The sequence below is a fragment of the Rhipicephalus microplus genome, chromosome 1, assembly GCF_043290135.1.
Source record: "Rhipicephalus microplus isolate Deutch F79 chromosome 1, USDA_Rmic, whole genome shotgun sequence".
In the NCBI taxonomy this organism is placed as follows: domain Eukaryota; kingdom Metazoa; phylum Arthropoda; class Arachnida; order Ixodida; family Ixodidae; genus Rhipicephalus; species Rhipicephalus microplus.
This window is the reverse complement of record NC_134700.1, coordinates 269,196,575-269,268,252: the sequence shown is the minus strand read 5'-3', so window position 1 is coordinate 269,268,252 and position 71,678 is coordinate 269,196,575. Positions and strand designations below refer to the sequence as shown.

Genomic DNA, 71,678 nt, shown 5'->3' with positions numbered 1-71,678 from the left:
AGATTGCTTTCTATTCTCTCGACAAATAACGTTATATGCCCAAAAATCGCGCGTCAACGACCCATCTATCAGCCATTGGCCGATTTGAACATGGCATGCTCGCTCATTACAGAGATTGCCGCGGGAGGCTGCTACTTGTCCAGGCGTTCGCACGATCGCACTGAAAAAGTCACATACGAGGAAAAAAAAGAAAAAAGTGCTCAAGGTCGCAATGCGCACTTAGTTTTTCTGTGGCCCTGCCATCCTTCCCTGCTTAGTTTCCAGCGCTTTCGACGGGACTAGAGAAGAGAGAATGCAATTGCAGCATGCGACAAACCTTCGTAACTGCACTCGCACTGGATGCATTCTTAAAATTTTTGTGGCATTGAATTTGTGAGGCAATAAGCTCTTCCTCTGAATTCATTCCATTGTTGCTTAAAAAAGTGTTTCAGAGTCCCGTTAATGAAAAGTCACACGTTCTCCTTGTGTGTGATCCCTATGGGATCTTTAAAGGGACACTAAAGTCAAATGACAATTTCCATCAGAGGGAAAGCTCAGTGTATGACAACATCTAAAACGATATTATCAACAACAGTGCCCTACTTACCGAGAAATTGAGGTAAATGCACAAGAACACATGTGCCGCATTAGGACATTTTCAACATGATCCCAATGACATCAGACAGACCACATACAATTAATCACTAGTAATCAATCTAGCTGCACTAAATAAAGAACCTTTTGTGCTTCAAGAGACGACATAAAATGGTGCCTGTTCATTTCTGTATGATTCATTGAAAAAAAAAAAACGCTGGATGTTACTATGGGAAATGGCGCGAGTGGTTCGAAAATTCAATTTTCGCGTAGTTACACAGGACAGGTGGTGCCCTCTAGCGTCCAAAAAACGCCTGCAATCTTGAAGCCAATGGTGGGAAATCGATCAATGGCGGTTGTTGCTGCTGTGGCTCCCGCTGCTTTTGGTGTGCTGCTACTAGCGCAGTAAAGCCGGGCAATGTTGTGCACGGCAAGTAACAGGAGTCTTTCCGGTTGGTTCGCTTCTTGAGGCGGGTAATTTGAAGTGCGCTAACGTGATGCGGACCACTAAAATGTGATTTTATATCAAAATAGGCCCTTCCTTAGCACAAAAGTATCGCTACGTGGTTCCCAGACCGCTATTTCAACAATCAATGTCTGCTTAATAGTTGTCTTTAGTGTCCCTTTAACATCTCATAATCACTGATTAAGGATCGGCAACCTTTTCAGGCAGAGGGCTAAGTTGCATGAAGCCAACAGCTGGGGGATGCACGCCAAATGAGTTAGAAGCAGGGGTGCTACGCAAGCAACGAGAATTGTTTCTACGTATTGGGAATAGTGTACCCAATTCGAATAGCAATCGTAATTATTTTCAGAGACTATATCGTAAAGTTGCAGTGTACGAATATAGGTTACAAGCAAAAGAAAAAAAACTAAAATTTCTTTAATTTGATTAGCTAATTTGCAAACATTAGTCATTAGTTAGTCGGGAACAAAAGTTTATCTGGTGCACTTCATTCCCGAAAATCTGTTTGCAGGCTTTTGTGCTGCCGAACACTGCAGTCATGGCTGCTGCTTGTTTCTAAATAGAGTCTCGCATTCTCATATATGTTTCTTGCATTTGCTGGAGAAGTGGATGCAGAAACGTTCAATTTACCACAACTAAATAAAACAAATTATATCAGTGAGTGTTAAGTCTTTCCTGCATCTTTCCTCTTATCCTCCTCCATTGGGGGAATGTAAAGCCATCACACGTGGTAGTTACACCAATTCAGTGTCCATGCTAAGAGATTGAAAGAGTTTTTAAATACTGTCAGAATACTGGCAGTCATGCAGCATTCCTTTCACTGACATAGAAGATTGTCTACATATAGCTCTTAGAGCATATGGGCACTGTGGAAAAGCTTGTAGCAAGGGCTTGAGGAGTAGACCAGACACTAAAGGTTAGCGGTTCTTTAATTCACAGTGCAATAAAAAAATAATTTAGTTGTCTGTCACTTTGTCCTTCAAAAGGGTGTCCTATAGTGCCACAATTTTCGACCTGACAGGCCCTATCTTCTCATTGTTGTGCCTAAGCATTTGCAGCGCTGTGTCCTCATTGAACTTAACTGCGCACCCACAGCTGGACACCTTGGCGTATCTCGTAGGTACGAGCACGTACGGTGCTGTTTCTTCTGACCAGGTCTTGCTCGCTCAGTACTCCGATACGTCGCCATGTGCGAGTTGTGTCAACGTCTTAAAACACCATCGCTACTACCCGCTGGCCATCTTCAACAAATCAACATACCCGCAGAACCATTTTACCATGCTAGGTTAGACCTGCATGATTGTTTTCCCGCATTAACATTGGGAAACAAATGGATAGCCGCCACTACAAATTACGCGAGCTTTACTGACAAGCTGTGCAACTGACGTCGCTGACTTGTCACGGGACACTATATTGGTTCTTGGTGCCCTGAGACAACTCCTCACAGACCGTGGCTGTACATTTTTAACCCTAAGTCATCGCCTACATTCTGCGTTCTTGTTCCACGCTACACACACTGACCACAGCTTACCGCCCTCAAACCAATGCACTCACGGAACGTTTTAACTGTACTCTCACGAATATGCTCGCTATATATGTGTCGCCCGACCACCGAGACTGGGATCCTGCCTTACCCCACACAACTTTCGCATATAGTTTATTCTGTCTCGACACGCCCCGCCGCGGTGGTCTAGTGGCTAAGATACTCGGCTACTGACCCGCAGGTCGCGGGTTCAAATCCCGGCTGCGGCGGCTGCATTTCCGATGGCGGCGGAAACGTCGAGGCCCGTGTGCTCAGATTTGGGTGCACGTTAAAGAACCCCAGGTGGTCAAAATTTCCAGAGCCCTCCACTACGGCGTCTCTCATAATCATATGGTGGTTTTGGGACGTTAAACCCCACAAATCAATCAATCAATTATGTCTCGACACAGCAGGCTTTTCGCTATTCTACCTATTATACGGAAAAGAGTCGAATTTACCTCTGGACACAGTCTCTCGGCTCATACCTCGTCCACCAGTTAGTATGCCTGCGACATGTTCACGTGAGCCGATCATGCCCGTCAGCTCACCCGTGCGCGGCTGACGCCGTCGCAGACCAACCAACGGCATCGGTACGATTTGGAACATCGAGGCATACATTTAGCACCCGCTGCCCTTGTGTTACTCTGGTCTTCTCATCATCCAGTTGGCCGATAAGAAAAACTTACACGGTCTCGTTACACGTGACTGTGTATTGCATCAAGTAACATGTGTCGCCTATGAGATCAGTCTCATCTGACCATCTTCATCTGTTGTGCGCTCCAGTGATGTTGTTCACATCTTGCGGCTCAAGACAATACAAAAGTTCATCTGATAACCTTTAAATCTCCGGGGTGGTGTTTCTGCTGCCAGGGTTCATGCTAAGTACCAGTAGCATCGAGATAAAGAGCATAAAGAATTCAGACTGGCGCGAGATAATCTGTGTTGCTGGCGCTGCTTGCTTGTCCAGCTGTACAGATATATCTGTCTACTCTTCCGAGTCTGTTTCCTTCTCGTAACAATATGAAAAGTCGGGAAAAGTAGAAAAGAGTGGCATAATAGAGAATGTTATCCGAGCCATCGTTTTCATGTTCGCTCTAGTGATGTTATGCTTTTTCAATTAATTCTAGTTATTTCAAGCCTTCATCCTCTCCTGAAGATGTGTCAATTGGATTTCTAACATACGTGGTCCTTAAAAATTCACCCAGCCTTGAAAGTTCTAGAAAATTCTCGAATTTTTGTCATGTAAACGATCATGAATCCTGTTATTTAATGGCCTCTGTTTTGCTTGTTGCATGTGGGCCTTATTCCTAAAGCATTTTACCCGGCAGTTATTTGAAATAGCAGTTTGTATAGTTTACTTCTAATTATGAGTACTGTAATGACCACGAAGTGTACTTTTCTATTGTGTATTCCTCATTGGAGAAATGGTAAGGGCCTTTTGAAACTATTTGTGGATGACATGTTGCACAGTGTTTCCTCCTTGTATCGACAGCGAAGGGTTATCCTATAATCCCCTGTGGCTTTGCTATGCAGAAGACGTCATGAACGACCTGAGCCTTCCATCGTTGCCTTGGACACAATGGAAGTTGAGGATCTTAGTATCAAGTGAGTGTGTGTAGCATGCTGTTCTACCACTTCTACTTGTGAATTTTGTGCAAACATTGCATGATTGTCTTTGTCGGAACATAGAGTAGTGGATGGGTATGTGGTGGAGGGAGGCTTACTGCCTGAATTGTGTTGTCATTGCCTTGTGACGAAAACATTGTTTACTGGATATTATCTCTGTGTGAATTATTATGCACTGTCGACAAATGCGTTGATTTGGCATGGCATGATTCCTAGGCACCCAGAATTACATTCTTGGAGAGAAATTGAAGCAATGCATTTTTTTTGCAAGTTTTAGTAAATAATGTTTATTAGTACACAATTAAATATTCAATTATATCTAAGTCAGTGAGCTTTAATTATTGCATAAAAAGCACCGAATATTAGGCCCAAGACGCAGGCATAGGTTGCTTCTTGGTTGGACTTCTATTGAGCAAAGAATAAATATGACACATTGAACAATCATCGAGCATAACAGTGACTCCAGCAAAATGATCATCTACAGCATGCATGATGAAGTTATAAAATAACAATAATATCCGGGGTTTAATTTTCCAAAACCACAATATGATTATGAGAGAGACCGTAAATGGAGGGCTCCAGAAATCTTGGTCACCGGGGGTTCTTTAACGTGCACCTAAATCTAAGTGCACGGGCCTCAAACATTTTCTCCTCCATCAAAAATGCAGCCGCCGCAGCCGAGAGTGATCCCGCGACCTTTTGGTTTACAGTTGAGTGCCATAACCACTAGACCGCCATGGCAGGGCCGATAAAGTTATACGACTGTTAGTTGTCTGCTCAGTTGTGCACATTGCATTTCAAGCCATTTGAAGGAACACATATGGTGCGTGATGCGCCTCTGAAGTTTTTGTGTACGCAGTGCTTGAAGGGGCTGTAGCTCTTTTTTCCCCGGTGTGTCAATGAATGATAATGTGAGCCACTGTGTTATCCACTCAGGAAAGAGCCTGTGCCAGCAGTGGCTCCTGTGGCAGCAGCACCATTGCCAGAAGTGGTACGCAGTTCGGGAGGGAGGCGCAAGGCAGGCTTGGGCCCCCAGCGGCTCGGTCCCGACGACGTCATTGTGCTCTCGGACGAGGAGAATGGCCGCCTCAACGGCCATCGGCTTGTCAACGGGGCTACTGGTAGCAGTGGATGGCAGATGCAGCCTCCGCCACAACCGCCCCCGACACCACTTTCTCAGCAGGAGCTGGCTGCACGCAGGGCACTGGTGCGAAGCCTGCGCCAGGAGTTGCGCAATGAAGAGATGAAGTTGGTGCTGCTCAAAAAGGTTTGTGTGCTTCAAAGTAATCCCCTTTAAATGCAGTTTTTGTCTGCTTGGTTGCTATCAATAGCAGCAGAAATGTGCTGAAACTGATTGCTGCAGAAATCTGCAGAAAACCGACTTTTAAGTAGCATTTCATTAGAAACATGGATGTGCATTCCTAATTCTTGGCTGCTGTTCCGTCACCATTTTGAATTTTGGTTCATTACTGATGAAAGCCCTCTCCCTCCAAATCTTGTCGAATTGCCCTTCGCTGCAGGGCGGGGGAAGGGGGCGCTTGCTCAGTATTTCATGTTGTTTCAATTCTTACGTAGCAGAAAAAAGAAATGCTTCGAAAGCATAGTTGCAGCACACTAGTTTCCGCCATACTCATTAGTCTGGCTGCATTGTTTGTGCCTTAGGTGCGTCAGAGTCAACTCCTGCAAAGGCAGGAGCCAGCACGGCCTGCACAACCAGCAGCGCCACCCAACGTGCCATCAGCCCGAGCGTCAACAGTGGTCCCAACTGCAGCACCTCCCCTGGCGCCCCCACCTCGAAGTGCCCCGACTGTGGTGGCCAATCCAGGCCAGAGCCTCGGTGCATCAGGCAAGCTGGCACTGAGCAACCACCATCACCATCATCACCACCACCACCATCACCACCACCATCATCAGCAACAGCAGCAACACCACCATCAGCAGCCGCCACAGACACATCAGGGGTCCAATAGTCGAGCCACACCAGACCTGGTGGGCGTCAATGCCAGGGTGAGTCTGCACAGCACCACGGGTCATCAACACCCAAAGCTAGCTTAGTCTGTCAGCCGTGAGCCAGCACTGATGTGTTCAGTCTTGTTTGTAGCCATGGCAGTTCTCAAAAGATGATTTGCAATACTAAATTTTTTTGCACTGAGCCATACCAAGACATGAAAAGGGCATCTGTTTCGAGACACGGTTATGCAACGAGAACCTGTTGTGCCTAGTCGACCTAGAATTGAAAGCAAGTTTCACTAATAAAGTCTTTCTTAAAATGATCTTCACGTATTCCCGCAAGGCGTTTTTCTTCTTTTTTTGTGAGATTTTTGGGAGGTCGACCTATATTCAAATCTCGTTATAATGGTGTAAATACAGCAATTGTAAAGGTGGGCGTTCAACCAGAATGGCGGGGGGCAGTACCAGTGCTTCCCACTGTGGGGAAAACCCTCTTTACTGCGTAACTGAACATGTATCAAGGGGTAGGATACTTTGTTGAAGGCAAGACTAGGAAAAGTGGTTGTGTGAGATGAGTCTGGTTGATGTAATACTATGGTTGCTCTGGATTCCTGGGAGAGACTATTGCTTCTGTATTGGACTTTAACGGGCTGCTATTTGCAGTGACGAAGGGAAATATTGTGACCAATCTTTTTGTTGCAGCTTCGCAACCAGGGCCCATCCCCAAGCAGTGCACTTCAAGGAAGCCTTAGCTCAGGAACTGCGTTGCGAGCAGGTAGTAACAGCGCAGGTAGTCTTGGACAGCTGCAGCAGAACGTGCTCAGATTGCCTGCCAATGCGGCCAGCGCAGCGGGCATCAACAACATGGCCGGTTCCCTGTCCCGAACATTGTCCCATGGCTCGCAGCACTTCAGTGGCAACCATGCCGCTCCAGGAGCTCACCAGGTTGGCAGCACAGCCAATCAGCCACCGCAGCCTCAGGTACATCAGGCATTATCTTGTGAACATTTCGAAGAAATGCTCGCGACTTGTAGATAACGTCACCTTGAACGTATAATCCAAATATTCTGCTTGATGCAATAGGAAATTGTACGGGGCTGTTCGCTCTTAGGTAACACTGCTCAGCGTGGGCATACTTTGCAGAAGTTTAGCATTTATATGGCTGCTTCGCTTTGATGCACGTCTATATGTTCATGAGTGAGTTGAGGTAAAGCTGGGATAACTCGCATATGTTGAGCATGTCATCAGCTTTGCTCAAAAGGGTCTAAAATATTAATTCTTGTTTCATTACATACATTCTCAGTTATTATCATATGCTCATTTACTTTGTAACTCTCTGTGTAGGAAAATTCTTGCTCAAATGAAGGTTTTGGAGAAAAAAAGCATTGCAAGGCCCATCTAATGGGGTCGGCTACTGCAGGTGGAAAAGCAATTCATTCACATGCAAAAGTATTGCGGTGGGCTTGGCAGCAGCAGCAATTGGGATTCTTATGTGCAGGGAACGCCACCAGGCCTGTCTGCAGCTGACAACCAGAGCCCTGCTCAGCGCCAGGCCGCAGCCAAGTTGGCTTTACGCAAGCAGCTAGAAAAGACGTTGCTCCAGATTCCACCACCTAAGCCACCTCCGCCAGAGATGCACTTCGTGCCCAATGCCAGTAGTCCTGAGTTCGTGTACTTGCTTGGACTGGAGACTGTGGTGAGCTTCCTGACAGACGGGGAGGCAAGCTCGCGCGCTGCACCTCCTGAGCCATTTGCGTGCAGTCAGTGCGGTCTGGACTTCACGCCCGTGTGGAAGTGGCAGGACACTCGGCGCGCTGGTCGGCCATCAGTCATCTGCGAGGCCTGTGTCACCTCAAACCTGAAAAAGGCGCTCAAGGCGGAGCACACGCATCGTCTCAAGACCGCCTTTGTCAAGGCCCTACAACAGGAGCAGGAGATTGAGCAGCGACTTGCCAGTGGTGCAGCACCGTCACCTCCACCGTCGTCGACGCCTCCACCTGCCGCGCACTCGCCGCGACTAGGAACGGCGGCGGGCAGTGGCGGCTTCCTGCCCAAGCTGAGTGCCCAGCAGCTGCTTCAGGCCCAGCAGCTGCAGCAGCTAGCATCACTGCCTGGGGCATCTCAGCACCAGGCCGCGAGTGGTACACCTCAGCCGGCCCACGTGCTGCCCTTTGGACCCCTCCTCGCTGCGTATTCTTACCAGATGCTGAGTGCTGCCGGTGCGGCAGGTGCGGCGGGAAAGCTACCACCCACGGCAGACCTGCATCGGCAGTACCTGCTAGACATGATCCCACCTCGTTCGATGGCTCAGGGCTCGCTCAACTGGAAGACGTGATGACACAGCCTGTCCAGCTAATGAGTGATGTCCATTTTCTTCTGGAGGCACCTCTGGAGCACGTCAGCGACAGTCTCTCTTTCTCTCCCTAAGGTACTGGCTATATTATTGGGTGGGTGGAGGTGGTGTGGCTGCGGTGATCAAGAGGTGCACCGGTTAGTGCTGCGGTTGTGCCCAGTGTGTAGTCCTGTCTGCCCTGATGGTGGCCCACAGTGCTGACTTGTTTTGAATAAAATAACTCGGGCGTGACAGCCCCCTCTCGTGTGTGGTGGAGATGATGCTTTTCACACACGTTCTTCGTAAAGACTGTGGCAAGAACGACTTTTGCATATTTCTCAGTGCAAATGTGCACGTGTTGAGGACATTATTGCCTGGTTTCTTATTGTCTGTAAAGGCAGTATTTAAGCTCTCTAAGTTCTTTACTTCCCCTTCTCTGCCAACCTTTTCTCTCTCCACATTTCTTTCCCATATGTGTGCGAGTATATATATGTGTGTGTGTGTGTGGCACGCGTGTGCATTGCAGTCTTCGTGTCCGCACTAGCAGTGATGGGAATCTACAGTGCTGCGGGTGCCGCTTTGTTTTTGTTGTCACCACGCAAAATACCCGGAGTTGGGGCTGTGGAAACCAGTTAGCCTGGGACTAAGGATTTTGTAAACGGAGATTCTGGATAACAGCTTCAATAAAGGGTGATCCAGTGGAGGGAAGCCCTCCGAAACCTCTTGTGTTGTATTCCTTCCAACTTTGCCAGCATCTAGTAAACAATTCAGGACTGAGTGAAATTAAAGGTGCTGTGCATCTTGACCAATAATGTTGGCTGTTACATAAAGTTGTGCCATAGCATTTGCATGGCATCTTGGAGAAGACCAAGGCACTTGTATCCACATTTTGAAATATTACCATAGTGTTTGATATTGTATGCTCCTGCTACAGCACGCAAAAATTTAGAAAGGGATCATTGCTTTCTCTCGTGATAAATGATCTTTTTACTGAATTAATGCAGAAAGGATTTTGGAGCACTCTGAAGCCTCCTTTAGTATTTTTTATTTACTAGCTTTCGTTTATCTGAGCTGTATTGTTGCTTTTGCATGCCACTGTGACCTTACAATATGGAGGCTTTTATTTGTTGGCTAACGCATAGGCATCTTCATTCTTTTGTGAGCAGTGATAGGGTTTGCATGCATTAGTCAGTGCTCAATAAATGCTCTGACGCTAGGCATATACTTGATTTGCTAAACTCGCTCTGAAGTTGTAGCCTCCTGTCAAGTGTAGCTTTGTTGCGATGATTGCTTGTCCGCAATAATAATAAATTTCTTGTAATGTTCACTATTAACAATTTTCATATTGCCCACTCATAAAAGTGCACCATAAAATTACCTTTTATTGCTTCTAAGCTTCAATGCAAACTTTTGAAACCTTTTTGTAGTCTCATAATTACCAAAAACCACTGACCAACGCATACGGTGTTTCACCATGACTGCGATAAAGGTGGAATTCATTCGGCACTCAGCTTGTGAGAAGAGCCATTACAAAACATAAGCACCGTCAAAAACATCTGAGCTGGCTGGCATACTGGAGAGTAGTGATATGAGACTGCCACCTTTGCTTTTCGTTATGTGGATGGTATATTTAACACAATTGTAGCTGGTGCTTTAATTGTCTGTTTTGGCTTAGTGACATAAAACATCCTATGTTTATTTTTGGTGCTCCTTTGAAATTCAAGCCATTTTAAATCTTAATACTGTGATTAGTGTTGGCAGCTATTTAAAGAAGCTGCACAATATTTATGTCAGTATCCATTCAAATTTGTTGGCTATAGAGGTGCATGCTTGTTAACACTTGAGTACAAAATGTTATTTGTGCTCCTGTTGCTGTTAACAACAAAGGCAGTGGTTTCTCACTCACTTAGGTCTTGTTTGTTTAGAACCGGTGCACTGCCAGTGTAGCTGGTACTAACAAAATTAATAACACTTTGTTTTACTGTTGACAAGTATACTCAACAGAGTCAGCAGCAGTATATCTAACGAGCAATTTAGAATAATAGTACACGAAATCAATTTTTTTTTACTTCAGATGCTTGAGTGCTTTTATAAGGAACGAGGCTTTTTTGTGTTTGGTATTTATGAAAAACTTAATTCAATTTTGATAGTATCCAAAAACGTGCTCCCAACTCTGGGACCAGTCATGATGACTGAAAATAGTGCTAAGAAACGGGGACACAAGAAAAGGACACAGGCGCCGTGTCCTGTGCACTATTTTCAGCCATCACAATGCACCAACAGGCCCAAATTTCGACAGTGCAGCCAAAATAGTTTGCATATTTTTTAATCGAGACTGGCTAGCATAACATATTTTGATCTGGTTCTTGCGTTTAAGGGTACGTTGTAGGCCCTAAACCTCCCATGTATCTTAAGGCTTCTTGAGAACCCATTTTCTCTGAAACTACTATTTGTAAAGCATTTGGGTTCGTTTCATTTTATTCATTGGCGTCTCTTCTTGCTATGGAACTGGAATTACCAATGAACTTAAACATTCTACTTTTTTTTTTTTAGCCAGCCTCGTCGCGGTGGTCTAGTAGCTAAGGTACTCAGCTGCTGACCCGCAGGTCACGGGTTCGTATCCTGGCTGCGGCGGCTACATTTCTGATGGAGGCGGAAATGTTGTAGTCCTGTGTGCTCAGATTTGGGTGCACGTTAAAGAACCCCAGGTGGTCCAAATTTCCGGAGCCCTCCACTACGGCGTCTCTTATATTCATGTGGTGGTTTTGGGACATTAAACCCCACATATCCATCAATCAATCTAATCAATTTTTTATGCCAAGCAAGCAAGTTTTGCCGCTATTTTTTATGAAAAACTGCCCACAAAATGAAAACTATTCTGCACATAGTCACAATTCTAGTTCCTTAGATGCGTATTGATGTTTGGTTTATTCTAGTAAAAAAAATCGGTATTCCGTTTTTCAAGTTGTTTTGATAATGGGACAAATGTAACAAAGAAACAATTGATTACAATATATTAAACAAGTGAAACAAGCTTACTTCATTGTTTTCTTCAAAAAGGAGCTGTACTGAGTAATTTAATTAATAGCAATGTATCCTGTAGTCACCATATGGATCAGCTTTCCACTTTTCTTGGTTCCCTGGCTTCATACCGTCACGGTGGTTGGGTGGCGAAGGTGCTGGGCTGTTGATCCCGGCTGCATTTTCAATGGAGAAGAGAATGCTGTAGGCCCATGTGCTCAGATTTAAGTGCATGTTGAAGAACCCCAGGTGGTCGACATTACCGGAGGCCTGGTGGTTTTGGAACGTTAAACCCAACATATCAATTAACTGGCTCCCTGGCTTCGATGGCGGTAGTTCTTTCCCAACCGTATAACACTTTGTACCTCACTGATATGCCAAACAGCATTGAGAATTCTTACTAAAGCCATGCAGGCCTTTTTTGTAAGTTGGAACTGTTTCAAGTGGCAGTTTTAAGAGTCTCTATTCCAAGAGGTGCAATCTATTGTGTTCTCATGAGTGCCACGGTTCTACCGCATTCTGTGCACAGTTACTTGTAGCCATGACAGGTATAATATTTTGCCCTTGTGGTAATGCCCAATGAGAACAAAGCTTGCTTGCTGAAGCGTGTCTTATAGGTGGCTTGCACGTGATGTCATGGACGCAGCTGCTGAAAGGAACTGGTACTCCACAAGAGAAACAAGTTGTGTTCATGTGAAAACGGCTCTGTGGGAAGGTCTCTGTGCGTGGATAATTGAATAACCTTCATGTGATGTTTTGACAACAATAATGTGACACAAGAAACCTTAGTTGCTTCCCCATATGGTGGTGCTCCAACATCGCAGTGTCAGTGACATCAGTGCTAGCTGTCTATACTGCGCTCTTTAAACAGCTTCTTTGATTGAGGAATATGAGAATATCTTTTGACATCGAAACAAAGCCAACCAAGGTGCTACTTAACTGAAAATAAGTGCACATAACTGTGTCATGTGTCACCCACACAAAGCAAGTGGACTCGGTAAATGTCACGCCTGTTAAAAAAAGAAAATGTAGCATTTGCTTTCCAGTAGCCGGAACACTTTTATAACGACCTACTAAGCTCAGGAAAACTAGCAGTCTCTATGTTTTTAAAAATTCAGCTGAGGCGGAAAGCTCTGGCTGTCCACCTCCGAGTACAAGGAGCTTGGATGCTTGTCAGTCGGTATCATAAACCTAATCTTTTTGGCTGAATCAAAGATACGAGAATGTGTGGGGCACTCTATATTATTAAGCATGGTTTTATCATTCTAAACAAGCAATTTAACCATGTTTAGATTTTTGTTTTTTAAAAATTTTACTCTGTGCCCTTAGGCATTGTTAAAGAAAGCATAATGGTAAAACTCGCGCCTCTTGGGAAGCAAGGTTGTGCAAAATAACTGGAAGGAAGCTTTGCTGTCTGAATCTGATAATTGTCGTGTGCCTCATGTAAGCAAGGCAAATTGGTCAAAGCTACGTAGAAATCATAATTTTACCAACTGTAGTTGTGGGGGTTTGCAGGTGATTCAATGGTTTATTACAGTTCGAACTGAGCTGTTGTATATATATTTGTTTACTGCACTTGACTATATTGTAATGGAAAATTGGAATGTATCGATGGCTTGCAAGTTACTCTGAAGGCGGGACTTCTCACTACAAACACACCTGACAGTGGCAACATTTCTCGTAATTACTTAATGCGGTAAAGGAAGATAAGAAGGGTGCAAAAATTTAGTTGATTATCATGTGCTGGAAAGTAAATATTTGTTATGAAGTGCCAAATGTAGCATAAGCTCGCATTTCACTCGGGCCTTGGAATGCACAGATACCAAAGGGCCATTGCAAGAGATATACAGCTGTTGTGGTGAAGCTATAGCGACAAATGCAGCAACTTTAGTTTCCCCTCATAGTATAGCAGCTCAGGCAAGAAAGTCGCATGCAAGCACAGTGTATTTTCTGCACACCTTCATAATGTATACTGAAAGATCAGCCTTCAAAATGCGTACACGGAAGCGAGACATGACAAGCTACCACTGAATTTCGCTGCAGAACACCTGTTTCAAACTGCTTGTTTTGTCAGGATGGGCTATGCAGTAGCAGTATAGTAGTGGTAAACTTTATTGATAGTGATGAAACTCGTATATTGTCCTGGCGGAAGGTACCCAAGAGTCTAGGGATTCCATGACCTCAACCGTAAGGGTGCGCAGGGTTGCTGGAGGAACTAGGGAAGGGGAGAGCCATAGTTCCCTGCCACCTCCAGTTGATTGAGGCCAAAAGAAAAGATGCTTGACAGTGGGGGGCGGGGGGGGGACCAAACAAATACGATTACATGTTTTTGAGCATGGAGCCAAACTGGGAAGTGAAGAGTTCTTGGGATGCTACATCATGGGCCTTCGGCCGCCACAATCGCCGAAAAACCTCCGTGGCCATGCATAACCTTATACTCTTTCAACAATGACGGGACAGGTCCGACTGAGATAGGGAGACGACCTTGCACGCCTACGTTTATTCGTAGAATGAGATATATGTTAGTGTGTGCCAGCGCGTGCTTTATTGAAAATTTTTCGAGGGAGTAAGCGTTGACCCCCCCCCCCCCCCCTCCCCTCGCGCTTTTATGTCTGCCCACGCCTGTGGTTGTGCCAATCAAACGCCATTTCACCAATTTGACTATTGTGACGTGAGGGTATGTGTTTCGCGGACAGCAGCTAGAATTCTAGCCACTGTACTATGGTGTAAGCACGGAGGAAGGAAAGGTGGGTGTAAGCATTAAACCGTGGGTGTGCCGTAAGTGCCCTTCTCAAAACGTTGACAAAAACCGAAGATAAAATAAAACCTACTAAAAATAAAGTGCTAGCAATTCATTGATAAAATTATTCTTACACAGAAAATGTTAGAATAAAAAGTTCATTTGAAGCCTATAACATGAAACCTATATATGTATAATTGCTAGCGCCGCTCTTTTACCGCTTTTTTCTTTTTGCACAAACATCAACGCTGGCTTAACAAACGGCATTTATTTTTTATTATTTGTTTTTGTGCGAATCTCTGAGCCCATAGAAAATTGCTGTGCAGAGGTGTGTGGTGCAGCGTTTCATCCAGCGTGCTGCCCGTGTTTTCAATCGCACTCCTGTGAAAATGGCGGACGTACTAGATCTCGATGGCGGCGCAGAAGAATTCGAAGTTGATGAGGAAGGAGACCGTGAGTAATGAATTATTTTCAACACGAGAGTCGCTTGGAGACTTGGGTTCAGTTTACTGTTTGCGAGACCTTGGTTTATTGTTCTTTCAGCGACTGAGGCAGGGAAACTTTCGTGCTCGCGCATTGCTGGGCTCGAAGCTTTAACTGCATGGCTTCATTATTCGTAGCATTCTTTGCGTTGGTTTGTTTATTGCTGCGAGGTGACGGTACTGTGGCCGGCATGGTTACAAGCCGGTTAGCCACGGTGTTACTAATAGAACAGTGGTGTCGCCAGTTTGGCACTGGCTTGGAACCTCCGCAACTTCTGATTGCGCACGCACGGCCCGACTGGTCCCTTCCGATTAAAAAAAAAAAGTGATGAATTGAGTTTATTTGGTTGTACTGCATTGTTTTCGCGCTATTAACGAAGCGCTGTTGGGGACTTGGTGAAGAATTGTAGTGAACGACGACATAATTTCACACGCTGAAACTTTTGGAAAAGTATCCTGTCGCCGTATGGTGGCTGCGTACGGTTTCACAGGCTGCATCTGCTATTTCCTCTCGTTTCAATACGAGCCTAGCATGCGGCGCGACCACATACGGTATCGTTGCGGCGTTGGTCTTTGCATACTTTTGGGAAATACGGCGGGCTCATTTATCGATTGTGTCGGTTCAGAGAGCGTCAGGTTCGTCGCAGTTCTGGTTTGCCGACATGTTGATTGCCTCTTTCAATGCGATTGCCTTTAACGGACTTAGCGTGAATTTCGGCGATGGTGTCGTCGTTGACCAAACATAGGCTTTGTTTGTGAGTGAAAATTCAAGACGGAGGCAAATAAACAACAATAAAATATCTTCGGTTGGAGTAAGGATCCAACTCACGACTTCCGCGCGGTAAGCCGCTATTCTACCACAAAGGAACGCCACCACTTGAAACTTCTTATAATAAACGCTACAAGAGTGTCACGTTGTGAGAGGAGTCTCATTAATGCACGTAATGTTTCGTGGATGCTTCGCCAATATGAAAAAGAAAAAAAAAATCAAGTGTAATAGGCACTTCGCTACTGTACTTGCAGTAGGCATTATAGGATAGTTTGAACTGGCACATGTAGAAACGTTCCTTTCCTTGTGGCACAGTTCAAGTTTTCAAGTTCAAGTTTATTCAACAACGATGTCAGTTTACAGAAAAGTGCGTACAGGTTTGGTAATACACACAAGGAGCCCCAAAGTTAGAAACTGTGAGGGGGGCTCCCATACATGATGTTAACAGGAGAAGAAACAAAATATACAACATTCAGTTGTTACGGTATCTTCAGTAAGAGAAAAAAAAAGCACATTGTGAAAAAACGAAAATAGAATATACATATATGTTTAGCAAGGCAAAAAAAAAAAAAACTTTGATGAACAAACAAGCGCAAGTTATACTACAAAACGTAAGGCCAATATAACATGTTGCATTTGTTATCGATACATTAAAATCAGTTGCTAAGATGAAGACAACTGTTGCAAAAAATATTTCACTTGGTTTTTGAATGCATGTTCTGTGGTCGATGATTTTATTACATAAGGAAGGGAATCCCACGGCTTGATTCCCGTAAATGTGGTAGTGAACTTGCCGTAGTTTGTGCGAACTTTAGGCAGAAGGCAGTTATCAAGCTCAGAAAACCCAGTAATATTATTCTTTACAAGGCTTTTCACTACAATGCCATCTATATGGACATTACCGCAAAAAAGCTTATACATGACAATTGATAACTTCAGCTGAAAGAGGTGATAAAGAGGATGTATATTTAAATTCTGATAAAGTGGCGCTGCATTGGTTAAAAAATGGCTGAAAGTCATGAGTCGGAAGTGCTTAATTCTGTAGGCGTGTTAGTTGGTTGAGGTGGGTCAAATGTGTGTTGCCCCAGTTCAAGGTGATGTGCACAGGGCCCGATCACGCTATTGCGTTCTACTCCTGAAGTTTAATGTGAACCGTCCTCCAACCTTTTTGTTATCTTTGGGATGACATATCATAACACTGAGGCAAGCTGATACATCATATTCAATCATTTCTTTTATAGTGAAGCATACGCACTAACGCGTATGCGCCTTCCAAAAAGAACGAAAAACCTCGTGCTCTGATTGCACAAGAACTTGGGTCGCCTTTGCCAGACTTGTCGTACGGCCATTTTTCGTTGCGACATCGTTGCGACTTCTCTGGTTCAATAAACGTTATCACATTTGGTGGAGGCTGCTGAGATCCCCAAGCAGACCTGGAGCTCCGCTCTCGCAAGTTGCTCGAGAGACCACTGCGAAACATGACTGACGCAGTCGCCAACCAGCCCAGCCCAGCCAGCACCACCGGCTGTCCCGTCTACCTGCCCCAGCGCTACTCGCCAACGGGACCCACCAATCTTCAGCGGCAGTGGTGAGCAAGACGTCGAAGACTGGCTCTCCTTGTACGAACGCGTAAGCGCCAGCAACTAGTGGGATGACTCTAAGCTCGCCTACGTTATCTTTTACTTGGCAGACGTTGCTAAGCTTTGGTTTACCAACCGCGAAACAGCCATCGCCAACTGGTCCTCCTTTAAGACACTCGTGACTGAAGTGTTCGGCCGACCAGAGGTCCGCAAGCTCCACCCTGACGAGCGTCTGCGCCACAGAGCCCAGCAGCCTAGCGAGACGTTTACTAGTTAAATAGTAGACGTGTTCGACCTCTGCAGGCATGTGAATCCATCTGTGCCTGAAGAAGAGAAAATTCGGCAGATTCTCAAGGGCATCGAGGATGGCGCATTCCAGATGTTGCTAGCGAAAAGCCCGACCACGGTGGCAATCCTCGTAAGCCTCTGCCAGAGCTTTGATAAATTGCGCTGTCAGCGTTCCATCGCCCGACAGAGTGTCCCACCGCCGGATTCGATCTCGGCCGTCGCACTCGCAAATGCCAACGTTCGCCAAGAAAGTCCGTCCAACCAGATCAAAGACTTTATCCGGGAGGAAGTCGCCCGACAGCTCTCCCTGCTGCCGCATAGCGGCGTGCCCACCGCAAGCCTGCCTTCGACACTGCAGCAGGCCATACGCACTGAAATTTGCGATGTCCTCCCTACAGTGCAGGCCCCTTACCCATGCACTTCAGTAGCACCTAATCTCTCAGCTGTCCGCTACGCACCACCTGCACCACCATCACCTCTCAGCTACGCAGCTGTGGTCGCGCGGCCCCCACCGCATCCAGTCGCCTTATCGACTCCACCTCCTCCGGCCTCGCCTCCAGTTTACAGGCCTCCACCTCGCTTTTTCCGTCGATCTAATGAGTGCCGCACCTAAGACAATCATCCTATCTGCTTCCCCTGTGGCATCGCTGGCCACATTGCACGCTTCTGCCGCCGTCGCCCCACACCTGCAAACGCATACTTCGGAACTCCTACCTACGCGCCGCAGCAGGCCACCGCGTCTGCATATGAACAGAGGCACTCAGACTCGGATCGCCGCCCATCAACTGCTCGTTTCCCATCCCCTCATCGCCGATCGCCATCGCCTATGCGTCGTCCACCACCTCCTGAGGGGGGAAACTAATCAGTGCAGATCCGGAGGCAAAAACTGCAACTTGTGCGCAATTCCCAAGGCCTTCGTTTTCGCCGCAAAATGTTGATGTCGATGTTGAGGGAGTCGCCACATTAGCGTTAATTGATACCGGGGCCGCCGTTTCTGTGATGAACGCCAAATTTTGTCTGAAACTGAAGAAAGTGACCGCATCTCTCTGTTGCATGGTGCTGTCCACGGCTAGCGCGCAACGCGTTCATCCCTCGGTTGTGTGTACGGCCCGCGTCATCATCCAAGACGTTTTGTACGTCGTACAGTTTTTTCTTCTGCCATCTTGCTCTCATGAACTTATCCTTGGTTGGGATTTCTTACCACGTCATGAAGCTATCATCGATTGTTCCCGTGCCGAAGTGTCCCTTGTGCCAACATGTGAATTTCCACCACCCGACCGGTCTCCTTGGCTCTGCAAACTCATCGCTGACGACGACATCACCTTGCCTCCGGAAGCTTCGGTCCCTATAAGCCTTTCATGTGTGGTGCAACCTGACGCCACGGTGGTGTTTACATCATCTTCGTTTTTTACTGAACGCAAGGGCATCGCTCTCCCATTTGCCGTTCTTACAATTGCGCCTGGTTTAACCGTAATGCTGGTTACCAACCACTGCGACTACCCCATTGGCTTACTTCCTGGTGAAGCGTTGGGATATGTGCTACCTGTCGACCATATCGATGATATTCTTCCCGACGAAACGCCATGTCACATTGCCGCAATCACTCATGCGTCTGAGCCATCAAGTTTGTCAGCCTTCGAGAATGCTATTGACGCAGACCTTCCCCTCTCGCATCGCCGCCAACTTGTTGCTCTCCTTAACAAGTTTTGTTCTTTTTTCGACTTTCAAGAACCTGCTTTGGGCCGCACCACGACTATCGCTCATACTATTGACACCGGCTCACATTCGCCTCTGCGACAGCGTCCTTACCGCGTTTCCGCCGAAGAGCGCCGCGTCATTACGGAGCAAGTAGATGACATGCTTAAACGTGGAGTCATACAGCCTTCTCAAAGCGCTTGGTCATCACCTGTGGTTCTGGTCAAGAAAAAAGATGGCACCGTACGATTTTGCGTGGACTATCGCCGCTTAAACAATATTACGAAAAAAGATGTCTACCCGCTACCACGAATAGACAATGCTCTTGACTGTTTACAAGGCGCCGAGTACTTTACATCCTTGGATCTGCGTTCTGGGTATTGGCAAGTGCCAATGGCTGATTGTGATCGCCCTAAAACAGCCTTTGTAATGCAAGATGGCCTATATGAGTTCAAAGTCATGCCATTTGGGCTCTGCAACGCACCTGCCACATTTGAGCGCATGATAAATACCATCTTGCGTGCCCATAAGTGGAAAACTTGCTTGTGTTGCCTGGACGACATCGTAGTCTTTTCATCTGATTTCCCGACACATCTTGTTCGCCTCCACGAGATTCTGACGTGTCTAACTTCTGCAGGCCTACAACTTAACTCCAAGAAGTGCCACTTCGCAGCACGAAAACTAACCATCTTGGGACATGTCAACACAAGAGACGGTGTTCTTCCGGATCCCGATAAGCTTCGGGCTGTCGCTGACTTCCCGTTGCCCACATCACTGAAAGCCCTACGAAGTTATATGCATTTCTACATTTAACTCTTTTTAATGTGCAGCAGCTGTGGCCCAGAATAGACGTCTCGACCTCACACATGGGAATTTTATAGTCACTAAAATACTGCACGGTGATTACATGCCAATCTATATATTTACGACTTGTAAATTTGAGCAGATGGTCACAGACTTACTTTCAATTCATTTTAATGTTCTCAAAGACATCAATAATGATACCTCGAAGAGGTATCGTCAACCCAAGAGTATCATAACCCTTAAGGGGTATTATTACTGGTGGATTTTACTTAGTTGAATTCAAATGGCTGAGTTAGAGCACTCGGCTCTGGCATAGAGCAACATTTCCTGATCGGTGACTGGAACATAGCTTGAGCCGCTGAAGTAATGCGAAAGTGGAAGGTCTATCTTTCAAGTTTCGAGTTGTCGTGAGTACAGTGCATACATTATAGCTATTCTTTCCCATTTCTAAATTCTATTGAATCCTTGCTTGTGCATGGCAGTCTCAGCATCGCTGCCACTATCTGATCAATCACTCATGCAGGAACATCCTCATGTCGCTCTCGAGTAGCAGAAATAATGCCACACAATTTGCCGACTGGCCCATGTCGTTCGCCATTACCACCAAAACATGGGTGGGTGGATAAGGCTGTACCCTTTTTATTGGGCAGTGGTTGACACCAATGAGTCGTCATATATAGTGAGGTTAAGTACTAGTACTATGTAGTGAACCAACTACTGGCGCTGCCCCCAAGCAGACAAATGTGTTAAAGGGAGTACGTCACCGCGAGTTCCTGTCCACTTTGCCGATCTCTGTGCAGCAGCTCCTGCTACACAGAGTGACTTCCTCTCTGAATCCACTCCGACTATCTGTCAGCTTTCCATCATTAATCAGGAAGGAAATTATATTTAAAATTATGTATTTTTAAAGCATTGTTGAACTTGAGCATCTGCTGTTTTAGGTAAAGCTGGTAACTGTTTAATGTTCTTTTTACTGGCTCCAAAGTACTATTTTTATTGAGGTATTGAATGGCTGGTGTAAATTATAGTAATTGTGCCATGTCATGTTTGGAATTTATGCATATTAGTATATGCTAAATTTCCTTGTTCAATGCTTTTAATTTTTTATGTAGAGTCGTTTAAAGGTGCTGATTCATTTATCCATTTTAGAGAGTGTGCAGAAGCTCAAAGAGCGGGCCCGTAAGAGGAAAGGCCGAGGATTTGGTTCAGGTATGCAGCATCAAAGTTCTGTGCACCTTTTCATTTATTGCCTGTAGCTTTGCGTTAGCTGAACGACCTTTATTAATGACCTCTTGCAGAAGGAACTGCCAGAGAGGAGATACATGAATATGATGCCATGGACACAGATGATAATGACGAACCGGGCCCTCAGAGGTGTAAGTACTCGTTGTGAAGTGATTTATTGACAAAGATTTTATCTGCCGAGGTTCAGCTTTGTTGCATCCGGATAAACTAAAGCAGCAATTTCGAACATATTGAAGAGAGTTGAGAACAGATCCTCCAAAGCCCTTTACTGAACCGGTGTTCCTTTGTGTGTCTGACCTTTTCTCTGGTGGGAGATCAGGTGCGATGCCAGTGGGGCGGGGGGGGGGGGGGGTAAGGGGGTAACAACATCACAATGTTGTTGTCTGCAACCCCCTTCTCCACCACTCCTTTCCCCTTTGAAGGAACTTATTGGTTGCCAGGACCCCCCCATAGGCAAAAATATCCTGGCACCGCAACTGTTCTGGATGTTGTACCTTTATGAATTGAGCTCAACTTGCCAGGAGTAGGTTCTGCAATGCTTGGCATGCTTACCTTTTTGTATGCTGCTCGAAGTGACTGGTTGGCGTTTTTTTTTTTTTTTCCATACATTGCAGCGGTTGAAGGCTGGATTTTGTTTGTAACTGGCGTGCACGAAGAAGCACAGGAAGATGACATCTACGAGAAGTTTGCCGAGTATGGGGAGCTTAAGAACCTGCACCTTAACCTTGATCGCAGGACAGGTTTCCTCAAGGCAAGTTGTTTCTGATTTGGTTGTTGATAATATGGAAGAAAAAAAAATTGCCAGTTTCTTTAGAGCTCTGGTGCTGGCTCGGAGTTTTTGAAATTCCATGAACTGCCCCAAAATTCAGTTTTTCATCTATAAAATAGAGTAATCTTGAATGTCCTCTTGAGGCACAGGTACTGAGACTAAAACTTGGTATTATTTTTGCATTGCCCATGCAGACTGCCTGTTCATTGTAGTGCAGATACTGTTGAACCCCTATATAGGAGACACTGATATAAGAAATGGGTGTAAGAGATACCAGTGTGCCTACACCTACTGGTTGATAAGAAAATGCATATGAGGTGCCCTGCTTATAAGAGACATCTCATATAAAAGAAGAGAATTGCCATATGGAGCATGCCTTTTATAAAGGGGTTTAACTGTATTCTTCAGTTCACAGGGAAATAATTTGCTGAGTTTGATTAATCATCTTGTAACTTAACTTATGACAGCGTACATAAAAAAGGGTTAAATGGACACAAAGATGGACGTTGATGTAAGCGCTGAGGTCTATGTCAATTTTTATGGGCCTGGTTCCTCCTTGTTTTTGATGTATGCTGCACATGCTGCCGTAAGCTATCACGAGCCAATCATCTGATCAGTGTGTCTTAAGTTATATGTTAAGTATATATTTCTTTTATTTCACCGGTATTCATTTCCAGTTAAAGGTCATTATTTCAAACCCATAGGGGATAATGACATTGTTCAAATTAAGCAGAGTTCGAATTAGGGTGCAGGTGCTGAACAGACGTCACGCCCCACTGTGCGGAGAGAACCCACAGAGGCCACCTTTGGACTAGTTCCCGCAAGCTAGGCGATACTGCACATTTGTAGCAGGTAATTTCGTAAATAAAGTTCATCCTCTAACAGCAAACATAACCGGAAACAAGCAGCGACTTGCATTCACATGAGCTGCGAGCCTGAAAGCCCAAAATATACGAAGCTATTTGTGCTCAACACACGTTCATTTACATGGCAGAGTTAACAAATCGAAATTTAGTCTTTTTTTCCTTAGTTTATTGAAACCAACATTGTCACGTATAAAGGCAAACAAACATTGCCTGACTGGGCCATGCCACCCATACAGCTGTAGCAGCTTAAGACAAATGGCATCTATAACCATAAAAGCATTCATGGAAATCAATCGCTACACTTGTTTTACACAGATGGAAGTAATGAGTAATTTTGGTGGACATTATGGCTCGAATTATGATCATTCAGGGCAGATTTCTGCGAGAATGGTCAGAAGCCAGATGGCTCCCAGTTTGAATTAACTGTTGTATATACTGAAGCGTTCGAGTTATTCAGAGTTTTTCTCCATAGAAATACATAGGGCCGCCCCGCCACGGTGGTCTAGTGGCTAAGATACTCGGCTCCTGACCCGCAGGTCGCGGGATCGAACCCCGGCTGCGGCAGCTGAATTTCCGATGGAGGCGGAAATGTTGTAGGCCCGTGTGCTCAGATTTGGGTGCACGTTAAAGAACCCCAGGTGGTCGAAATTTCCCGAGCCCTTCATTATGGTGTTTTTCATAATCATATCGTAGTTTTGGGACGTTGAACCACACATATTAATCAAACCCCACATATCACTCAAACACATAGGGCTGTGCTGGGACCAGGGTGTCAGTTCCAATCAACTGTAAGTTCAAATGAACCAAGTTCAAATTAACAAGCTTTTACTGTACTCATGTTAACCTTGGATCGACAACTACTCATTGCCACATAATGACGACAGTGCTGTGGTACTTAACAGGCCCTTCAACTGGCCATGATATATTCAAAGGGCCGTGACATTGATGAAGGCAGCAGTCAGTGTGTCCCAGTTGAAACTCTTTGTTTGCCTGAACTTGTGGCCGGGAAACTGAAAGTCAAACTGCAGCTAGCAACGTACACTGTGCACTGATACACTGATGGCAGCAAACAAAGTGTCGGCATTTATACATGTGGCGTCAAATATTTGAACGCTGGTGGCCGAACTTGTTTCAGAATAAACTCGGCTATTCGCGTTTGAGCGCTCAAGCCGTACAATTGACCAGAAAACTATCTAGAATGCTCTCGGACATTCTGGCGCTGATTGTGCAAGGCAGTAAAAGCAAGTGCAATACACTGGCAACATGAAACATAGAAAGGAGTGTGTGTGGCAATGTATTTTTTAACATTTCGAGCAAACATGAGTATTGAGTTCATAATGCCACCATGATTAGCAGTGCCAAAACTTGGGTGCGGCACAAAATAGAGAAAACAATTCGATGCTTCCCTCTGGGCCTTTCAGTATCCCCGAAGTTGGTTGTGCCATGATCAGGCAAATGTGGTCACGTCAGCTACAGCAAAAGCCTGTTTGTAAGCCTGTAGCTGCTTTTCGTCCTCGCCTGGCAAGGAGGAATACAGTAAAGTGTTCTCATAATAAGATAATGGATGTAGCGATGAACAATTTCATGGCACCGTGCACTTTTACTGCCTGCCCTCTATAGTAAAATATGTATGCCTTCTGTCTGCCTTCTATAGTAAAATAAACTGCTTGTTAGATTCCCCAGTGCAGCGATTTTGTATATAGCGATTGAATCTGGCTACAGCACGGGCATTAAATGTTGTTTCGGCGCTGACCATGCTGACATTATGCGCTGTGATTCGCCTTGCACTTTGTCTGCATTCTCAGAAAGCGAGTTGGCTGCACTGCTTATGAGGTAGCGAGAGGAGGAAGTGCTTTCCTTCCAAACACCCGATGTGATGCCAGGAGAAACCTGCCAAGTGCCTGAGGATAATAGGGTGCCTGAGTTGTGGCTGGTGCCTATATAGAAGATGTGTCGGGTCTGGCCAAGTTTCTTCGTGCAGACGATGTTGTGGAAACATCCAAGTGGTTCAATGATGAGGGGATCATCACATGTATGCGTACTGCTATCTTAAGTTATATGCTAAGTATATATTTCTTTTACTTCACTGAGAGCGACGACTCCAATGATGCGGGTTAGCAGCCAATCTAGGTATTGTTACTGCAGGAGACCCAGCAGGTGGTACAGTCGCTGTGGGACTTTGTTTTCGTGAAGGACGTCCCGTTCAGCTATGTGGAGCACCTAGACGCTATTGAAAAAGATGTGCGCCAGCTTCACATTAAGCAATCAAAGCCGACAGACTATGTCTCTTCTACAAACAAGTACATGGTTGCACTACCTGACATTCATGCAAATAAGATGTTTTGATCTCCCTTCTGGCTCTTTTTTCTCGACCCGCTTATAACAATCACCGGTTATAACTATGGGAGTTCCTTGGCACTTGGATATCGTTGGAAGGGTACTGCAGTGTACTCGGCCTGGGGAGAAATGGGCCAATGAACAGAACATTGCAAAGTAAGAAAGTAAAAATAAGTGGGCGCAATACTTTGCCCGTCAAACGTGTAACTCCCTCTTTACAGCAGCACTTGGCAAAATCCTCACAGTTACATGTTTGTTGTACTCGTGTACAGCTGCAACACCTTAACTAGGTTTTCACCTGTGGGCGGTTTAGAGCTCGACCTCTATTCAGTGGCACTTGGCAACAGCATGTTTTTATGTCGAGCGACTGATCGCTGGAAATTACAATTTTTCTATTCTAAAGAAAAATAGAAAATTTGTAAGATGAACTTGCATGAGGTTTCCAGAGTGGAAAAACTAGCTTTTAAAAAGGCCCTGCAACACTTTTCAAGCATGGTCCAAAAACACTGCGGATCGGTTGTAGAGGCTCCCGAGAACACGGGAGCCAAATATAATAGTGCCGCACGGGTCCTGAAATTCACCATAAACTATCCGAGTCAGCTAAAAATTGCCTTCTCTTCTCTCAACAAATGATGGAGGAAGCTCAAAAATCACTCGTAGAAGGCCATATATCAGCCATTGGTTGATTTGAACATAGCGCGCTCGGTTGCTACAGGTATCGCCATGAGAGGCCGCGACTTGTCCACGCATGTGCGTGCGATCACACTGAAAAAGTCACGTATTCGAAAAAAAGAGCAAGTGCTCAAGCTCACGAGACGCGCGTGACGCTTTCTTTTTTTTTTTCCCCATGCGATCTCTTCCTGCTTAGCTTCCAGAAGAGAGAATGCGATTGCGGCGTGCGACAAATCTTTGTAACCCTGCTCGTACTTGACAGATTTTTAAAATTTTCATTTAGTTGAATTCGTGAGGCGATAAACTCTTTCAGTGAATCCATTCGATGGTAAATTAAAAAAAGTGTTTCAGGGCCCCTTTAACAAGTGTATAGAGTTACTTGTTGATAACAATCAGTTGCAGATAAGAACATATTGTAGAAATTAAGCATTCTTGGTCTGGCTTTCCGCCAACGTATAAAACATTCAGGTCATTGTTTCTTTTGTACCTAAAATTGGGCAACCAGTGTTTGCAAGCTCATGCTCTACATCATCGATGTTGTGCTGTTGCTGAAATGCACGGCCATCTAGTCATATGTTATTCAGGGAATTTCTGAATGCCGTTTGTCACCACTGAGATCACTGACACTCTTTTCAAGTTTAGCATGTTGTCGGCGAGCAGCACAGGCTCTTTCTACAATCGTTGCATGGGTCTTCATCTTCAATATGTTACTGAAAGCTCAAAAGGGTGCATATGCTTTGTTATATTCTAAAGATAATACCCAAGTTATACTGGCTTTACAATAAGCGCATGCTTGAAATTGAGTTGTTCATTTTTGGGAGATCATTAAGGTGAAAGAATTTCTATCAAATGGCAAAAGGAACACCCCATAGTGTTGCACAAAGCATGTTTTATGCCATCTTCCAAATTTCTGCTAAACAAATCTGGCAGGTTCATTTTCTCTGTGCATTGAGTTGAGCAATTAATTTGGCCTGGTTGTGTAACCTGATCTTTTAATTGTTAGCTTAGGTGGTAAAGCTCCAGCCTTATTCTTGGGAACAGACTATACAAATCTAAAATGTGCCCACTAAAAGGCCTGTCTTGTTTCTTTTTGCCGACACTCGGCTACCTCCAAGTTGACGTGATGTCTGTGATAATGCCATACCACATCATGTTGTAGCATGTGTTCTTTTTTTTTAACATTCCCATATTTCTTGTTTTGACGTAGGGTTATGCCCTTGTAGAGTACGAGACATTCAAGGAGGCCCAAGCAGCCATTGATTCTCTGAATGGGGCGAAAATCCTGGACCAGGTGATCAATGTGGACTGGGCCTTTGTGAAAGGACCCACAAAAAAGTAAGCAATTGCCTTGGTTTTTCCCTGAAGATTTGTTGCTTCGCTGTGCTCAGTATCAGCACCTCGTTATTTCTAGCCCAGTGTTCAGTTGGGCTGCCCGAAAGTGTCTCAACACCTCTACTTTCTACACACCTGCATATTGCGTTTAGGTGGCAATTTGACTTCTGAGTGTTTGCTTCCTTGAATGGACAGAATACAGTGTTGAAACAGATTTATATGAAACTCCCATCATGTATTTCTTGGGTCCCCCTCCCCCCATTTTTTCGAGGGATAGAAATTAGGAGTATGGCTTCCACCAATTAAACTCGTATTGCATAGTTCATGTCTCTATCTTCAAAGGCTTTTGCATTTAATGAAGGCAAAGTATGCCTTGAAACTTCCATGTTCGTTGTTGGATTATAATTGTATGATATTTGTCTTATTCAACCTTTTATCACTTGTTCGAAATATGTACTTGGTTTTTGGCAGCTGTAGCAGAAAAAATAGTTATACTACATTTAAAATGTACGGTATTCAATCAATACCTTATTGGGGCTTTGCTTTCTCAAGCTCAAGAACAAAACAATTGGTCAGAGTGCCAAGGAATCGCTCTAGCCAGTGGTGCTATCTTTCTTGCTCCAATGTTATTTGCCAAATTGCTAAAGTCTAGTTATTATTGCAAATAATTCATAAGATTAGTATACTCAAGTTCATATCAGAATGAATTTATTTTGCTGTGAAGTGCATTGATAACAATAAAATTAACATTATTGTATATCAAATCATTGTGGATATCAAACAGTTGTAATACCCATTGAATATATCTGAAAATTTTGTATGGTCAATTTACCTGAATACAGAATTTTTTTGTGATCCCCTTCAGATTCGATATATCCGGGTGCAACAGTATTATAGAATGTGTGTGTGTCAAGTGCGCTTTTAAAAGGAAAAGGAACTAAAAGGCTTGGTCAATTTGGACTGTTAAATAATGTTTTGGCTGCTCCTGTTGTCATTAGTATTTCCCTTATTGGTTCCTTATAGGAGGGTCAAACAACGTTGTAAGGTTGATTGCGGAACTTTGTGCAAGAATCTTACCAGCAGATTGTCTGTGTGATGTGCAGATTTCAACTTTTTTTAAATGCGAAGCGTTTTTTAGCGAACTTCGGCGACTTTGAGCGCATCTATCTATCTAGCCACCTACGACTTTTAGCTCTCCTGGCCATTTCGATTATGGTATCGATACCAAACTTGGTATGGCATAACATGACTGTATGACAAGCATATTTGACTAGTCATAACATGAAAATTATGACATGTATGTCATGATTTACATTTCATGGTCCTGCTGCTGTTGCGGCGGTTTCATTCACATGACATCTTTCAGAACTGGTATGGTATGACATGATTGCATGGCGAACACAAGGGACAGACCTTAAGGGGAGATGCGGGTCGAAAAGTCGCGGTTTTCCGGAAAATTTTCGCTTTTTTTTTTTCCGGCTGTATTGGCATCCTTGGACTATAATCTATTACTTCTGAAAATATCAAGCTGAAATTCGCACGAGAAATTATCAAAAAATGCTTCCAAGTGGGCAGCGGTGACGCGAGAAATGCGCGAAAGTCGCGAAAAACGGCGAAGTTCGCGTCGTCCTGTCGCGAAAACGATGCGTTGGCCGCCATTTGCAATCGTGCACGCATGCTGCGAAGGCCGTATCCTTCATAATCCACTAGTAGCCAGTCTCGTGCCTTCACGCAGAATAAACAAAAAACGAGAAAAACAACGCGTACGTCACGCGTTTTGAATATCGCGGCACACAGCGCGAGGCCGCCATTGGACGGTGGTGCGCTCCACGCTCCTCCCCCTCCTATCTCTCCGGCAAAAGAGCGAAGCCTCGGATGTCGCGATCGAGTTTTTCTGCGTTTCTCTGCATTTTTGCGTCATGGCAAGCCCGAAGAAGTGCAGTTCAGATAATCGAAAGTTCAGAACTCGCCACAAGTATTGACGGAAACGGCGTCGGACGTTTCGCAAAGCGACAGCGAACGACGATGTCGCCCCCGACCAACGCCCCGACGCTCCGACTTCGGATAGGCCTAACACCGTCACCGAACCCTGCGACAGTGGTTGTGAAATAGCCGCTGCCGTGGAATTCGTCAGTGCATCCCAAAGGAAGATTGGATTCTTCGAGAGTGAACGTAGACCGGTAAATGCTGCTACTGCGAACATGCTGCTTTGCGAAATCGATGCGCTGACGGCACTTGTGGCGGGTGCGCAATGCCCAACCTGCCGCGAACGGAAGCTCGGCGTGCGAGAGGCAGCTGGAAAGCGCAAAGGACTTTCGGCATTCCTCGAACTGTGCTGTCAAAGTTCTGATTGCCCTGAATCTGCACTTTCGTTCACGCACACGTCGAGACGTACTGCTTTGGCCGGGGACCAAGGAACGAGCGCTCGTTTTGACAGCGGCAGCTCGCGTGACAGCTTTGCTGTAAACGTGAAGGCAGTTCTGGCAGCACGCGCTATAGGCGCAGGCCACGACCAACTTTCACGATTTTGTGCGATTCTCGGTCTTCCGAGCCCGATGCATCACAAGACATTCAACGGCATTTGCAAGAAGCTCCATGGTGCGGCGATGACGGCAGTGAGCAAAAACTTGCACCAGGCACGAAACATCACGAAGGACGCAGTCGGCGGCAGAGATGTGCCAGTCATGTTTGATGGCACCTGGCAGAAAAGAGGTCATAAAAGCCACAATGGAGTGGGCACAGTCGTGTCCCTGGACACGGGGCTCTGCCTCGATTTTGAAGTTCTTTCGAACTACTGCCATGCTTGCAGTATACACAGGGACCTTGGGGAGGATGAAGAGATATGGCGAGCTTTTCATCTTCCAGTTTGCCAAAAAAACACTGACTGCTCATCCCATGCAATGGAACCTGCGGCAGCTGTCAATATATGGCAGAGGACCTTGTCTTATGAAACTCCACTGCGATTCACCAGCTTCCTAAGTGATGGTGACAGCAAGGCCTACACTGCAGTCTGCGAGGCAAATGTATACTGTGACACCCCCATTGACAAAGAAGAGTGCACGAACCACGTTGCAAAGCGCTTGGGAACTGCCCTACGGAAATTGGCAACGTCACTGCCACGAGGCGAAAAACTGAAAGATGCGACAATAATAAAACTACAAACATATTACAAGATCGCCATCACGAGCAACAAGGACAGTGTCCGAAATATGTACACTGCCATATGGGCATCGTATTTTCATTGCTGCTCCAGTGATGGTGCCAGTAGCCACAACTTTTGCCCCGCGGGACCAAATTCGTGGTGCAAGCACAAGCGTGCGGAAGCACTGGGGGAGCCTGCACCACGCCACACCCCACTGTTGACGAAGGCTCAAGGATTGGCAATTATGCCTATCTACAAGCGCCTTACAGAGGAGAAACTCCTTATTCGGTGCCTTCATGGCAAGACACAGAATGCAGCCGAATCGCTGAACAGCAAGATATGGCTGCTATGTCCAAAAACAATGTTCGCCTCCAGAACAACTGTGGAGACAGCCACCGCTCTTGCTGTACTCTGGTACAACAAAGGCCACAGGGGCTTTGAAGAAGTGCTCGAAGGCATTGGAATTCTCTCCTCACAAGATCTGGCCACACATGGTGACCACTGTGACGTCATGCGCATCAGGAAGATGAACCTGAAGCAAACTGCAGAAGCGAGGGCACACCGTCGCAACACAGCGAAGAGAGCTCGTGTTGAGGACACTGACCGCAAGAGCCGTGAAGGACCAAGCTATGGTGCAGGGGACTTCTAGACACTTGCAGTGCATTCAAGGCAAGGTGCTTTTCATTGTGCCCCAATTTGATGCAAAAAGAATGATTTCCTAATAAATGCCAACTTTGCGAACTTTCAAACTTGTTTTTCTCATTTTCATTTTTTCTGACAGTTTCACTTTTTCCGGGCAGCCTTTTAGAAACTTATATTCATTGTATAGTAACGAAACTTGGCACACATATTCTTCAACACATGCAGAATGCAAATATCTACTCTAAATTGCAATGCCTACCAGCATTAGTTGTGAAAATATTAGCTTATTGTTTCAAGGGAGATTGAAAATAATAAGTCATTCAATACAATTTTTTTTTCTTGGTTCCAATATTTCTGTGACATATCTATATAGATATTTGCACTTTTCAATCTACCAAGAGTCAAATAAGATCAGACACAGTGCTTTTACTGAAAGTTTAGTACATAAAAGAGTGCCCGCAAAAAATGTAACTTTTTGCTATTGTTTATGACATAACTCAATAATTATAGCAGCTACACAAAAAATGATTGCATATTTGAAATCTGCATGAAAAACTATACTAATAACAAACTTTTCAAGTCTCTATTACTAGAAATAAAAAAAAAACTTTTTCGAGGAGCGTCTCCCCTTAACATGAAAATCAAGACATGCGTGTCATGTAACAACATGACTGCATACCACGCTCATGATGCGCTCACGGCTGTTTCGCTAGTGTCACATAAACCAAATTCAGTATTATGGTACATGATTAGATGACGAAGTTACGCGAGTGGTGCAAACATGATTATCATGAGATGCGTATAATGTAACAACATGACTACAGGCTACACTCATGATGCGCTCGCGGCCGTTTTGCTAGCTTCACATGTACCAAGTTCGGTATTACGTGACGTCTATGGATGACGAAGGCATGTGACAGGTGTGAACATGACAATCTTAAAATAAGTGTCATCTGAGAACACGACTACATGCCACAGTCAAAGCGCCAATACATTTCGACGACGCCGGCGTTCGTTTCGTCGCGTCACAACAGCGTTGCCACGCCAGGCGCCGGTCCTGCCTTATACTTGCAGGTGCGCGCCGCGTTGCTTAGATGCATTTGCGCTTCAGCGCGTTCAGCGTCCCTCTGTCACAAAAACAGGCAGACGCAGGGCTGTCTGGGTAACGCATCGGTGTGAAATGCAGCGCGGTGCATTTCGCACCGGTTGCCGTCATGCCGCGCTATAGCGATGCTGCGCCGACGGATGCCGGTCGCGCCGGGCATCAAACTATAGAATGCTCACGTTTTGCTAATGTAGCGTCGCTGTGCCCAACGTGCGCGTGCGTCAACGTTACGTTGGAGTATAGTGGGCCCTTCATGATGCCGTCACGGCTGTTTCGTTAGCTTCACATATACCAAATTTGGTGTTACATGACGTCAATGGGTGACGAAGTAGCTCCACATATACTAAATTTGGTATCACGTGACGCGAATAGTTGAAAAAGGTAAACGACACATCCAAACATGATAATCTTGACACGGAAGTCATGTATGGCATAATTTACCTTCAGCTCGTAACGTGCTGATGTTGAAGTGACATATCAACCTTCCTCATTCGTGCTTCACATATCATCGATTCCCTTTGTACGTGGGATCTGCCCTTTTTTTTTTTTCACTCTTTCTCTTCGGCTACATTAAGCCAGTAATATTTTCATGAAACTTGCAATGTTAAGTCTCTGGCATCCTTAGGGCATAGGCTTTACTAACTTACTTATCTGTATGTTTTGCGGCCGCACAAGTAGAGTATTTCAGGAGTGGAATTATGCAATGCTAAAGATAGCTGTAGAGGAACAAATGAAACAATAGAAGCCTATTACAATGTTAGAGGTTTTAAGAAAGGCCCTGCAACACTTTTTCAGCGTGTTAGAAGATGCTTGCCGATCAATATTCAAGGCTCCTGGGAACACTCAAGTAAAGCATGACGATGCATAGACCTGGAATTTGAAATTAATTATCTAACTCTGCTAGAAATCGTTCCCTCTTCTCTTAACAATTGATGCCATAAATCTAAAATGACGGAAGTCGTAAGCACAGTCCACAGCTATTGACAGATTTGAGCAATGTGAGCCGCATAGTTATTGCGGCCACTGCCCCCCTTTTTCACTGTCTATCACATTGAAAATAAGCCATCTGTTTGAAGAAAAAAAGAAACGAAAATGTTCAAGGTCCTGGTATGCACTTGCAAAAGGGCACATCTTGCCTCCTTGTGTCCTTGTGATCCCCCTCCCGTGTAGATTCAGTGTCCTTGCTGGTACTTTCTCTTCCCTGGGTAGCTTTCAGTGCGCTTGCCGGTACGAAAGGAGACGGGAAGCTCTTAAACATGTGGCAAATCCTTATACAGTAGAATCTCAGTGATACGATTACAGTTGATGCGAATTTTGCGATGATACGAATTTTAAGGTTGCATCAGATAGGGTACATTATATACAATACGCTGCGATTCGGTGTTATACGAATGGTTTCCTCAGCAACTGCAGATGATACGAATGTGCGATTAACAGCTGTACGCGGCCGGGGCGACGGGGCTTTTCTGTGGGAGGAATGCCCTATCATACATGGCCTCGATGGGAGCAAATGCGGCAAAATTCACCAGGATTTCCCTCACCTCGCCGCCGGAAAACCACGCCACGAAAAAATCGGTGCGAGACCAATTTCGCCGCCATGCGATAGCAGATTGCCTTTCTTCTACGGCTTTGGCTGCACCGGCCGCACTAGCTAGCTCTCAAACCTCAAACCACGTGATGTAAACAATCAGCCATACATTTAACATGGCAGCAATGGCATCGGCGGTGGCATGTGTTGCCGCAATAGCTAGCTACCTGCGCACCACAACATAAATTTCACAGCCTTGAAAAAAAAAAAACTGGTTCATCGAGAACCCGGTTTGAATTAGGATTGCTGCGAACACGGAAGTAGAAGAAAGCAAAGCAGCAGTGAGTTGGCATGCCCCAACGTGTCTCGTTTTTCACTGCCAGCTGAATACGTCGCTGCCGCTGCGTCCGCTCGTGTTGTTTCTTCTGACGTATCTCCCTAAACAACATTTGTAAAAGTGTAAAATATTTCTTTTCGGTGCTTTGCATGCATAACTAGAACTTGGTACAAATTGTAATGCTAGGGAATAATTTCACAAGCGGTGAAGGTGACGATGGCGGCTGTTCGACGGGCGCGGACGTGGTTTTGCAGCTGCTGTGGCGTTTTCGCTTGAATTCTCCAGTGTGAATTCTCCAGGACTGATATTTTTTCGTGTCAGCTTCGCAGAGCGTTTTTCCGGCCGCTTAAGCAGTGAAGCGAGTGAATTTTCAACAAATTTTGCCGCTTTCGCTCCCTTAGATTAGATGCCAAGTGTGAAAGCGTCTGATAGTGCCAGCAACATGAGTGTAGAAACCGCGACACTTTATTGAGAGGCAGTGAAGCAGGAAAGTTCAAATGAACATCATGGACTTTCTTCAGCAAGTAGTTGACCCCAATAAAGTTCTTGTTCATCTTCATAATCAACTTTAACTTGTTTAAGGTTCATACGAATTCGGGACGATACGAATATTTTGCATGCTCCCTTCGAATACAAATCATTGAGATTCTACTTAGCTCAGCATGTACTTGACAGATTCTAAAATTTTCATGGCAGTCATTTTGTCAAGAAGCTCTTTTTTAATGACGCTGTTTGATGGTTTCTTGAGAAAGTGTTGGAGGGCACCTCTAATGGTAGACACACTGGTTTCTAAGAGTACCATCAGAGTCATTAAGTGGGAGTGAACAAAGGCAGCACAGCATCGAATCGCAGTCTCAACGTGCCATTCGTCAGTGACGAAATACAGGGGCTTTAAAGGACACAGTCAAAATTTGTGACATACTGTGACAGTTGCTGGCGGAACCTCGAAATGGCACACCAAAATGCATTTTTTTGCATGCTTTCATGTTTGCTTAGGTGTCATAATGGCAAGAGTGGTGCTTCTGGTAATATGAGAGAGTAGTGTGCTAATACGAGAGAGTGAGAGAATAAACTTTTTTTGAGCAAGCGCACTGTGCAAGCTGGGCTGCCTCCTTATTCTATATAGCTGCGAGCCTTTGCCATCTCCCGTACCTGTTGAACCAGGCTTCGCTTATTCTTTAGGCCTGGGTGCGATAACTTGGCCTCCCATTGTTCTTCAGTTGAATAATCTTTCTCTTTTTTGCGTCTCTTTAACTCAGCATTGTGACTTTCATGCTTTTTTGGTGCTGTAATCCTACAGTGTTTTGTTTTTCTAGTCGCCTTCTTTTTTATTGTTGTGTTATTGCATTTCAGAAAAAGAAGCCATCGTCGCAGGGACCGGTCGTCTGATAGGAGGCGCCGTTGAGTCATGCCCAAAGATGATTTCACTTATCTTTTTCCCATGTAATGAGCAAGTTTTTTTTTAATCCAATAAAACATTGTACTTCTGTCACCTCATATATCATTTATTTTTCGTGGTACTACTTTGTAGACAAGTAAGCAGCAGCGGCACATTTCATACTGCTTTAAGTAGCTCTAGGTACCCGCAAATCTGTACCCCTATAAGATGGTGTCAACTCTTAGATGGGTAGTACCAGTGGCGTAGCCGGGGGTCGTGTACTGGGCTTGTGTCATTCCTCCTCTTTCTCCCCCCACTTTTTTTTTCCCATGGTACACAGAGCCCGAAATGACACTCCATCTGTATGGCAGGCCCGCACCTCAGCTCAGATGAAAGTGACACTCTCCTCTGCCCCCCCCCCCCTCCTCCTGAAAAACATTCTTGCCTATGCCCTTGGGTTGAACTACACACAAAGAGTATTTCTTTTTGGTCACCTTATACCTTTTACCACCATTTGGGGCCGAGTAGTGAAGAATCCTCCTACACCCTTGATAGAAATGAATTATGAACTTTTATTACTTGAAATTTTGGCACTTAATCACTTTTAGGTTGTGTGTATTTCAGCATAGGGGATGGAAGCTTCCAAGACACACTGATTTATACAAGAACTCAAACTAGTATATGCTAAGAAAAGAATGTAATGTGGCAGTTTGTGTATTCAAAGGTCTTCTGGTTTACATGAGCATGTGAAATCTAAACAGCCCTGCTGTCAAACATGTCAGTGTTTCAAGCTTTCAAGGAATTGAGCCCATCTTGCCCATTAAGTTTTGCTACGATAGTCGAGAACTTTGTGTCCACCCCTGTTGTCACTCTTGACCTTCACTGGTTGATGCTGTTGTCATTTCATTGGCCACGACTAAAGTCCAGTGTGTGAAAACTGCAGCATTGGTGCATAGTTCACTTTAGTGCCTGCTGACCTGCTCACAATAGTTCAACTTCTTTGAGCATGCATTGGTAGTGAACCACTTTATTAAACTCTTATTTTAAGTCTGCAGCAGAAGTACTCTGCACCCACTCTGCATTCTTGGCCACGATGGTCATTGTGGGATTTTTTTGTAAGTAATCTTTGTTTTTCTTTGCCGAAATGGCAACAGGTCAAACTGCAGTGCTAGTTCAGGCTGATTTCGCAACATTTTGCAAGTGGTCTTTGTTCACACGACCACACAGAATTGAGTGTCTGCAGGATTTTGTCTTTGCGGTGCAAACTACCCCAAGACAATACTGCTGCACAGTGGCTAGTGTAGGGGAAGAGAAGAGTACGGTGTAGCTTGGGCGAGGGCAAGTTTCCATTTGCGCTGCATCCCTGCTGATGCCCATGCCCACAAACGCTGGAAACCAACTCTCAAGTTTCTCAAAAAGTGCTAGGATGGGACATGGAAAAAAAGCAATAAAGCTAGCCCTGGTCTTGGCTTCTTTTCATGTTCCATCTTAGCATTCTATTTTCATAAACCGAGTATGCAGCAAGAAGCTCTCATTAATATTCTGTATGAAACAACTCTATAACAGTCTTTAGTTCACTGCTGGAGACACTAACCACTCGGCTATCGTAGAACACTTGCGCTTAGGTATTTGTGCCCATTAAGTCATCTGTTAATGTATTTGGAAGGTCTCGGTAGTATTGGACAAAGCGTCTCTCTTTTATACATATAAGAATTTTTTTTATAAACGGTACATACCTTTCGAAGAATGCGTTTTTAGGAGATGGCTATGGCCACTGTGAGAGTCCGTTACCATCATAGCGAATGAGCTGACAGATTCAGAAATCGCTGAAGGCAACTACTTTGTGATAGGTAGGCTTTCTTCGCGTCTTTGTCCCACATGGCAATGACATGCAAGCTTAGACGTAATGCACCACTTTTATATTCTGTAGAGAACCAGAGCTTTGATTTACAACATCTGAAGAATAACTATAAGTACTATAACTATACATAGATACAATTAAAGGCCAACTACAACGAAATTTTACTTGGGCAGAAAAAGCTATGAATACGTAGTATATATATGGTAAGTTACGATAACGACAGTGAAAAATCCGTAGATGCATATTCGTTTTATAATTGGTGCTCTAACTGCAAGCAAGCAGACGACGCGGAGCTCTAGTGGTGTGCGCAGGCAAATCAGACAAAACCGGATATGACAAATACTAAAGAGTGTCTCTGTGTCGCTCCTTGTGAGCAATCCTCCCTGCTGCTGAATTTCTCTTTTCTGCGTGACGCCCGTTCGCGAACGGTTGACTCGGGAAAGTTTTGCAGTACGATGCCAACGCAATATGTTGTCGTAGGCTGCAATAGTCAATGAATTTTTGAAAATAGCGGCCAAGCACCATTCACTTGTCATGTCGTAGTGCACGTAACTGAATGTTGTAACCAATGGGAGTTTAACAAACTCTGTGCCTACTTCACGTTCTCTTCCGCAGTATAGGTGATCGAGCTTGTCGTTGGCGTAACCGAGCTTGTCGCGGTCTTGCAGAGCAAGACGAGCACACCAACGTCGCTGGCGTCAGCAGTTTTTTGTTTTTTTTTGCTCTTCATGCATGACAGCGACTTGCCAGCAAAGTAAGCAGTACTGCTTCTTCTTGCTTCCTACGTAGAAGATTCACCTAAGTCTAGACCACTGGACAGCGTTGTGGCGTTTGCGAGACTCGTCAAAAACCAGGTAACAGTGCATCCGTCCCGCGTTCGGGCCGTGGTAGATGGCATATTCGGCGGCGCGGGGCGCGTCCAGTGTGAACAATGCTGCGTTTCGGCAGCAGGAGAATTTCGCTTGCTGTAGAAAGCGGCGGCGCTTCAGTGTGAACTACATATTAAGTAGGGGTAAGGGGTGCGTCCGCGATGTGGGTGCTTGAGGAGCGCGGAGCAGACGATTGTTATGTCGTTTACGCCACTTCCGGTCAGCCGTAATGGCGTCGTTTTTTCTAGTTTTGGTCTCAAAAACACCATCGTTTCCAAGTTTTTTTCTAAGATAAGCGCTCGTATCTCGAAGGCGACATTTGGCAGGCAGCACTACTTCTAGCTAGACTACCTATATATTGCCTTTTCTGGGGGGGGAGGGGAGGGGTGCCAAATTTCGTTGCAGTTGGCCTTTAATGTGGCACCAAATCATATTTTCACACGAAAGTGTTTCATGCCGGGGCCCACCAAGACTTCAGTGATGTATTACCATCACGGAAATAACGTGGAAAAAATACGCATAATCGGAAGACGAAACTTCCATCAATGCAACTCAAACCCAGAACCTCTCTGTCCGCATCAGCAGATGCAGGGCACGTTCTGCACTTTTCCATGGTGGATAACGTTGGCTTTGTTAAAAGCAGTGGACATAGGGTGCTGGAGAGGAAGATTAAAGACGATGGTGGCGCGTAGCACGGGGGTTCTTGGATTTACGCCGCAATAAACGGACATCAAGACGCTCTGCTCTTCATCTCTAGGTGTATTAGTCCTTTGAACCCGGTTTTCCACGAAAGAAGTCTTCGGATTTTACATTGGTGCCGAAACCCGACCCGGTTTCAAAGAGGACTATGGAACGCCTGCAAAACACAAGAGCAGCTAGACGGCGACACAGCACCAAGATCATCAATGCCGTTGATGAGCATCTAACCTCCAATGAATTCGACTTGGCGGGGCTTCGCAGCATTCTTCAGCGCCTCGAGAAAAGCCCCAACGAGCTCGCCAAGGCTAATGAAGCACTGCACGGCCACATGACGAATGACGAGGTGCTGGCGGACATGGACTTGGTGCTAGAGTACGAGGACCGAACTGCAGGGAGCGTTGGCCTCCTTCAACATCATGTCCAGAAGCTGGCTGTCCGAACATCAGGGCCAGCTAGGTTCAATAGTGAGTTGCCAACCGACTCTTCTCTGCCGCGTCAAGCAGCCCCGTCAGATATTTCCACCGGCACAGGAGCAAGGCTTCCTAAGCTAGACCTAATGAGATTCGACAGGTCCCCCACAAAATAACGACCATTTTGGGACCTCTTTCGACACTCCGTACACGAGCACCCGCATCTTAATAACGTCGATCAGTTTCACTATGCCTGATCTCTTCTCGATGGCCCTGCGGTAAAGGCTGTTGTAGGCATACTCACAACCGACAACAGTTATGAGGACGCCGTTTCTATACTTAAAGAGCAGTTCGGAGACGTGCACATGATTGAGCAGAGGCATCTCGAAAATCTTCTCACTCTACGTCACTACGTTGGCGAACGCTAGTGCCCAGAGAAGCCTTTACGACTTCGTTCAAGTCAACATAAGAGGGCTCAAAGGCCTCGGCGTCTAGGAATCCTGCTACTCTGCCATGATGTGCGAGGTGCTAATGAAAGCGATTCCACAGAACATAATGGTGGAATATCGCCGACGATGGCGACTAAGCGTCAAATGCGAACCCGCCGAGCTCGGAAGAAGAACTTCGACAGTTGCTCAAGTATCTACGCATCAAGGTCGAGTGCAGAGAGCTCACCAGCTACCAGCGACGAGTTACTTCTACCAGGGATCAGCAGACTTCTGGCAGCCGTGAGAATTAGCCGACAACATCAGCTGCAGTCCTTTATAACAGTGCCGTTAAGAAGTAGGAGGCTTGTCTTTTCTGCTAGAAGTCACACTCAACGCTGGACGGCGACGCCTAACTTCCCGACTCAGAAAAAAAGCGTCTTTTCTTGACGACTGGGTGCTGCTTCAGATGTATCACAAAAGGACATCGAGCAAGAGACTGTCGACAGAAGGTGAGCTGCTCACATTGTCATGGAAGACACGCTTCTTCGATGTGCTCTAGACAGGCTAGTAAAGCTCTTCAAATAATGATGCCACCAAAACACGCTACGAGCAGTACCTTCATGTACATATACGCTGTGTCAGATAGCAATAGGAGCCTTGATACAATACTATTGTAAACATTCAGAGGAATGATAAATGGTGCAAAAGATTCCTGCTTTACAAGAGGCGTTCTAGATAATGGTAGCCAGCGCTCTTTTATCAAAGAAGACATTTCTCAGAAAATTGAACCTAAAGGTGCTGGGAGAAATCGTCATTACCGTCGACGTGTTTAGAATCAAACATTGTGGTCGATGTACACGTCGAAGACTAGTTCAAATAACTTTGCAAAGCCAGTACGATGATGTTCAGCATGTCATTGAAGCCATTGAAATAGGACACATCTGTGAAGCCATTGTTGAGGTACCCCAAAGTCATAAATTCATCAAAGGGTTTTAGAATCGTGGTCAATGAGTGGCTGATGCTCTTTTCTTTTCCCACATAGCTCAAGAACAAGGCATCAGCCTGTTGATTAGCTCAGACCAATTGTCGAAAGTCCTTCGCAGAGACGTCAGTTGGCATGGCGACCATATAGGTCTCCTTTCTATTGAAACAGCACTGGGTTGGACATTCCAAGGACCATTAAGCGATGAAACCATTCATCCACGCACAAATGCGAACGTTCGTGTACTTCGCACGGATTGTTGTATGAACGATGAACAGATGCAGGAACGTGCAGGCTCTAATCTGAGAAAGTTTTTGCAACTAGAAAGCTTAGAGACCACTAATGCAGATGTACCATCCTCTCACGATGAAACGGTTTGCAATGCTTTCAATGGAACCATTGAGTTGCGCGATCAAAGATGCAAAATGTATATGCGTTTGAAGGTCCTACCAACAGACCTGCACAATTATCGTACGAAAGCGTTTAAACGGCTATACGCTTGGACGGACAACGCCGTGGGCATAGTTTCCCGAGACACGTCAAAAAAGTCGCTTGCAAACAGGGAGAATTGGTGACAAAGACCAGTTTGGCTTGCAAAAAATGAAGAATGTTTCAAACACTTGACCCGCAATCCGAGTGATGTTGAAGACGATGCGAAAGAAAATGCAAAAGTAGACACCGTTACCCCAAAAACGATTCGGCCTTGAATTGGCAGTCTTCCAAGTTTGGCGAGAGATCTACCCAAGGCATCGACAATTCGGGATTTGCACCCATTTCTCGCAGAAGAGCATGGATTGCTGAGAATTCAAACAAGGCTTCGGAATGTCGAGTACCACGAGGGCATGAAATACCCAATTCTGCTTCCCGGTGACCACATCGCCACTGAACTCATCGCCACCGGCTTACACCAGAGGCATCTGCACGCAAGAGTCCCAACGACCGTCGCAGAACTTCGAGAGCTCTTCTGGATGACGAAATCATACTTCGTGCTATTCACTTGTGCGTTAGTATGTGCTGTTCATCTAGAGCTTGTTTTACGCTCAACAGCAGACAGTTTCTTAAAAGCCATCCGGCGTTTAACTGCACGTCGTGAATTCCCTTCGGTGATTTACTCTGACAATGCTTTGTGCTTTAAACATGAACGTTTTAAGCATGCTTCTCGTGAACTTCGTGCTGTGTATGACACTATTAGGGGAAGTGAGGTCGGCGATTGTCTGTCTGCTCATAGCATCACGTGGAATTTCTCTGCTGACCGTGCTCCTTGGTGGGGCGGATTTTGGGAGCGTATGGTGAGGTCAATGAAAGACAACTTGAGGAAAGCTCTAGGAAGGTCTTTTCTAGATTATGGTCAAATGAGCATGGTCCTAGCGGAAATTGAAGCGATCATAAATAGTAGACCACTGACGTACTTGTATTCTGCACCAGGGGAACCAGAAGTCTTAACACCAGCCCATTTCTTACATGGCAAGCAGTTGAGGGCATTCCCCGACTTTCAAACTGCAGACGTGGTGCCCAGCTCCCATATGGAGCTTCTTAAAACTTGGATACAGCGACAAAAGCTACAGAAAGACTTCTGGAATTGCTGGTATAAAGAATATTTATTACTTCTTAGAAGCGCTCATAATAGACCAGTGATGGACATTACTAGTATTGCGTAAGACAATATAGTGATAGTGCACGATGATGCCCTGCCCAAGTTGTGTTCGAAACTCTCGCGGGCTCTGAAGAACATTACGGGACACGACGGCATTGCTCGTGCATGTCGTTTAAAGCTAGCAGATGGCAAAATTGTAACGTGGCCTATTCATCATTTGTGTTTCTTAGAAATGCGCCCGCAGCACTTCGTGGACCGGGAGTGTTAAAAACAGTGGATATAGGCGCAGGAGAGGAAGACAAGGGAGGCGCGTGGCAGGGGGTTCTTGGATCTACAACGCAATAAATGAACATCAAGACGCTCTGCTCTTCATATGCAGGCGTATTAGTCCTTTGAACTTGGTTTTCCACGAAAGAGGTCTTAGGATTTTACAGGCTTCATAAGCTTTAAAACCATGCCTTTTATATATAATTCTATCACAACATTCTTTGTTAAGTGCAGTAACACATGACCGTTACATCCACAATTACTTCCTTTAACGCGTAGTTTCTAAGTGTCCGTCCCATTCGACATTCTTCCAATAGGAGAAATGCAATTTTACCAATGCTTTATTAACACAACCCCAGGTGGCCGCCTTAGTCTAGGCGTCGGCCTTGCAGTGTCCATCTACGTCCTTCCACATCAAACATAGCCCAGTAGCACCCGCCAGCTTCGCCTGGCTGTAATTAGGCATTCCCCACTTACGCTCGCCCCGCAAAAAAAAGCGGCCAGCCAACAAGGAACACACAATGCGTGCTGCATTTCCCTCTGGTCGGGCACTCGTGTTCAATAACTCCAAAATGCTGTGAGTAGGCAACCTTAGCTTCTTCCTTTGTGACCTCAACCGAAGTTTGGCTACCAATGAGTCACGTTCTTCTGGCTGTCACACCATTTTATCTGGTTCCCGTTTTCACTATTAGCCACAACAGCTATCACAAGCATCTATGATCACAAGGATTTGTTTATTCATTAGTGATGGACGTTAGTCGTCGGGATAGAGGTCTACCACCATGCATCAACGTAGATGCATCCACGTTAAACCATGCTATGGCTGTGAAACACCAATAGACATTGCGCAAGCTCTCCTGTATCAGGGTACAGTGAATATTAAACTACTTTTGCAAGGACACGTTTTACTTTCACGTTATGCCAATTCCTATGATGGAGGGATAAGGCATGTTTTTTTACATATGTATGTAGTACTGCACCATGTTTAGGTTGAGAGTGTAGTAACGTCATTTCTCTCATGAGGGTGGCCGTGCAAACATTAGTGTCTTACTGCTCGTTCTTGCATGGCTAATGGAGTCAAACCTGTTGTTCCACGAATAACGCAGTGTCTTCTAATATCTTGCATTAAATGCAAATTAATTTGTGGTAAAGAACACATACAGTGCAATAACTAACTCTAGCCTTTGTTTCATCGCTTGCTGTCAGTCAAATTGAAGTATAAACAATGAAGCAGATTTACTTGTGTCTTTAATGTTACATTTGAGCTGATCAGTACAGCACCTTCATAAGAAATCTGTCACATACACAGCATGTTCTGAACATTTCTATTTCATAAATACATACTACACAAAGCACAAGGCTCTTCCTGGTGCACAAACACTCAATTCGACTAATACTAGAAAGATTCATAATTCCCCAGTTCTTTCCTTCAGTCATCACTTTCTGGCAGGAGTCACTCAGGTCACATGTAATCAGGTCCACTTTCTGTCAGCCACAAGACAAGTAATCCACAGGAGGTTTCTTTTCACCTGCGCTTCACACCGTTTGACAAGAACCAGCACACAATCTTTTCACAAGTCAAAGCTTCAAGGAACGAAAAAGCCAAACTCGTTTACCCTGTCACAATTCGTTCCTTTGAGAGCAGCAATCGGTGGTGCTGCCAGCAGTGCCACATCACAATCTCACAGTCACTTCTCCCCCCCCCACCCCCTCCCCCCAAAAACTAAACGTGCTTCAACAAAAATCGGTTCTAAAAAAACTACATGACTTTGGGATCAAGCATATATGTATGAAGCATCTGACAGGAGTGCATCAGATGCAAGTTTGTCTAAGGTCCTGCTTTGTTAGAAGTGGCACATTAGAGCTTTGAAGAAGAGGAAAAAAAAGGTATTTATAAAAACTCTCGTATAGTTGGCAACGTTAGCAGGTCCGTGCTAGTTCTCAAGGTGGAGCGGAGCTCGGCTGTTGCGAAGGGGGAACAAGCTGATCCAAGGCTGCGTGCAAGGCTGTAACTTTGTCATGGTCGGGGCCCAACTTGCCCGCCAGATCATCAATGGCTGCATGCAGTGCTTGCAGTCGAGCACCAACTTCCTCGGGTCCGACTGCAGCAGGTGTTGCCGTTGGGAGATCCCCGTAAAAGCTGCCAGGAGATGCAAACACGGGAGCCGGCTGGAGTGCATGTAGTGAGAAAGGCTTATGCTCTGATGACGGCACCTCTTGCGTCACAATAGGGGCAGGGTAGTAGACGGTGGCCTGGAGTACTTCAACACTGCGTGCGTTTTCCGGCGAACCAGGCAGCCCCTGGTACTTGTGTCCCGAGAGGTCCTGGAACCGGTCCCGTTCTGCCTCCACTCCATCTGCCTCCGCTTGTTCTCCCTCCGTTTCACCGTCCTCTTCTCCTTCCTCCTCTTCTCCATCCTCATCACCGGAACCTTCACCACATTTTTTGAGCCGCTTTGGTGTGTTTTTTCTACGTTTAGCCACGTTACGGTTGGGGCTTTGCGGGGTGATGACTACAGACACGGCTTCAGCAGGGATGATTGCTGGACCATGCTTCTCCTTGAGGTGCCGCACCAAGTTCCCACGAAGTGTAAATGTGCTGCTGCAGTCGGGACAGCGGTGGGGCTTGCTTGTCTGGTGGATTGCCATGTGTGCGCGCAGGTTGTGGGCTCGTGCCAAGCCCTTGCCACAAATGCTGCACGAGTACGGCTTCACGTCGGCATGGGACACCAGATGCATCTTGAGTGTCTGGGGTTGCGAGAACCGCTTCCCACAACGTTCACATCCGAACCTACGCTGGGCTTCGTGTATAAGGACATGCCTCTCCATGTTGGCCTTAAGAGAGAAGGCCCTGCCACACACGGGGCATGGAAACGGTTTCACGGGGCTGTGAGTGACAAGATGATTGCGGAGGTGGTGCTCCTTCATGAAGCGCATGCCACAGTCAGGGCATGCAAAACGGCGCACCTGCGTATGCACCAGCATGTGGTCCCGCAGCTGACTCGGATACTGGAATAGCCGCTCGCACACTTCACACTGGAGTCTGTGAGCCGGAGGGGCGGGAGCACCTGTGCTTGTACGCAGCAGAGGTGGCGGGTGATGCTTGGCAACATGTGCGGAGAGGTCACTCGGAAACGCAAAGCGACGGCCGCAGATAGCACAGGGTAGGCAGCTGCCGCCATGAGTCACCAGGTGTCTCTTCAGGTGGGTCACCTGCAAAGGCACAAGTGCTTTATAGGAATGCGAAACAAAAGCAATGGGAGGGATCTACTGAACTTTGCTGTATTTACAATATTAGCAATTTCGGACATGAAGAATTTGTTTGCACAAACATACAGTTACAACATTAATGATGGTCATTCATGTAGTAAGAGAGGGAGTTGTTCCATCCAACCCCCTCTTATGTATGTTGGTGCATGCTTATATATATATATATATATATATATAAGGGAAAGAAGTGTATACCTAAGGGCTCGTTTTTCCGTGTTTTAACACAATATTAATGAGATCTAAGAGACAGTAAATGCCAAGGAATGTACAGGAGAAGTTATTAGAACCAATGGAATGTAAATAACAAGAAAGAAGAAAGAAAAGTGGATGAAAAAATAACCAGCCGTGAGCAGGACTTTTCTTTCATCCACTTTTCTTTCTTCTTTCTTGTTATTTACATTCCATTGGTTCTAATAACTTCCCCTGTACATTCCTTGGCATTTACTGTCTGTTAGATCTCATTAATATTGTATATATATATATATTGTTAAGGCGTTTAATAGCCGGTCCACAGCGAGCAAGCACAATGGCGACAGTAACGGCCAAGCACGGGCTCTCAGTGCGAGCGGCGTCCTTGTTGGGTAGCCCCACTAGAAGGTACTCAAGAGTTCGACCCATTTCATAGTTCGGAGGCTTCGCTACAATTACCCCGGGGTCGAAGAGGGAGCCACCTGGCGACCTAACAGCTTGTTATTATGAGCGGGTCATAATAAGCCTTCAGGCGCTCCACGTTGACGATGTCTCGCCCACGGCGGCGCATGTCCGAAGATTGTTCAACGGGTTCGATCAGATAGTTGACGGGTGAGATGCGCTCGATGACACGGTAGGGGCCTTCGTATTTGGGACGTAGTTTGGAAGAGAGGCCAGCGGCAGAGGTCGGAATCGAGAGCCATACAAGCGCACCAGGAAGGAACGTGGGCTCAGAAGTGGTGCTGGCATCACGGATACTCTTCTGCCGCTCTTGCTCTTGCGTCGTAAAAGTCTTGGCAAGCTCGCGACACTCTTCAGCAAGCCTGGCTGTCTCGGAAATAGGTGTACACTCAGATGGATCCGGCGTGTACGGGAGTATCGTGTCCATGGTGTGCGACGGGTGCCTTCCGTACAGCAAGTAGAAAGGTGAAAAACCAGTCGTGCTCTGAGGGGCGGTGTTGTAGGCGTAGGTGACGAAGGGCAGTATATTATCCCAATTAGTGTGGTTGGCAGCGACGTACATAGAAAGCATGTCGCCGAGGGTGCGGTTAAAGCGTTCGGTGAGGCCATTCGTCTGTGGGTGGTAAGCAGTAGTTTTGCGGTGGACAGAATGGCACTCCGTCAGAATGGCTTCGACGACTTCCGACAAGAAGACACGGCCTCGATCGCTGAGAAGCTCTTGGGGTGGTCCGTGGCGCAGTATGAATCGATGCAGCAGGAAGGACGCAACATCGCGCGCAGTAGCCGCAGGGAGAGCGGCAGTTTCGGCGTATCGCGTTAAATGGTCAACGGCAACGATGGCCCAGCGGTTACCAGCCGACGTCAGAGGAAGTGGTCCATACAAATCGATACCTACGCGCCCAAAGGGACGGTCAGGGCAAGGTAACGGTTGTAGACTGGCGTGCGACATGTGAGCTGACGGTTTACGGCGTTGGCAAGTGAGGCAAGAGCGAACGAACTGCTGCACATAGCGGTACATCCCGCGCCAGAAGTAGCGTTGTCGAATGCGATGGTAGGTTTTGAATACCCCAGAGTGCGCGCATTGCGGATCAGAATGGAAGGATTCACATATCTCTGACCGCAGACTGCGGGGTATCACGAGTAACCACTGCCGGCCGTCGGCGTCGTAATTGCGTCGGTGTAGAAGGCCGTCACGAATGGCGAAATGGCGAGCTTGACGACGCAATGCACGCGTGGATGGCGTTGCGGATGGATCAGAGAGCAAGTCGATCAGCGGGCCGATCCAATTATCCTTTCGCTGTTCGGTAGCGATTATGTCAACGTCAATGGCAGAAACAGCAGCCGAGGATACTGAGCAGAGCACATCACCTTCAGGCAGAGGGGAGCGCGAGAGGGCGTCGGCATCAGCATGCTGGCGTCCATTGCGGTACAGCACGCGGATGTCGTAGTCTTGTAAACGAAGAGCCCAACGGGCGAGACGGCCTGAGGGATCCTTCAATGATGAAAGCCAGCATAGTGCATGATGGTCGGTGACGACATCGAATGGGCGACCATACAAATACGGTCGAAACTTTGTAAGAGCCCAGACGATCGCCAGGCACTCTTTCTCCGTGACGGTGTAGTTTGTCTCAGCTCTCGTGAGCGTACGGCTTGCATATGCTACGACATATTCAGGGAATCCGGGTTTGCGCTGCGCCAGGACAGCGCCGAGGCCTACACCGCTGGCGTCTGTGTGCACCTCCGTCGGGGCCGTAGGGTCGTAGTGGCGTAGAATGGGAGGAGATGTCAACACATGGCGGAGCTTCGCGAACGCGTCGTCGCACTCAGACGACCACGAATTGAGGGACCCGTTACTTCCAAGGAGCTTCGTCAGCGGTGATATGATCGTGGCAAAGTTTCGTATGAAGCGTCGGAAGTACGAGCACAGGCCCACGAAACTACGCAGTTCTTTGACGGACGCAGGTTTGGGGAATTCGGCCACGGCCCGAAGCTTGGCTGGGTCAGGAAGAATGCCATCCTTGGACACGACGTACCCAAGGATGGTGAGTTGCCGTGCTGCAAAGCGGCACTTCTTCAGATTTAGTTGCAAGCCGGCATTGCTGACACGTGCAAAAACTTCTTTCAGACGTTGGAGGTGCGTAGAGAAATCTGGAGCGAACACCACAACGTCATCGAGGTAACACAAGCACGTGTGCCATTTCAAGTTGCGCAGAACGGTGTCCATCATGCGCTCAAAGGTCGCAGGTGCATTACATAGACCAAACGGCATGACGTTGAATTCGTACAAGCCGTCGGGTGTGATGAACGCAGTCTTCGGTCGAGCGTCATCAGCCATGGGTACTTGCCAGTACCCCGAGCGCAGATCGAGAGAAGAAAAAAATTCGGCTCCGTGAAGGCTGTCAATTGCGTCATCGATGCGCGGCAGCGGGTAAACATCCTTGCGAGTGATCTTATTGAGCCGTCTGTAGTCTACACAGAACCGCGCAGAACCATCTTTCTTCGCAACAAGAACAACAGGAGACGCCCATGGACTGTCCGAGGGCCGAATATATATATATATATATATATATATATATATATATAGTGGGAGTAATAATTCAATGGGCCAGTTAGTCTTCGTGAAGGTATGGGATATGTGTGCGTGTATATATATACACATACACACACACACACAAATACAAAATGTAACAATTTCAAAAAGTTCGAACCGCCTGAACCAATCGCCTGGCTACGCCACTGAATTCATGAATTTTTGGTGCATTGACTATAAGGAATCTATAGGCCACATCACCTTGTTTTCTCTTCATCTACATAAATATATTAAGACTAATCCATGACATACACATATATCAATTTTGAAAATCGGCTGAAAGGTGTGGGTGATACTCATAATATATATATCGGCAATGAGTTACTACTCCATGCACCGAGAAGTCCTTAAACAGAGAATGTTGCTGAGACACACGTTTCGATAAGTGGACCCGCCATAATTCTAATTGCATGGTAGCAAGCAGCAGTGAAATCATTGTAAGCAAAGGTGTGCTTGTTTAGTACTGGTTTCGGTGAATATGCCCACAATTTCTGTGAATGAACACATCAGCATTTTCCCACAATGTTGAGAAGCACCAGTAGTGAGCAAAGGAGAAAAAAGCAGGAGAATTTCCAGCAGTGTTGGTGGATCTGTAGTGATCGCACTGGGACCAACTTCAGCATCAGGAAAAGTGCCTCAGCAACTGCAATGGTGTGGTCCCACCACTGTACACCTAGAAGATTTTGCTTCTGAATGAATAAAACATTTATCGCAGAGAATGGTACACTGTAATTAGTCTAAGAGAGAATTGGGCAGGTCCCTATTCTGGGACTCGATAGGACTGAAAGAGTACATTACGCAGAAGGTTTACACAAGCATCTTTGATTGATGTTAGGTTACAATGTCGGAAGATTGCAGCGTTCTGCCTATTGTCCTTACGCAGGGGTTAAAATGCAGATTATGGACAATTAATGATGCTGACTACCAAGTTACCCATCAATCACACAAACTGTGCTGTCAGTGCAGTGTTCAATGAAGCAATAAGCAGCATTTCATTCGACATTACCAGTTTTGCCTCATTCAAGTAAACTTGCCACACCTGCGAATTGCTGCACTAAAAGTTGTGGTCCTGACACGTGCACAAAGGTAGCCTTCAATGTCAGTACACACAGAGAGATGAGAGAACCTCTCATCTGGTATCTGAAATGGGGGCGCATTTGGTAGCATGGCTGATTTTGTAAGCACTAACGACTGCCGAAACTCCAGCAGCAGGCCTGTCGAAATTCCAAGATTTCCTTTTGTTACTAGGTATAGCAGCATGAAATGAGGAGCCTGCAGCTAATGCAGGAACACTATCACGACACTATCAGAGAGAATATTTACATACGCATTTTTTTTTTTTTTTTACGTTTACCGATTCAAACACTCTACACCATCTGTGATTCAAATGCGTTGACGCGCTACTGTCAACTTTACAGCCATTTTTTTCTATTGCCAACCCAAGCAACACAAAAATAAGGCAGCAACACACAAGAGAGTCCATGTATGTGACAGCGAAGTTTCACAGACAGCGCAGCTGATAGCGTCTCACCTGCAGGAAGCTGTGGTCACAGTGCGGGCACCGATGCGGCCGCCGGCCTTCGTGGATGAGGAGGTGCGTGTTCAGGTGTGCCTGCTGTTTGAATGCCTTGTGGCACACTTGGCACTCGAACCTCTTCACGCCAGAGTGGCAGAGCAAGTGCGTCTGCAGGTGGTGCTTCTGCGCGAACAACTTGCAGCAGACCTCGCACTTCCACGACCGGCCTTCCGCTTGCGAAGGCACCACGGCAACCACCACGGGCGACGCATCTTCCTTCAGCTGGCAGTAGGGATCGTTACAATAGCGCGGCGCTACCACCACTGCGCCTCCAGAGTCCGTACTCGAGTACGAGTCAGCCGTGAGCTCGGCGCCTCGCTGTGGGACGCCGCAAAGCGCTTTCAGCTTGGGATCGTCGCCGCTGCTTCCGTCAGCGTCGACAGGAGCCGAGTTCGCCGCAACGCTTGTAGGGACGACCGGAGTACAACAGCCGCTCCCGTTGCCACTCGCCGCTGTTCCGTTCGGTCCGGCATCTTCTGGTTTCACGACACCGTCGGGACCACCGTTGAAATCTCGCACTACTGCAGCCGCGGACGCAGCTGAGGGGGCCGCGACGCACACGGAGATGCCGTTCTCCGCTGCCGGCTCCGACGGACACAACATGATGCGGTCACATTTGCCGGCAGGCGGAGGCGATCCACGAAACGCAGTTAGAAAGCAGCAGAAAACAGTCGATAACCGATCTCCAGCGGCACTGCGTCCCGGGTGAAGCGGCCACCAGCGCCCTAGGAGAACGTCGACTACTTCTTCCGTAGAACTGATGGCGTCCAGATCATGGAGTGTGGCGTTTAGAGGGGTAACTTCGCTGCCTAAAGAGATGACGAGGAATGTTGGAAGTCCTTCACGGTAGCGCACAAGCGCGTGGCCTCGCAGTGACTCGTAATCGAACGCTTAGCTTGCGTGTTTGCATCGACTGTTCCGAACAGTTACTTGTCGCCATAGTGGAACTGGTAGAACTGACCATCGTCGCCGACGCCAACGCCGTCACCTGTACGGACAGTGGCTTATACATTTCCTTTTCTTCGGCTAATAAGCATTTCGTTCCAAAAGCACATTAAAGAAATGTTAATTTGGTAGAATTCAGCCAATCATTTGGCCTATGAAACCTCAAGCAGTACCTCAAGACAACGTTTTTGGTAGAGCGTGTGGTAAGGTACGTCCAACAAAACAATATAACTTTGTTTTGGTACGCACTTAAAGTCAATTGAATGATTTATTTATTTACATACATTTTTATACAAAAGTGATAATAATTTGGGCCCGTGTTTTCTTATTTCTAGAAAGACAGCGCTAATGCTCGCAGCGCCTCATAGTTTACCGCGGCTTTTAACTTGTATGTTTATTTTTTGCAGCCGATCCAGGCTGCCTCCGAGTTGTTGTGCTTCGCTGTGCGGCACACAAATGTTGAATATGCTTCAATCGTATGCTGCGTTGAATGTGCCGCTGCGCTAGTTTATTGCGCTGCTCTTCGAATACTGTGTTTTAGCGGGCCGCCGTGCTTTAGCCGTCAACCGCACCTATGACGTCGAGGAGCTATCGGCTGCGTAACCCAAGCCATCAGTATTGAGGTAATTACTCGACTTCAATTTACGGTATTGACTAGCGAGTTTTGGCTCCCCACAAACTATTTTCACTTTAGAATAGCGCTGTGCTGCAGCTTTTGGAATTGCTGGAGAGATGCTCTACCTGGGCTACCGCCAGCCGCGACCCGAAACGTTCACCGATTGTCTTCTTTTGTTATTCCGCGCATCTTTAGGGCGTTCTTGAAGTTCTGTTCAATGGGCGCGTGTTCCCAAACGCATATGTTGTCAAATTTATGCCTTCATTCTGAATGATACACGTGCTTCACAAACGTTTGTATTCTCAAGGAGGCGAATATATGTGCCCGTCTCAGTCACTCTGCAAAATACATGCAGATGACCTCATCGTTCTGCCATGATGTGCGCTTCATTTCCATGTACTCGTTAAACTCAAAGTGGGTTAAATATTCCCTCATAGACCCATACTGCCGACAAATTCGTCATCGGAAAGCTTGCGTTGTGGAAGCGCGAAGCGAAATCGAACGCGGAACTGATAAAACGGCCTTTCTAGGTTAGTTCCGTGCCACTTATCTCAAGCAGGTGCAATCGCATATTTCAAAAAAAGCCCTGAAATTCACTTTGTTGGGAGATTACGTACGATTGATGGCGCTGGTTCTTGAAGTACCGATTCGGGCTGTTTGATCATTTCGAATAAGCTGTCAAATTACTTGGACAGCTTAAATATGATTACATCATGGCTAGGTGGTTTTCTTTACACCTCTAGCTTGTTGCTCAGAACGGAAAAAATCGGAATTCATGTTTCTTGCGCTCAAAAGCTCTTGCATTCTAGTGCGTTTTTACACTCCATTTGATTGCGCTAACTGTAATTTCAGATCACTGATATTGATATTTAATAGTGTAAATAAGTATTCTATACTTTCGGAGTTGTAACCTTAACTGGAAGGAAGTGTTTGCTGCTTACAAATATTGAAGCTTTGTCAAGAGTACTGATAGTTCAATGAGTTGATGGTTCATGATAAGGCAGTTACCAGCAGTTTGCCAGTTACCAGGGTGGACAAGTTACCAGCAAGTCCTGTAAGTTTCAGACTGTACGAGAAAAAAGAACCAAGCTTACTAAGCTATGCAGGGCACAGGTTATCGATTGGAGATAGCTCGAAACCTGCACCTACTGTGACCCGTGTTTGTATCAGAATGTATCAGGAGGTTTATCACACCAGCACTTGAGCTGTCTGTGAGTATAATACCACTGCACTAAATCACATGTTCTAGATTGCAAAGCAAACACTAAAGTTATTATTCTCAATGCTTTATTGGTTAAGTGGGAAGCCAGTTTGCGCAGCTTAAAACTTGTCAACCAACTCTGGGGCTGTCCACCAAATGGCAAGCAGGTGAAACCTCAACTTCAGAAAAGTTTGTCTGTTGCTTGATCAACAATAGGCAGAATACATGGCACGGAAACAAATATAGGACACAGGTCCCTTCGTCACACCTGGATGTCCCTATGGAGACTCGAGTGTGAGTCTCCATAGCCTGCAGCATAATCAGTATACTTAAAAATTCCGAGAAAGTGCCCCTTTTCTCCAACGAAGTCAATATAGAGGGGTGGGGGGTGCGCTATCTCGGGACGGCACCCAAATTCAAGAAGCCGGCAAAATTTTCACACCAGAAAAAAAATGCAGTGCGCATGAGTCAAAATTTCATTACAGTGAAGCTTATTTAGGCCCAGGATTTGTTGTAGCTTTTAATTGCTTACAAAACCATCGAAAGACTCTTTTGAATCAGTTCCAAACGGCAGGCCACAGCATGCCACTTGAAGTCCTCCGCGGTCTTTTGGCACCACAGCTCCAACATAGGCCAATCCGCTGTGCAGGTCGTTGTCCTTCGAGCCATCGAGCGCAATGCCAATGCCCCATCCCTTGAAAGACCGTGCCATTGTCTCCTCAGGTACAGCGGCTTGTGCCTTTACAAGGAAATCAAGGAAATGTTGCCGCGACATTTTTCAAGCTTCCTTTCGGTGTTCGTGCTTCCTCACGCATATGCTGCTCCCACAAACGTCGCAAGGTGGACTTGAATGGCTTATTGCAATACACGTCAACAGGCTGCAGGATGCTCGTGCATCCTGCAGGCACATTGGTGTCGTACTCTTCGAAGACATTTGTGGCGGCTTGTGTCTTATGGATGGGCACCTGGTCCAGCACTAGTAAGCGTTGAACATTGTCAACATTTGGGGCCGAGACTTTCGACAGCCATCCTTGCATTTTCTCCGATGTCATCCAGCCGTTTCTTTTTGGTGGTGAGACGAGCATTTTCTACAAATGGGAAAAAAAGTCAGCATTGTGATAAAATGATAATGTTTATCACAATGCCACTGTTAAAAAAAATGAAATAATTCTCACCTGGTAAGCAAAGGCTCACAAGGGCCCTGGCTGAAATTTTTCCGCTTTGCTCCTTTAAGATAATGAAAGCTGGGAGCTTGTGGCCGGTGGCGCAAGCAGCTAGCAAACGGTGAAGCCGTGCTGGGCACATCCAGTGTTCGCAATTTGTATGGTGCTTTCGCCGACCACGTTGTTTGTCCTGTTGGTGGGGTTGTCTATTCACACGATCGTCTGATCCATGTGGGCCATGTTATATAAGGTGTAGCTGTTGTGACGTTGCAAGGAGTTACCAGAAGACCGAAAGGCACTTGCTGCCTCCGAAAGTTCCTCGGGCGTCTGCTGGCTCTCGTTCGTAGCGCGGGGCATTGTTACGCTGAACTACTGTTTCAGCAACTTATGTAATGGCTGGAGGCAACGGAGTTTCTCAACTGCATGCTGTTGGCAATTTTGATGGCCTCATCAGAAAGAATCCGGTTGTTGGATGGCACGTTCTGCACTTCTTTCGTGCTCAAGGTACTCGAAGAGCGCATCGTCCACGAGTTCGCTGAAAACTGGTGCGCCGTTACTGAGCTTCCGTCGAAGTTTTGGCTTCCTGTAATTTATCTGCAGCAAATTATCAAAATTTTTCTTCCATTCCCGTATCAGCTTCCAGCAGAGCTTGATATGTGGAGATGTCTGGAGGACATTTTCAGTTTTCTCAATGCCCTCGAATAACTTCGATTTTCTTCGCCACTGTGTAGGACTGCATGGGCATAGCTGACCTGTTATCGCATACACAAAGCAACGAATGGCACGGAGGATGCGCGGAGCAATCGGGCTGCAGTTCAAAGCAGGATTGGATTGGAAGGGGAGGGGGCACTTTCCCGGAACGGTGCATAAATTTGAAATTGCCAGTGAAGTTGGGTGGAGGGCCGCTTGTATGGGTGGGGGCACTTGCTCGGAGTTTTATGGTAGTTTTACAAACTGGCACAGATAAAAGCATTGAGAAGTGAGCAGGACAAGCTTTTCACTGTCAGTGAAAGTTCAAAGTAACCTCTAGCTAGTACTCATTAAAAAAGAATTCAAGGAGAGGGGATCATGGGGGAGCAGACTGTGCTATTTTCATAGGGAATAAAATGTCCAAAGTGGGGTGTGTTAATATTTGGAAATTTACAATAATAAATTGAATATCATTCTATTCGATTTGGCACCTGAATCCAATTCTGCATATTCAAAACAATGAATATTTTTCTAATAATTTGCAGCGATGAAAAATGCTTGAAAGAATGAAATGTGGAAACAGTGAGGGATAATATTTCTTGTCTACACCTTCTGATCACCCAGATGCTTGCAGCTCATGAACTTGCAGCACTATCGACGCTATATTCATAACAGAATTATAGTGAATTGCATAAAATTTCAGCGTTGCCGAAGCAACTGTGTCAGCAGTCATCTGTCTTCACCATGAAACTTATGATAATGTTAACTCATCAACAATACCTAATGTGGTCAGATTTGGATGCACATTAAAGAACCCCAGGTAGTCAAAGTTTCAGGAGCCCTCCACTACGGCGTCTCTCATAATAATATGGTGGTTTTGGGACATTGAACTCCACATATTAATCAATAATATTTAAGTATCAGTTTTATTTAAAAGCTATTGTAACTGTTAACAAAGCACCACCTTGAATGCTGTAGGCACTGCTATATTTTCGAAGGCTCCTGTGGCTGCTCAGTTTAAATAATTGTACTACTTTTGTGGGTAAAAGGTAGTTATAATGTGCCCTTGTACCTTGTGAATATTTGTTTCAAATATAATGTTTTGGAATTCTTGTGCTGTCTTGAAGATTGTCACCTTACTAGTCTAGGCATGCTTTGAAGATTGTTGCCTTACTATTTGAGTAGTATTTGATTCGTAATTATATTCAATATGGTGTCATCACTATTGGATTCATATTTGATTCGGTTCTCAAATTCACTATTCAAGCACCCCTAGTTGAAAGATAAACAATGCAAAGGAGCATAGTACCAGAGATTGACATTGTCAAGCCTGCATAATCAACTGGATTTCTATGCAGTGGTTTTGGTGTGGGTGTTCTATTCATTTGATTGGCGAAACAAAGTGACCGTATAACGGAAAATAGGGAGAGGAGAGACATAGAAATGGTAACCACATAAATGTTTCAAGTTTTCAAGTTTCAAGTTTATTCAACAACGATGTCAGTTTACAGAAAAGTGCGTACAGGATTGGTAATACACACAAGGAGCCCCAAAGTTGGAAACTGTCAGGGGGGCTCCCATACATGATGTTAACGGGAGAAGAAACAAAATATACAACATTCAGTTGTTACGGTATCTTCAGTAAGAAAAAAAAAAGCACAGTGCGAAAAAACGAAAGTAGAAAATACATATATGTTTAGCAAGGCAAAAAAGAAAACTCTGAAGAACAAACAAGCGCAAGTTATAATACAAAACGTAAGGACAATATAACATGTAGCAATTGTTATCGCTACATTAAAAAGCAGTTGCTAAGATGAAGACAACTGTTGCAAAAAATATTTCTTTACTTGGTTTTTGAATGCATGTTCTGTGGTTGATGATTTTATTACGTAAGGAAGGGAATTCCACAGCTTGATTCCCGTAAATGTGGTAGTGAACTTGCCGTAGTTTGTGCGAACTTTAGGCAGAAGGCGGTTATCAAGCTCAGAAAACCTAGTAATATTATTATTTACAAGGCCTTCCAAGACAATGCCATCTATATGCACATTACCGCGAAAAAGCCTATACATCACAACTGATAACTTCAGCTGAAAGAGGTGATAAAGAGGATGTATATTTAAATTCTGATAAAGTGGCGTTGCATTGGTTAAGAAATGGCTAAAAGTCATGAGTCGAAGTGCTTGATTCTGTAGGCGTTGTAGTTGGTTGAGGTGGGTCAAATATGTGTTACCCCAGGCTGATATGCAATAAGATAAATGGCTGTGAATATGTGCGTGATAAAGGGAGTGGATTATGTGTGGCTGAAAATATGAACGCGAAAATGTGGTAAATAACCGTGCTATTTTGTGAATATTCTTGTGTTCAATCATTTTCTTCATAGTATGCATTCCATACTTGCCCATTATACACAGTTGCTGTACTTACATGAAATTAAATTACTACAATGATCATTGTGAGTTTAGTCATGCTGTGATGAAGAGTGCGAGACCAAAGGCATGATTCATTAGCCATGGCAAGCTCATTTTTCTGGCTTCGAATTGCATGTACAATTTGACATAGGTGCCCAACGAAGAACACCAGATGGTATAAGAGAATCCCAAGTTCCACACCATCGCACACCTCATAAACTTAACTTGCCTTTTGCGTGTGCGATCTCTCGAATTCATATCTTTTCTTAAATTGATGCTACACTATCAGAAAGGTGTTTGTCAACAGATGCATCTTAGTTTTCTTGAAGTTGAGAAAAGCACTTCAATATTGTGTTTATTTCCCAGCTTCTTTCACCTGTAGGAAGTTGTGTGCACATAAGAAAAAACAACTAAGCTTCTCTTTATTTTTGGCTTTACTTTAGAAGCTTCGCTTATAAGGCCTCTGAAATTGATGCTACACTATCAGAAAGGTGTTTGTCAACAGATGCATCTTAGTTTTCTTGAAGTTGAGAAAAGCACTTCAATATTGTGTTTATTTCCCAGCTTCTTTCACCTGTGGGAAGTTGTGTACACATAAGAAAAAACAGCTACGCTTCTCTTTATTTTTGGCTTTACTTTAGAAGCTTCGCTTATAAGGCCTGTGACAGTATACCCAGTGCATTGTCCTTTCAGGAGAGCTTAGACAGTCTTCCACAGAAAAAAAAAAACATTCTATGGAACCATTGAAAAAGAAAAGCCACACTTCATTTCATTGGATATACACAATTTGGCAAACAACTATTGAGCTTCATTCAAGAAAACATGGTCATTTTTGTCGCTAGAAAGAAAAAAAAGGATGCTTGCATGTAACTGGAAAACTTGAAAAGCATCTTGCAGTGCCTTAAACAGCTGTTTAAGACATGGAATACCAACCAGGCTGCTCTCACACCTTGCTTCATGCAATGCAGCTGACTTATAAAAAGCATGGACTGTTGTAGTTTACAAAGAACTGTTGTTACAGGTTGAAAGAGGAGTACAAAACAAAGTGCTTACTTGATTAGTAATAAGATGGACATGCATTTTGTTTGTGTCAAACTCGTTTATTCACCAAGCATTCAGGAAACTAATCATAGAAACAAGCTGGCAGCCATTCTTCAAAACTTCTGTTAATTTTAATTACCACTTAAGCACTAATTATTCTGTTTTCTGCAAACTATTTCAGACACTTGATTGCGCTGCCTCCTCAAGTGTGAAGTACATTTGCTGTTGAGTAGCCACGCCATAGCGTACCTGCCAAAATGAGGGCCACATTTGCTGCGGTGCTTCTGTCCTGGGCCATTATTGTCATGACCAGCGCCAGCCATCGGACACCTTGGGCAGGTAAGGAGTGTTGCCAGTTCGCTCGTGGTGATGAGCTGCTATATGCAACATGCCTACCTCAAAGTGACTTTGAAAAGAGGAAAAATGAAGAAATAAGCGCTATTCCGTTACTGCCTCTCTTGATGAGGGCACCTCCACGGTTCAGCACAAGAAATGGGGGAATTGGAATTAAAGAGACAGAAGAAAGGGGGTAAAAGAAGGGTAGTGAAAGGCATTCGATCGGTCATCTCGCGCACGCGCGTAAGAAACCAAACGCAGCACATGCAATCCGCGGAAAGACCATCAGGAAACCGGAGGTGAAGTGATGCACCCGCAAAGGGGGAAAAAAAAAAGAGAAAAAACCTACTGGACAAGTGGAAAGAAGTAAGGACGCTCACCGTCTAAGAGAGAGAGGAAAGAGTGACTGCTCCGCCTACCTTTTTCAGTTGTTATAACAGATCATTGGTATTCACCAATTTTTTTAATAAGCATGCTGTTATAATGGCCTAGTTTAATCTAAAACAGCAGGTAACATGCTGTTTCTGCTGCGTTGTTGTGCAATGTCGAATCGTAAGCATTCATGCAAGGGTATGTAGATATATTGTTTGTGAACAGTACAACCTCTAAGCACATAGCATAAGCAGATTTTAACTGGTTTAGCACCTTTTAAGGTGATACTAGCCCTGTTTTATAGTCCGGCAGATCTATGCAAGCCTGCACCAATCACATGCAGTAGACTGACATCACAAGCGGTAGTGTTGATAAATTTGCTATTGGAGTACATCATTGAGTACAAGAACAGGACTGTTTCTTTGGTTGGGCAGGCAATCGATTGCCATGCTTTGGTCATCTTCATGAGTCCTCTACTGCCATTTTAAAGGGACCCTCACCAGGTCACATAACAAATTGTAGTTAGCCATCTGAAGGTGTTGCATGCGCAGTGATGAGCATTATGCCACAAGAATTTTTAAATTGGTTTTTTATAAGCTGAGAAAACCATTGTATGTTAAAGCGGCAAGAGACCATCGGTGATGAAACGAGTTTGAAACCCTTGTGTAGCCTTTTCTAGCCAAATCCTTTTGCTACCCTCTTGTGCACGGGAGTTGGAGGATGACATGACGCACACGCATCCACACGTCGTACACACAAGGTCACATGCGCATGACGTGCCTGAACCAGCCCGAGCCCCTGAACACGTGAGCAGCGTTGTGACACTGGCGGTATCATGAGCCAGTGTGGCATGTATATTTAGGTAGATGTGAGAAAATAAATTAGCCTGATGAACACTGCTATGCAATAGAAAATTAGTTTTGTTGCCAAGGCTGGCGTCTGCATGACACGCTGACCGCAAGAACATGAATGCATGTGAAGCGGAAGCAGATTATTGCCATATCTTGCTGCGAGTCGCATTAAAAAAAGGAAAAAATACGAACACATTTTATTTGTGTGTCTTATTTGTTTCGAATTTCATTCATTTGCTCAAGCAACAAATTATGGTAACTACACATGTTGCTTCAAATAATTATGGCAGCGTCACGTGCTCCTGTAGTCAAAGTCAGAGCATAGATGTCTATATTGAGGAGCGACATCAAAGCATTGACAACTATGTAGGACGATTCCTTGTTGTATGTCATCCCCTCCTTCTTTGGGTGTGCTCCCACAAAACGAAGGGCTAGCATTGCGAATTTCGGCAGACAAGATCATGAACACCCAGTATGTTCATTTGTGCTTGTAAAACATGGTAAGAGGCTCTTTAAGTTGTAGTATCCTACTGTATCTTCACAGTGCACCCATGTGCTCCTGAGCTGCTGACCTCAAAGGCACACTGGTCGTAAGGTGTGTAACATGACGAACACAAACGGCAATGACAAGACAAACAAAACTTTTCATTGGATTTTTCTGTCAACATGCACTGGCTTTTGGGTTACTTCATAAGGAGTTAGGCTAGATGTATTAATACATGGTTATAGCAGCAGCCTCCAATGCCCATTGGTTATCAGTGTTCTCAGGGTCATTTTTCAAAATGCCAGTTGCAGCTCATTTAGCTTTGGCTTGGAACTTGTTGCCCTCTCTCCAGAAGCTTCTTTGGGCATTGCAGGCAGCTCTATTCAATACCAGTTCCTTAGGAACTTGCCGGTGTTCATGACAGTGGTGGGGTTGTCGAGGCGAGGTACATCCGTGGGCCTTGCTGTTGGAGAAGCAAGGGAATTTCACAGTTTTCCCCACTAAACATAAAAGGGAAATGAGGAGGTCTGCATTGAATGTGTGTCGTTTTCAGTTGTAGTAAATGTTGTATGTGACCTTACAGTGCTGCTAAACTCATTGTGAAAGTTTCAAAAATCGTTGCAAATGTTTTGCTCTCTGAGTGCTATAATCGAAAATTCATTAATATATTTTAAGCCAAGCCCTGTTAAGGACAAGCAGAATAATCCACTTGTAAGGTTTTTATGGTTTTACAGTATCCTCCCACAGGCAGCTATGTATTTGGAGAAGAGGATGACATCATGCGATAGAAGCTTGAGGCAATTGTCAGTCAACAGCTCAAGCATGCTGCTTCGAGCACCACACATCAAATGACCCACACTAACATAGCAAACTCGCACACAAGACATGCAGTTCAGGTAAATGAGGTCTGGCAAAGGCCAGTATGTTGGAGGTTGACGTACATTTGTTACTAAACCTTCCCTGTAAACGGATTCCTTCCCTGCTGTTTTATAGAGTTTCAATATTTCTGTTTTTATTGCGATATTGCGGGAAGCAGTGTACTTATCGCGAAATTTCAGTGCTCGCAAAAAAAAAAAAAAAACACGAGCAACGTGAAAGCGAGAAGACACAATGGCTTTAACGTGGGGATTTTTCAAAAAGAGAGGCTTTGAGCTTGGTGGGTTCTTGCTCCGTAGTAACCACTGACTAATAATCTGTTTGCTCAAGTGGTCACTTCTGTCTGTAATTTAAATAGCTTGTGCGTGACTCAACACTGTTACGTCCCAAACCACCCCTGGGTACCGAGAGAGCCTCCAAGGGGTACACAATGAAGCGGTGGATGACCAGTTGGAAACGACTCCGGTCATTAAGACTCCTCTACATCCTCCTCCTCCCCTGGCTCGACATAACGATCCACCGCTCGCTTACCCACGGCAGTTCCGCTGCCGGCCCCGTCTGAACAGGAATAAACAAGTTTTAACCGTTCGAGCTTGCCTATGCCTTTTCACTACCGTTGCAGGAGTTGGTGTATGAGACGACAACAACCCTGGACATAACATTGACGATGAGGAAGTAGATTTGGACCTGCACTACGCAACACTTTTGACATGCAAGTCTTGGCTAAGCACAGACTCTAGAATCGGCTACCCAAACTCAACGGCTCATCATGGTTCGGACACCTACAATTCTACTTCAAGGCTAACAACATAAATGGTGCAGCAATGAAGAGAGCCAACCTGCTAACGCTGTGTGGGGAGAAAACATAACTTAGCCTGTGCCCTGATTCAGCCACGCATCTGCGCAACTGTCAACTACGACGATATCGTAGCTGCACTACAAAAGCACTACGATCCAAGGCCATCGTAGGTCTACAGCCGAGCTCGCTTCCAACGGCGAGACCAACTGGAAGGCGTAAAAGTGAGCGATTACGTGGCTTAAAAAACTCGCTGCTGACTGCAATTTCGGCTCACCGACCTCAGTAACTTCAGCTACTGTGCAGGAGGGAGGATTGACTACCACGCCTGCTAACACCGCTATGCTCCCCTTGGACGTTATGTTGCGGGACCGTTTTGTGTGCGAACTGCGTGATGAAGGCCTACAACAACGGCTGTTCGCAGAGATGGGTCTTCCATTCTCCCAAGCGTACGACATCGCCCAGCGAGTGGAGAGCGCCGGTCACCAGCAGAGGGATATCGGACGTAATGTTGAGCCAGTGCACCACACCAGTCAGCAGCCAGGTCATTCTTCAACCATAGCCAACTCAAGGAAAAGAACAGTGCTGATGGGGATGCGACGACATGCACGAAGGTATGTCGATTCAAGACAACTGCGCGCAAATTTTGCCAAAAACGGGGACACATCGAAAAGGCATGCATAACCAAGCGCAAACAGCCCAGGCCGAAGGGTTCAGCTCAACGTAACCACAATGTCGATGCTTGGCCAGACACAAGATAGCATAGCCAGAACATCACTAACGTTAACGGCTCTATACGAATTAAACGCCGTTGCAAATCTTGGCACGAGACTGAAGATAATGACAGAAATCGTGGTACACCATCGCCCCATCAAGTTCGAGGTGGATTCTGGAGCAGCATGCACGCTCATCACTGAGGGCACTTTTCGAACTACTTGGAGTGAGAACGCGCCAACTCTCCAGCAAGACGACACGCAGCTGAGAACATGGTCAGGACATTCCCTTCTACTGCTGGTTGCGCCAATGAAGAGGTCTGCTACAACATCCAGAGCCTCCATCTGCCATTGCTAGCTGTCCATGGCTCCAGATCAAACCTTCTAGGCCGAAATTGGTTTACCCCTCTTAGATTGGTCATTGGTGGAGTTAGCCATGCATCCACCTATCCGTCAGTAGAGCAGCTCCAAGAGAAGTACAAGGCAATTTTTTCTGAAGAAATACCAAGAAGCAACGAACCTCCAGTTACACTGGAGCTGCAAGAAGGTACAACACCGAAATTTTTGAAAGGTAGGTCGGTAACTTTTGCTTTACGAACGTCAGTCAAGAAAGAGCTTGACCGACTACAAGAGCAAGGGATCATCGAACCAACGCAACATTCAGAATGGGCTACACCACTCATTGTCATCCGAAAAAAGAACGGTACCCTACGCCTCTGTGGAGACTGCCAGAGCCCCGTAGACCTGCCTAAAATGGCATCATCTTACGCACTGCCGACACCGGAAGAGATTTTCAGCATGCTTCGAGGTGGAAAAATCTTCAGCACCTTGGATTTGACACAAGCCTACCAGCAAATGAAGGTGAGCGAATCAACATCTGAACTGCTCGCGATAAGCACCAGTTAAGGTGTCTACAAAACGAAAAAGCTACCATTCAGCATCTTCCAGAAATTTATGGAGTCTACACTTAGCGGTATCCCTGGAGTTTGCATCTACTTAGATGATGTTATTGTCAGAGGCACTTCCAATGAAGAGCACACAGAATGTTTGGAGCTCATTCTTGAAAGTCTATCAAATGATAACTTGCGCATCAGCTAGGAAAAATGCGTTTTGGCGGTGCCTGAAGTGAAGTTTCTTGGACATCAGATTGATGCGCAGGGTATTCACCCCATTGAAGACAAAGTGCGAGCAATCACTGAAGCACGATCGCCTACTAACAAACAAGAATTGCAGTCATTCTTAGGGCTAATAACGTTCTATGACTGGTTCTTAGAACATCGAGCTACAGTGGCCAACGATCTATACGAGCTCCTGCAGAAAGAAGTCCCATGGACTTGGTCGCCACACCACCAGGGTCATTCGTTGCCCTCAAGGAACTGCTACAGAAGTCTACTGTTCTGGGACATTATGATGAAAGGAGACCTCTACTGCTAGCCTATGACATCACCATACGGAGTGGGAGCAGTCCTCTCCCAAGCTGACGACCAGGGTTGGGAAGCCCCGATCGCTTTCGCATCGCACACCCTATAACAGACAGAGAGGAATTATTCCCAGCTGGACAAAGAGGGACTTGCCATCGTCTATGCAGCAGACCACTTTTGACAGTATATTACTGGCAGGAAAGTGGCCTTCATAACTGGTCACCGGCCCTTATTGAGTATTATGGGCCCCCAGAAAACAATGCCACAGACGTTGTCACCGCGAATGACAGGATGGTGTATCAAGTTGTCGGCGTACAATTATGAACTCCTACATTGCACTGGCAAGAAACACCGGAACGCCGACACACTAAGCCGCCTGCCGCTGGACACCACAACAGACGAACCACCCCCGCCAGGTGATATATTCATGTTCGAAGCGCTGCCGAACCCTCAGCTAACAGCTGACACGGTAGCGGCATCAGCACAGGAGTGCACGGTGTTGAAGGAAGTTTACGCAGCTATACAGAAAGGTAACATGCACAAGCTATAGAATAAACACTTCAACGCTTAACGCGAGCCAGCTACGGAGTTGAGCACTCATCGTGGCTGCGTCACCTTGGGAAGAAGGGTGGTGATTTCTGCGTCACTTCGCGAACAAGCCATGTTGCTTGTCCATGCAGGTCATCAAGGCAGTGTTGCCATGAAGAAGTGTGCGAGAAGTTACATGTGGTGGCTGGCTATCGACCGTAACATAGAATCAACAATTCACGATTGCCAGCCTTGCCAATCCAATCACGGAGTCATACCAAGAGCTTCTATACCAAAATGGGACAGACCAGAAACCCCTTGTCACACCCTGCACATTGACTTTGCTGGACCTATCGAAGGATGTTCATTCCTGGTGGTTTTTGACGCATGCACCAAATAGCTGGAGGTAAAACAAATGGCCACAGCAACATCGGCGGCAGTTATCGACATTCTTCGGTAGTTGTTTGCAATGCTTGGACAGCCGCGCAAGGTTGCCTCCGACAACGGCACTTCATTTGTGTCCACGGAGATTCTCAAGTTCTATAGAGACAACGGCGTCTTGTTTATTACGTCAGCTCCATACCATCAGGCGACCATCGTCAGCTCCATATCAACGGGCGAGCCGAGCGCTACGTGGCAGAGATCAAACGCACCCTCGCTAAATATCGGTCTGGGACATTTCAACGTCGCGTTGCGTGCTTTTTCTTCAGACAGCACAACACTGTTCAAAGCTCTACAGGAGAAACGCCGGCGAAACTGATGTTTGGCCAAGGAATGCGAAACCAGCTGACAGCAATTGTCCCGGAGCTCTTGGCCAAGACATCGTACGAGGAAGAAAAGCTCCCACGTAGCAGGAGAATCGGAAGTGGGCAGCGCATATACGCCCGCCAGTTTAACAGAGGGCCTGGCTGGGTTGAAGCGACGGTGCTCAAATGCACAGGTTTGTGGTCATGGCTCGTCGACATCAGCGGAAGGGCCTCAAGCTGTCATTTTAATTAGCTGCGTCGTCCAGGTAGTTTGTCAAGGGAATCTTCCATTCAAAGAAGCACCACGACAGCAGCTTCGTCCCGCTTAGCCTGGCATCTCGCACCGGATGAATCGGCGCCGCCGCCGACCGTCACTGAACTCAAGGGAAATTACACTCAGCGAGCCGAGGCTCCTCTTCCCCCAAGAGCGTCCACGCGACAACGGCGGCCCTTAAATCGCTTCCAAGCGCCAGTCTAAGGAGGGAGGAAATGTGTCCCAAATCACCACTGGGTTCCGAGAGAGCCTCCAAGCGGTACACAATGAACGGGTAGACGACCGGTTGGAAACGACTCCGGTCATTAAGGCTCCTCCTCTTCCTCCTCCTCCGTCTCCTGCTCGACACAACGATCCGCCCCTTGCTTACCCACGGTTACCCACGATCCGCCCCTTGCTTACCCACGGATCCGCCCCTTGCTTACCAACAATCCGCCCCCGTCTGAGCAGGAATAAACAAGTTTTAACCGTTCGAGGTTGTCTATGCCTTTTCACTACCGTTCCAGGAGTACGTCTATGCGACGACAACAACCTCGGACATAACAAAGAGAAAATTAAATGTGGGAAAGACATTAGTTATGCGTTTTAACAGAAGAACGCCCTTGGCATCTTCACTATACATTTAGGTAATTGTTTTAGTCATGTGCTTCCTACTTGGAGTCGTTCTACGGTATATATTTTTTTGTTTACTTGAATTACACCTGGGGGACACGGGAGTGCCTGTCCAAGTTATAAGCGTGGCCTTATACATCATACCAAAATAGATGTGTAGGGTAATGTACCATATTAAAAATAAAAGAAGCTACGTTTGCTATTATTATGAACCCTACATGGGCGTCATCATAATAATGTTAGGGCCAGTGCTTCCAGGCGCCGTCAAGCTTTCTGGCACGGTCACGTTTTCCGGCAATGGACCGAACACCGGGCTGAGGCCTAAAAGGCAGCGGCTGCTGCGGTGAATGGGGGTATCGATGCGCGGAAGTCTTTCTGGACTAGATGCGGGGCTGTTGTCAGGCGTCCTGAACATGTACCCAGCGCCTCCACCAGTGTCACAATGCAGAAACAGCAGCAGTTGAATACAGGACAACTCACTTTAATTGTATCAGAACACTGGCAAAACTGATCGGATGATCGGATGAGAACCTCGTCTTTCTCTCTCGCTGCACATGCTCTTCGTTGTTCTCTTGGTGCTGCATATTCAATGTGGCATTATTATGAGCATGCAAGAAGGGTATAAGAAGGGGCCCAGAAATATTGAGAATTTTCTGACAAATTGAATTGACTTTATCTTTTTATTTAATAAATAGATTTTCAATAAAACCTCTAGTTATCCTCAATGTACTGTCCAATAGCACTAATGCACTTGTGTAAATGTACATTCTCTTGTTGGAAACTCCTTGCAAATTCAGCTTCCTTGACTCCTGCTAGTGCTGTGATAACATTTCGTTTGACTTAGTCGACGTTGGCAAAATGCTTGCCATTCACCTCTCCTTTCATCTGAAGGACCAAAATGGTGTATGCCAGAGCCAAGTCTGGCAAATATGGTGAGCTGGTCAATGTAGTCATCTGTTTTGAGACAAAAAAATGGCGAAATACAGAGCCGCGTCTCTGGTAGCTTTGCCATAATGCAGGAATGTCATGCTGAAATTTCAATAGGCTGAACGTTTCTGTGCTATACTTCTGCAGAACTATTTCAACAACTCAAAAAAAAAATTTTTTTTGAGGGTGTAGTTTTGAAAGACAAATCTTGTGCATGATCCCTTTAATGTCCATGAACTAGGTCGGCATCACCTTTTATGTCGATTTCACCTGACAATTTTTGTTTGGTTGAAGCTAGCCAGGGGACTTTTATTAGCTTGACTTTACGAATTGTGCTGATTGTACCAAGACTTCTTGCTTGTGATGATTTTGTTAGAAATTGTAGATTTTCCATGACTGCAATCTTCATGGCATGACAGGCTCCTATGCGACGAGTCGTTTGCTCTTTGTTGAGAAGCCAGAACACATACTTAGCAGCCACTTGGCGTATTACCACATCATAGTGCAAAATGCAATGGATAGAGCTGCATTCAGAATGACATAGGTCTATAAGATTATCACTTGTTATATATTGAATCTTCCTGCAGTGACAAAGCGAGGAGGTAGCACAATGAACCCCCTCCCCCCCTCCCTTCCCCCATTACTGTTTTTCACCATGGCGTACAGAGCAAAAAAATGACCATTTCAAGGAGGTGCCGACACCCGATAAAGCTTTCTGCCTATGCCCCTGTCTCCCTGATGAGAATGTTGGTGATGCTGTCCTCAGTTCGTTCACTTGAAGGACAAATGGAACAGGGCTGATGTTCAGTTGTCGCTGCCCCCCTTTTAACCTGAGCAAACCATTTGCACACTTGCACTTTAAAGAGAGCATGTTTTTTTTTAAACTTTGCATTTTCACAATAGTTTATGCTGCTCAAACAGGGTGTTGAAGAAGCAGGAGTTGACTCGGCTAACGAGAGATTTATTTAGTGAAAGCGCTAACCGAATGCAAGCCTGCGATTACAGCACGTCATCTTTTTTCTCCACTCGAGCTCCGTGTCCACTGCTTTTGTTACAATCACCCCCGGGCAATGAGGGAGCTATCCTGGCTACCTAAGCATAGGTGTACACAGGAGGGTCATGGTATCCCTTGAGCCGAAAGACATGTACGATTTCTTGTCCACGACGACGCTTGTCCGGAGATGCATCCAGTGGCTCTACAAGGTAGTTTACAGGGGATGTTTGGTGTACAATTCGATAGGGATCATGGTACCTGGACGAAAGCTTGTAGGAGAGTCCCGGATGAGTAGAAGGAATCCATAGCCATACCAGCGAGTTAGGAGCAAAGCTCATAGGTGTGGTTGACGCGTCGTGGTGATCTTTATGGCGAGTCTGGTCGTGTAACGTGAACGCACGAGCAAGCTTCCGACATTCATCAGATGTGCTGCTGCTTGTGAAACGGTTGTCAACTCTGAAGGGTCCGGTCGATAAGGAAGAACAGTATCTATTGTTGATGATGGCTCGCGTCCATAAAGAAAAAAGAAAGGCGGAAATCCAGAGGTGCTTTGCGTTGCAGTGTTGTAGGCATACGTCACAAAAGGCAGTATGCTATCCTAATTTGACTGGTTGAACAAAGCGTACATGGCCAGCATGTCACCAAGTGTACGATTAAAACACTCTGTCATCCCATTAGTTTGCGGGTGATAGTCTGTGGTAGTGCGGTGTATGATGCAACACTCGCTCAACAACGCTTTGATGGCGAAGTGTCCTCGTTACACTGCATTCTTACCTTGTAAAAAAAAGTAAACTCTGCAACTGGGCATTGTCTCTGGGAGCCTGCCATTTCTGCGTTCATGGTTCACCTACAGATAAACATGCACACAAATTCTAGAGAAACTACGGCCATTGTTTGCCAGTTGACGTAACTTGGTACACTGACTCAGGAGAGGTGATTTCACATTGCCCTGACGGTGCGACCACATTCTACCAGTCTGCGGTGCACAGGAGTGCGATTTCGGTTATTTCCTCCACCCACCTCAAATGTCTCTGCTGTCATCCACGCACTATTGCCGAGAAGTCATGTGTGCAGTGTGACAAGTTATATGGTCGTTTCTTATTCTAGTGCACTCAGTGAAAGGGTCAGAAGTGGTAGCAGAAAACATGATACTTATCGACTGACAGTAAGAGAGAATTTATTACAGTTTAGCTCCTTTATGAGAGGCATTCATCGGGCGACAATTCTTGTCTTTTGTATGAGACGTCTCTTAAAAGCAGGATAGCTCGTATGCAAGTTGTTATCAACCCGTATTTTACCGTAGGTGCACTGTTGTCTGTTATACCCATTTGTCTCTTATATTAGTGTTTTATATAAAGGCGTTTGATTGTAATACTGAAGTGACAACAACAAAAAAACTGGTGCATAGGCCAGTCATGTTGATCAGTGATGGTGGCAAAAGAAATGTAATTAGCAATTGACAATGGATACAAAATTTGGACAGGATTGAGATCGAATCTAGTGAACAATATATGCATTTAACAGTGGCTAGCTGAAGCATTGTTCCAAGCAAAACAAAGAGATCGGATAGCACCACCTCATAGAAGGCAGAATTGTGTCAAAGGACAGTGTATGGTTGCGACCATACTAAAGGTGATTGCTATCCCACAATTGGTTAAAAAGTTATAGAAACAGGGAACAGAAGTAGTAACGCACGTTTCATGTGTTCTAGCTTCTCTCTTTCGTTGTGATTTTCAGACAATCGTGGAAAACCGACTGTTCCATTGCTTAGCGTTTTTCAGTGAATATTCCGCAGTTACTTGTTGTGACGAACTATATTCTAGCGTCACAACATAGAGACTGTTAAGTGTAAATAGGTATTTTGTCACTGCAGCTAAATGTAGTTATTGCTGCACCTTATTAGCTTTCTGCCTTTGCCTAGGTCTACATCGAAAAGGCAAATTGCTGTTCCATGTGTGCTCTGTTTTTTTGAAAGAGAAAATTGCATCAACATGAATAAGCCACTGAAGAGACGAAATTAAAAGAAATACAGTAGACCACTGTTGAACAGAACTTGTCGAGACCAGGAAAATATCTTCCATATTATTATGGTAGTTCCACATGCTCAGGGACGAACAGGGATGTAGAATTCAAGTATGGACAACCTGCCGTGGTTACAGTCACCCGAAAGTTGGGGTTCGATCCTAGCCACTGCAGTCGCATTTCAATGAAGGGGAAATGCTAGAAGCTTGTGTACTGTACAATATCAGTGCACTTTGAAGAACACCAGGTTGTGTAAATTTTTGGAGCCCTTCACTACAGCATCCCTCATAATTATATTGTGGTTTTTGTTGGAAAATCCCAGGTATTACTGTCAATTCAAATATGAAACCAATCATATTTGCGGCAGTTCTGTTTGAAAGATTTTTGTTTACTGAGCGTCTGCTATGTACTAATGCCCTTGGCCTTTAAACTTCACAAAAATCTGTAATTTCGGAGCAGCTTTTAGGCTATGGTGTTGCCTCCATGTGATTATACAGAAACAGGCCTCTAGCTATTTGAATTCAAGAATTCTTGCTGATGATGATGTACTATATATTAGCAAAAAGTAACATGTAGTTAAGAATTATTTTCGAAAATTCGAGCAGAGTTTAGGAAGTATTTGTGTTTTAAACTGGTCGCCTTTTCACTGCAGCTCCCACAACTTCTCAACCCATCTCAATTTTCTCGCGTATAACCCGCACCGGCACCGCCAACTACAACGTGAAAAAAATATATATAGTTCGCATATGGCCGTGAAGCCGTTTCCCTTTTGTTACCGCAAAGCCAACTTCCGTCCCGAAATCAGCGCATAACTCGCACCCTGACTTCAGCTCTGAATTTTCTGTATTGCTGGTGCGGGCTGTGCGCGAGAAAATACGCAACTTGGTGTAGTTTGCTGCAGTGCTCATCAAATAGAAGTTACTTTCAAATTGTCTATTCCAGTTCGCGTGTGCGTGAGAGAAATATGAACCGAGAGGTTCGTTAGATCTTTGCCACGAGATTTCAACGATCGCGGGCTCCCGAATGGTTGCCTGAATAAAGGGATAGATGGCGCGACGTGCGCGCGCGAGGGAAGTGGACTGGGCTTCAACCTCTCTTTAGTCAAACAAGGAAAACTTATTGATCAGGCACTACCAGCATTAATGTACGCAGATGATATAGTGCTAATGGCCAACAACAAGGAAGATTTGCAGAGATTGATGGACATCTGCGGTAATGAGGGAGATAGGTTAGATTTCAGATTCAGTAAGGAAAAATCAGCAGT

The 71,678-nt window shown here is 45.6% G+C and overlaps 3 protein-coding genes across 5 annotated transcripts in view; 2 read left to right on the top strand and 1 right to left on the bottom strand.

The window, feature by feature from the left end:
• LOC119187929 (uncharacterized) overlaps positions 1-9,188 on the top strand; it is a 17,650-nt gene extending 8,462 nt beyond the window's left edge. For all 3 annotated transcript variants that reach the window (XM_037436028.2, XM_075894348.1, XM_075894346.1), the window contains exons 3-7: positions 4,095-4,166; positions 5,124-5,454; positions 5,850-6,194; positions 6,840-7,118; positions 7,636-9,188. In XM_037436028.2, coding sequence (XP_037291925.2) covers positions 4,095-4,166; positions 5,124-5,454; positions 5,850-6,194; positions 6,840-7,118; positions 7,636-8,472 — 1,864 coding nt within the window. In that variant the 3' untranslated portion in view covers positions 8,473-9,188. The remainder of the gene's footprint in view (positions 1-4,094; positions 4,167-5,123; positions 5,455-5,849; positions 6,195-6,839; positions 7,119-7,635) is intronic.
• Positions 9,189-14,528: 5,340 nt separating this feature from the next.
• Positions 14,529-35,320, top strand: LOC119187916 (40S ribosomal protein S12 homolog tsunagi). Its single transcript, XM_075894340.1, has 6 exons — positions 14,529-14,683; positions 20,998-21,057; positions 21,147-21,224; positions 21,708-21,844; positions 26,945-27,072; positions 35,177-35,320. The coding sequence occupies exons 1-6, from the start codon at positions 14,620-14,622 to the stop codon at positions 35,226-35,228; spliced, it is 519 nt and encodes a 172-aa protein (XP_075750455.1). The 5' UTR covers positions 14,529-14,619; the 3' UTR covers positions 35,229-35,320.
• Positions 35,321-44,105: 8,785 nt separating this feature from the next.
• On the bottom strand, positions 44,106-51,315 carry LOC119187906 (uncharacterized). The gene is made up of 2 exons (XM_037436014.2): positions 50,354-51,315; positions 44,106-45,524 (listed from the first exon to the last, which is right to left on the bottom strand). The coding sequence occupies exons 1-2, from the start codon at positions 50,999-51,001 to the stop codon at positions 44,253-44,255; spliced, it is 1,920 nt and encodes a 639-aa protein (XP_037291911.2). The 5' UTR covers positions 51,002-51,315; the 3' UTR covers positions 44,106-44,252.
• Positions 51,316-71,678: the final 20,363 nt, after the last annotated feature.

Bases quoted from the DNA above. Each gene is read 5' to 3' on its own strand.
- LOC119187916 (XM_075894340.1), top strand. From the start codon at position 14,620: ATGGCGGACGTACTAGATCTCGATGGCGGCGCAGAAGAATTCGAAGTT. The intron at 21,845-26,944 runs GCAAGTTGTTTC...GTTTTGACGTAG, and splicing joins GCAGGACAGGTTTCCTCAAG to GGTTATGCCCTTGTAGAGTA. The intron at 27,073-35,176 runs GTAAGCAATTGC...ATTGCATTTCAG, and splicing joins GTGAAAGGACCCACAAAAAA to AAAAAGAAGCCATCGTCGCA.
- LOC119187906 (XM_037436014.2), bottom strand. From the start codon at position 51,001: ATGTTGTGTCCGTCGGAGCCGGCAGCGGAGAACGGCATCTCCGTGTGC. The intron at 45,525-50,353 runs GTGAGACGCTAT...GTGCCTTTGCAG, and splicing joins GTGACCACAGCTTCCTGCAG to GTGACCCACCTGAAGAGACA.